At 48.0% G+C, this 71,042-nt stretch overlaps 2 protein-coding genes across 2 annotated transcripts; both read right to left on the bottom strand.

Moving 5' to 3' along the window:
- Nucleotides 1-17,089: 17,089 nt before the first annotated feature.
- PVR (PVR cell adhesion molecule) lies at nucleotides 17,090-31,717 on the bottom strand. Its single transcript, XM_061173247.1, has 8 exons — nucleotides 31,413-31,717; nucleotides 28,266-28,625; nucleotides 26,305-26,610; nucleotides 24,754-24,871; nucleotides 21,579-21,727; nucleotides 20,169-20,297; nucleotides 18,380-18,411; nucleotides 17,090-17,765 (listed from the first exon to the last, which is right to left on the bottom strand). Exons 1-8 carry the CDS (start codon nucleotides 31,489-31,491, stop codon nucleotides 17,694-17,696), a joined length of 1,245 nt encoding a protein of 414 aa, XP_061029230.1. The 5' UTR covers nucleotides 31,492-31,717; the 3' UTR covers nucleotides 17,090-17,693.
- Nucleotides 31,718-47,072: 15,355 nt separating this feature from the next.
- IGSF23 (immunoglobulin superfamily member 23) lies at nucleotides 47,073-64,645 on the bottom strand. Its single transcript, XM_061172478.1, has 5 exons — nucleotides 64,579-64,645; nucleotides 58,028-58,369; nucleotides 53,422-53,691; nucleotides 51,262-51,406; nucleotides 47,073-47,160 (listed from the first exon to the last, which is right to left on the bottom strand). The coding sequence occupies exons 1-5, from the start codon at nucleotides 64,643-64,645 to the stop codon at nucleotides 47,073-47,075; spliced, it is 912 nt and encodes a 303-aa protein (XP_061028461.1).
- Nucleotides 64,646-71,042: the final 6,397 nt, after the last annotated feature.

Below are 71,042 nucleotides of genomic sequence, written 5' to 3'. Positions count from 1 at the left end.
CTCTGCTGCCCCCTGCTGGCTCCGCCTTGAGTCGTGTCTTGCCTGCAAGTCTGGCAACCAGGACGGATCCAGTAAAGCCCAAACCCAACCAGTGACAAAAGAAGACATTTCCTGGGCGACCATGCTGCAGGGTGCACTCACGTTCACTGTCCCCAGTCCTACACCCCGGGTCTCCAGCTGCCTTCCCCTGCTGACACACTGAACTGAATTCAAAACTGTCCTCCCAAACCCTTCCCTTTTCTTTCTTTTCTTTTTTTTTAAACAGTGTTATTGAGGTGTAATTCACATACCACACAATTCACCCATTTCCGGTGCACAACTCAATGTTTTCAGTATGTTCCTAGGGTTGTGCAACTATCACCACAATCTTAGAACGTTTCCATCACCCCCAAAAGAAACCTTGTCCCCATTAGCAGTCACTCCCCATGCCCCCTCCCTCCCAGGCCCTGGCAAACATTAATCGGCTTTCTGTTTCAATGGATTTGCCTATTTTGGACATTTCATAGGAGTGGAATCATACACTACGTGGTTTTTTGTGTCTGGCTTCTTTCACTTAGCATAATATTCTTGAGGTTCATCCATGTTGTAGCATGGATCAGTATTTCATTCTTTTTTATGGCTGAGTAATATTTCACAGTATGGATAGACCACTTTTGCTTATCCATTCATCTGCTGATGGACAGCTGGGTTGTTTTCAATTTTCAGCTATTATGAATAATGCTTCTATGAACATCTGTGAACAAGTTTTTGTGTGGACGTATGTCTTCATTTCTTGCAAACCCGGTCCTCTTGCAGTTTGAACGCCACCACTGTCTCCTACCCCTCATTGGCAAACCAGGTACCTGGGGGTTCCTCTGCTCTAGTACCCTGGCTTCCTCAGCACCTGTTCCATTCTTCCTCATAGCATCATTCCCCCCTGGACATTACATTCGATGCTGTTTGTTGTCAGCTCTCTGGGGGTAGGGATCTCTGTGTGTGTTGTTCACGGCTATCTCCTCAGAGCCTAGAACAGCTGCACACAGCAGGTGGTCAATAAATATTGAACTGATGAAGGAACACATTATTGACAACACCCTTCTCCCTCACCCCACACATCTAATCCAGGACAAAATTCTATCAGTGTTTCATTCTAAATGTCTTTCAGCTCTGTGCACTTCTTCCCTAGCCAACCTCACCACTCTGGTCCAGCAGTTGCTGAATGAATGAATGAGTCATTGAAGGAATAGATGGGGGAGGGCAGGCCTGCCTGGAAATTTCTCTCAGGAAAGCATAGTGGTTGAGTGTGGGCTCTGGTGTGAATCCTGATGGTGTATTTTTTTTTTTTTTAAATAAATTTATTTATTTATTTATTTATTTTTGGCTGTGTTGGGTGTTCGTTGCTGTGCGAGGGCTTTCTCTAGTTGTGGCAAGTGGGGGCCACTCTTCATCGCGTTGCGCGGGCCTCTCACTATTGCGGTCTCTCTTGTTGCGGAGCACAGGCTCCAGACGCGCAGGCTCAGTAATTGTGGCTCACGGGCCCAGCCGCTCCGCAGCATGTGGGATCTTCCCAGACCAGGGCTCAAACCCGTGTCCCCTGCATTGGCAGGCGGATTCTCAACCACTGCGCCACCAGGGAAGCCCCTGATGGTGTATTGACTGGGCTGTTCATACAAATTTTGGTTCTCCCTATTCTGGGAACGTGGTTGAATTGCACCTGCCCAGCCCTCTTGACATTAGGTTGTGCCATGTGACTTGCTTTGGCCAATGAAATGCGAGTAGGAGTGTCACTTCTGGGTGGAAGCCTTTAAAAACCAGTGCATGCTTTGCCAGGTTCCCTCCCATTCCCTGCATAGTGGGGACAGTCCCTCTGTCAGCCTGGTTCCTGAATAGGGAGATGTGACACAGAGCTCTCCTGACCCTTGTCACGCCTGCCTACCTGACATGAACACGTAGCATGAGCAGGGAATGAGCCTTTTGATGTTCTAAGCCATGGAGAGTGTGGGGTTGCTTGTTACTGCAGCATAACCCAGCTCATCCTGACTGCAACACTGGCCTTTCCTATACTTGGTGTGCGATCTTGAGGCAGTCACTTCACCTCTCTGAATCTCGATTTCTCCATCTGCAAAATGGCAATATAATAGTCCCGCCTCCCAAGGCTATTCTGAGAACTTAAGAAATTCAGACGTGGAGAGGTATAAAGGCCAGGCTCTCTTCACTGTAGCTATTGTTATTATCATTATATTTAAATCTGGTTTTGTCGTGGTGAAGGAAGAAGGAATGGTAGCCATTTCCTAGGCTGTAGTAAGATCCTATATTAGTCTGCTAGAATGGCCATGACAAAATACCACAGACTTGATGGCTTAAACAACAGTTATTTTCTCACAGTTCTGGAGACGGAAAGTCCAAGATCAAGGTGTTAGCAGGCTTGGTTTCTCCTGAGGTCTCTCTCCTCGGCTTGCAAAGGACTGCCTCCTTGTTATGATTTCACCTGTTTTTTTCTCCATGCATATGCCATCCCTAGTGTCTCCTCGTCCTCTTCTTTTTTCTTTTAATGGTATTTTTATTTTTATATTTATTTATTTTTTGGGCTGCACCATGTGACTTGTGGGATTTTAGTTCCCCGACCAGAGATCGAACCCGGGTCCCCTGTAGTGATAGCACTGAGTCCTAACCACTGGACCACCAGGGAATTCCCTCCTCCTCTTCTTGTAAGGCCACTAGTCATACTGGATTAGGTTCCCACCCTATGACCTCATTTAAATTTAATTACCTCTTTAAAGGCTCTACCTCCAAATAGAGTCACATCGGGGGTTAGGGCTTCAACATGAATTTGGGGGGGACACAATTTATTGTATAACAAAGCTGGTATCAAGTGAGCTAGAAGGCATGCAGTCAGGCTCAGAGAGCTTACTCTTGAAAGTATTGACATCTTGGAAGTGAGGGTTGACTGATTTTAACAGGACCTCTCTGGCTGCTGAATGGGAAACAGACCATGGCAGCAGAAGTGGAAGCAGAGAGACCAGGCGGAAGCTGTTACATTGTGAATGAAAAGAAAACTGTACAGCCCAAGGTAAGTTGAAAGTGGGAAAATAAAGTGAAACAGTGGTTTAGACTTGTAGCTCCATATGGTTGCTGATTTTCTCTTTGTAAAAGCTAGCAAGTATTAGAAAGGCATTAAAGGCTGAGTAGAACCTGATCGAGACTTTCATTTGCCACTATCAGAATCATGCAAAAGAGTAGAAAAAGGAATTCTTTTCACCATGTGATTCAAAGCCTTTAAAAATATCATAGCTTTAGGGACTTCCCTGGTTATCCAGTGGTTAAGACTTCACCTTCCAATGCAGGGGATGCAGGTTCGATCCCTGGTCAGGGAGCTAAGATCCCACATGCCTTGTGCCCCAAAGAACCAAAAAACATAAAACAGAAGCAATATTGTAACAAATTCAATAAAAGACTTTAAAAATGGTCCACATCAATTAAAAAAATCTTTAGGGCTTCCCTGGTGGCGCATTGGTTAAGAACCCTCCTGCCAATGCAGGGGACACGGGTTCAAGCCCTGGTCCAGGAAGATCCCACATGCCGCGGAGCAACTGAGCCCGTGCGCCACAACTACTGAGCCTGTGTTCTAGAGCCCGCGAGCCACAACTACTGAGCCCACGTGCTACAACTACTGAAGCCCTCGTGCCTAGAGCCCGTGCTCTGCAACAAGAGAAGATACCACAGTGAGAAGCCCGTGAACCGCAATGAAGAGTAGCCCCCGTTCACCCCAACTAGAGAAAAGCCCGCGCGCAGCAACGAAGACCCAATGCAGCCAAAAATAAATAAAAAAGAAAAAAAAATCTTTAAAAATATTATAACTTTAAAAAATCATCAAAATTAACAATTTTTTAATTTGGAAATATTTCAGACTTATAGAGAATCATTGGCTCTGTTGGAAAGAAAGCTGGTCAGAGGGTCAGGATACGTGGTGTCTAGTTTTGGTTCTGGAGATTACAAGATATTCAGGTAGGATTCTATCGTGGGAACTTTTCGCCATTCACAGCCCAGTTCTATGCCATTTTGCAGTCTCTAAGGCTTAGTTTGCTCTAGAGACTATGGCAAACTGTGGCCTGTGGGCCAAATCTGTCCCATCACCTCTTTTTAAATCACCTTTGAGCTAAGAAGGATGTCTAGCAGGGATGGCTTATGTGCCTCCACTACCTTTGATATGACTGTGGCAGACATTGTTAATCAATCACAGCATCCTTTCCCACTGAACTTAGATGTGTCCCCCACCTCCTCTCCCACCAAGCTCTCTAGTGCCTAGAACAGTGCCTGGCCCATAGCGGGCCCTCAACATATATGTGTCGATTTACTGATCGGAATTGGGCTGGGAGGTGAAAGCTGTCTGTCGCCCCCCCCCACCCCCCCAAATTAGAATGTATTCGGAGAAAGACAAATAGAATCATGAAGGTCAAAAAACTAACACATAAGGAACAGTTGAGGGAGGAGACAAGATTGCTGCTTTCATTTTCTGGGGATTATCGAGTGGCAGTGAAATTAGACATCTTACCTGCAACCAGCTCAGAATCAAGGTCAGGAGACAAAGTTCTGAAGAGACTGATCTCATGAGGAAGGAATTTTTCACGAATAGACTGTCCCCTGGGGAAACAGGCCCCCTCCCCCTTTCCTTCCCGCCTACCCCCCTCCCCCAAAGGTAGGTACCATCTGATGCCTTTGCCTGCCCACCATCCACTCCCATTCTTTAGCAATTACATCTGGTTTTCCCTTGGGGAACCCCTCCCCACTCTCAATCCATTTGATCATGTGGAGCTGGGACTGTCTCTGGCTCCAAGGCTACACAAATAGCCCAAGTTTGGCCCATCAGAGCATTCTAACACTTGGCCATGGTGATTGGTTCATGTAAGAACACGTGATTTAAGTTAAGCCAATGAGAGGCAGCCCTGGCGCTTTTGTTGGAACTATCAGGAGCAAGGTACTATTTTTCCTGTGGGGTGGCTGAGCTGGTGGAATATAAGCCTGGAGCCACTGGGAGCTATCTTGTCACACCATAGGGGGAGAGCCTAATGACCACTGCACGTGGATTTTGAAAGAGGTGCCTGTGTCCTGAGAGCCCTTGAATGGTGGGAATGAGCTATTTCAGGCTCTGTGTGAGTAGTGAAGACTGTTATTTCTAAATGGACTACAGTGTCTCTCTCTCTCTCTCCCTCTCTCTCTCTCTCTCTCTATATATATATAAATAATAGTGTAATCACATTAATAAATATTTTAAGTCGACCATTGCCTATTTCACCCATCTCCCTAAAAGTTTTCCTGTTCAAAGTGTCCAAAGCCCATTTTGAAATTTAATCTTGTCACTAGGAGGGAGGGGATAGCCTATATCCAGACTTATCTGATATTTGGCCATATTTGATAGTTGTCTCCACAGCCCAGGGAGGTGGCTAAATTAGGCCCATTTTGCAGAGGTGCAAACCGAGGCCAAGAGAGGCTGCATTTGGGCAGAAGATAGAAGGCTGTCCCTCTTCCAGACACTGTGCTAGCAACTTCTGCACCTTCTGCTTTATTGAATGCCCACAAGAGCAAGTGGAAATTCAGTGGCTTCTGTGAGTGACTCAGGAGGAGGGGCAAGGCGGAGGCTGCGTCTGTGGATTCAGGGAGCCTCTCAGTCCCTGTCTGCCCCTTCCCCCCAATTGCCCAGGCTTCTTGCAACATCCGGAACCCCTTCTCCCCGAATCTGCTTGCTCTGTCCGCTGCTGCCCCATATAACCACCCAGTCTCATCACCCACGGCTCCCTGCCTGGCATGCTCTTGTCCCCATGCTATTGCTCTGGCTCATTTTTCTGTTCCCAGCTCCTTCTGGAAGCCTTCTCTGACAACCCCAGGCCAAGGAGACTCCTGATACACTTCTTCTTCATAGCTTACTAACTTAATTATGTGATTAGTTGATTAATGTTGGTAGAGTGGACATGTGGGTGTCTCCCCAGCGCCTGCCACTGCTCTGCCAGTGGGAGGCCTCCAGGGGTTTAGGTGGGACTGAGCCCACTCCCAGCTCTGGGTGGGCTTCTCATTAGCTATTCCCATTGTATAGTCCCACCCCTTGTCACCGTGATTGGATCAGGGATGGGCAGCCATCCAGACCTAAACCAATCAGAGGGCCACATTCCTTTGGCCTTAGGGATTGGTTCAGATTGGTCCAATCAGAGTGACGTGAAGGATGGTGGTTCAGAGTTATAGAACAAGAGATCCCTTGTTCTGGAAGCAACCAACCAAGGAGGCTCCCTGAGTCAGCAGACACAGCCTGGCCTTGCTCTTTCTCTCGAGGAGTTGTGAACATGAAGACTGGAGTCATTTGGTACCATGAAGGCACTATCCATGTCTCCTTCTTCCTTGGAAAGAATCCTGAACGTTAGCTGGGCCGAAGCCTGCCCAAGATAAAGACATTTTCCAGCCTCCGTTGCAGCCTCCTCTTGCACAGCTCATTGGAACATGCCTTAAAGCACTGTATTGACCAAACAAGATGCGATATTGCTGTGATGTTCAAACCTGGGGCAATTGCACATACAAAATTCTGTCTCCAAATTTCCCCATTTGATAGGGGCACCAGTCATATTGTATTAGGGCCCACCCTAGTGACCTCATTTTAACTTAACTACCTCGGTAAAGATGCTATTTCCAAATAAGGTCCCATTCTGAAGTACTGGGGGTTAGGACTCAGCATCTCTTTTTGAGGGGACATAATTCAACATACAACGACCTCCCAAGCCTGGTTCCCTGCCATCCTGGAGACTCTTTGAACAGCTCAGGATCCTTTAATTTGTTCCTTTTCTGCTTAAATCAGCCAGAAGCAGTTTCTGTTGCTGCAGCAGAAACCTTGCCTGATTCACGTGATTTTCACAGCTTGTTATATTTTCTGCTTTTTATCATAGAACGTGAACTTGTAAAGAGGGAGCCTGTGAGTCACTGTATTTTCCAAAGTTGATTACAGCTAAATGCTCTTCTGTGATAGGATTTTGCCATTTTCCTATCCAGCAGAAGGTCTAATCCCCCTCCCTTGAATCTGGACCAACCTCAGTGGTTCACTTGTAATCAAAAGAATGCAGTGTACGTGACAGTGTGTGACTTCCAAGGCTAGGTCAGAATAAGCCATAGAGTTTCTGCCTTGGTCTTTTGGAACACTTGCTCTCCACGTGCTTTCCCTCCATGCACCCAGAACCCGGCCACCATGCTGTGAGGAAGCCCAAGCAGTCACATTGGCGAGGACATGTGATGATGATTTGGATGGTCTGGTTGATAGCCCCAGCTGAGCTCCCAGCTGACAGTGAGTGAGTGAAGACACCTCTGGGTGATTCTAGCCTCCAGCATTTGAGGCAAGCTCAGCCTTTTGAATCTTTTCATCTGAGGCTTGATATCACGAAGCTGTATGTATTCCTGATCCCAGAAATCATGAACATAATAAAATGGTTGTTGTTTTATACCACTGAGTTTGTTCCACAGCAAGAAGTAACTGGAACAGAGCCCTGCATTCTGTTTCTTCTTCCAGGACTGAAAATTTTCTTTTGGCTTTTCCCTTTACTGGTCTCTGGGACCATCTATTTTCAGTTCTACTAACAAAGAATCATATGGGTCTTCCGTGGAGCAGATTTATCCATGCTGATATATATATATATATTTTAATATTTATTTATTTATTGGCTGCGTCTGGTCTCAGTTGCTGCACGTGGGATCTTTGTTGTGGTGCGTGGGCTTCTCTCTAGTTGTGGCGTGCAGGCTCTAGAGTGTGCGGGCTCAGTAGTTGTGGCACGCAGGCTTAGTTGCCCTGTGGCATGTAGGATCTTAGTTCCCCGACCAGGGATCAAACCAGCGTCCCCTGCATTGCAAGATGGATTCTCAACCACTGGGCCACCAGGGAAGTCCCCCATGTTGATCTTTGATTAGATACAATCACATCTAAAAAGTGCTTTGAGAGACCAGTATACAAACTGAAAATTGTCAGACCATCTATAAAAATAGGATTCTGACTCACAAGGTGCAGCAAGCTGCCTGGGAAACCAACCCTCTTAAAAACAGCCCAGGAAGCCAGCTTGCTTTAATTCGGATTTACAGGAAGCCAGATTACTATCTCTAGTGACAATGCAGGAAGCTAAACAATAACTTCTGTAACAATCAGCTCCGAATGGCCAGGACTTGATTAACAAATAACAGCCTCCCTGATTTTTGTCCCTTCTTCTAACTTAGGACCAGCCAGAGAAAGCCAAATATGCACCCTAATCAGTCACCTAGGATGTCCTGCTTCTAATTAGCCCGCCTTCTGCTTTTCTGTGCCAACGGCCTCCAGCAAGGGCACACTTGTAGCCTTTCCTGTTTTCCATTATAAAGCTTTCACACCTCTCTGCCTGCCTTTGAGTCTCTGCTAAAGTGCAAGTGATAGTGGCGGATTCCCTTGCTACAGCAAGCTCTGAATTAATAGCCTTTGCTTTTCTCCTTTGGTTGTTCTTTGTTTATTTCCACAGCTTCAAAGACAGCAGCTTTACATGGATTTGCCAAGCCAGTCCTCCAAAGGATCCTGTTGTGGGTGGTGGTGTCATTGCCCCCATTTTACAGATATAAAAATAGAGGCTCTGAGAGGTTTGGCCATTTGACTGAAGGTCGTATTGTCACCCATGCTATGCAGCCCAGGTCCCAGTTGCAGAAACTGTTTTTTGTTTTTGTTTTTTAACCATACAGGCGAGTTGTGTTTTTTGTTTTTTTTTAAAATTTATTTATTATTTATTTATTATTTATTTTTGGCTGTGTTGGGTCTTCGTTTCTGTGCAAGGGCTTTCTCTAGTTGCGGCAAGCGGGGGCCACTCCTCATCGCGGTGCGCAGGCCTCTCACTATCGTGGCCTCCCTTGTTGCAGAGCACAGGCTCCAGACACGCAGGCTCAGTAGTTGTGGCTCACGGGCCCAGCCGCTCCGCGGCATGCGGGATCCTCCCAGACCAGGGCCCGAACCCGTGTCCCTTGCACTGGCAGGCAGACTCCCAACCACTGCGCCACCAGGGAAGCCCAGGCTAGTTGTGTTTTATCAATAGGATGCCACAAATGCCCAAGACAAAACCAGACTGAACCGGCTAGATCCAAGATGGCCAGCTTTCCTTGCCTTGATTTATCTCTGTGTTTCCATACTAGCCCCTGAGAGCTGAAGGACACTTGCCCTGATTTATCTGTTTGTTTCAAGAGCACTTGGTATTTGACAGAGATGCTTTGCAGCTGTGCTTTAAGAGATGCACAATGGTCACCCGCCCCCGTACGGGATCTGACTTGACCACAGGAATGTGCCTCCGCAGATGAGACCTGGAGGTGTCCCAGAGATACATCTGCTTAATCACCACGCTAAGATCTCTCCGCAAAGAGGGCATTTATACTTTGCTAGGCACAATTCGAGCTGCGTGGAAAGGAGCGTGCGTGACTGCGCGGAAAGGAGCGTGGATGACTGCGCATGCCCACGGCTGCCCTAAAATCTCCGCCTCTTTCCTAGATCCCTGGTGATCTGTCTGCTTCCTAACCCTTAAAATCCCCTTACTCTCCTCCCTTCGGGGAGAAGGTGCTTTCCCCTTCTCCATTCTCTAGCCACTCTCAAACCTGTTTTGCTTGCACCAAATTCAGTTTTATTATTGGCAGCTAGAACCTGAGCCTGAGCGGGAAAGAGCTCCCTGACGGAGCCACAGGGGGCGTCGGTTCAGCTAGGGCCCCAAGGGCGGGCCTTGCGTCTAATTCAGTAACAGCATTGCTGGTAAGTATTGATACTAAACCCTTGGCATCATATAGTTAGTTTTTGCTGGTGGCTGTTAACGCTGAGGCAGAACCAAGTCCTAGGTAGGAGTGTGGACTCTGGAGCCAACCAGCCTGGGTTCCAGCCCTGCATCTGCTGCTCCCTGCATGGGTGACCTGGACAAGTTACTTAAACTGTGTCTCACTTTTCCCATCTGTATAATGGGGATCATCACGCCATGGCTGGGAGGGCACAGAGGATAAATGTGTGAGAAACGCTCTGCACATGGTCAGTTGGGGGAGTCAGTCTCTGCAGTTAACAGCCACGGGTGTCAGAGCGCCCAGAGGCTTTCAGGAGCCTGTGCAGGGGTTGCTCGAAGGCCCCAAATCCTCATGACTAGATTTATGGAACAACAGACGCCAGATGTAAATGACTGTGACTCCCCTCTGTGCTTTTGAGCCCAGTTTCTGCTGCTTTCGGGCTGTGTGACCTTGGGCAACTGACTTGCCCTCTCTGAGCCTTGGTGTTGTCATCTGTAAACTGGGGACCGCCGTAGTACCTACACGTCCTGTGCCTTTTGTTATGTTTCTGCGAATCATCCACCTCAGGAGTCCTGCCAGAGACTTGCTTTCTTAAGCTCCTTTTCTGTTGGCACTGTCATGTGACCCAGGCTCCCTGATCAGATGCAACCATGTGAGGCTTGGATGCAGAAGCCAGAGATGCAGGCACCACATAGAGCCTTTGATGGTGAGGACAGAGCCGGCACGTCCACCAACATATAAACTCCACAAGGGCAGCAATCTTTGTACTTTCCGTCTGTAAACTCCGTGCCTGACACACAGTAGGTGCTCAATAGATGTTTGTTGAATGGATGCATGAATGAATGCGGCCTTCCAGGGCCCCTCAGGCAGGGGTTCTGGGGCCAAGGCTGATGTTGTGGACAATGGTTACTCTGGCAGGAGCCGTTCCACGAAGTCATTTATACCTTGTTCCTGGTCCCCAGCCTCGTGGAGGTCCCGTGAGCACGCCTTACCTTTTCTTTCTTTTTTTTAATTTATTTTTTATAGTTTTAAAAAAAATTTAACTATAATTGATTTACAATATTGGGTTAGTTTCAGGTGTACGGCTTCAGATTCTTTTATAAGTTATTACAAGATATTGAATATAGTTCCTTGTGCTATGCAGTAAATCCTTGATGTTTATCTGTTTTACGTCTAGTGGTGTGTATCCTATACTATTTTATCCCTCCCCCTGCCTTTCCCCTTTGGTAACCATAGTTTGTTTTCTGTGTCTGTAAGTCTGTTTCTGTTTTGTAAACAAGTTGATTTGTATTGTTTTTTAAGACGTGCTACCCTTTATAAGCAATTTTTAAAATTTTTTTTCTTTTTTTAAACATTTATTTATTTTTTGGCTGCATTGGGTCTTCGTCCCTGTGAGCGGGCTTTCTCTAGTTGCGGCGAATGGGGGCTACTCTTCATTGAGGTGCGCGGGCTTCTCATTGCGGTGGCTTCTCTTGTTGCGGAGCACGGGCTCTAGGCGCGTGGGCTTCAGTAGTTGTGGCACGCAGGCTCAGTAGTTGTGGGTCGCGGGCTCTAGAGCGCAGGCTCAGTAGTTGTGGCACACAGGCTTAGTTGCTCCGCGGCATGTGGGATCTTCCCCGACCAGGCTCGAACCCCCGTCCCTTGCATTGGCAGGCGGATTCTTAACCACTGTGCCACCAGGGAAGTCCTTGGAAGGTTTTGATGTGGTGTTCCTGGGGTCAGAATCCTTCCAGGATCTACCCTCAGTCCTTTTTGCTGCAGTTTCGAGATTTCCCTTCTGTCTGCCTCAGATGGGTTGTTGCAAACCCTGCTGTTATTTTCAAGTGTAGCCGCCCCAGCGTTGGGCCGCAACCAGATTGCCCAAACCGGCCTTATTCTGGTAGGAATTTGGTGTGCAGCAGAAGTGGAGTTTAGGGGCCAAAGGGATTCTGGTGAATTTTCACTGTTAAACCTCAGGAGCAAAGGTTCTGTGAGCATCGAGAGGCAGGGCATAAAGCAAAGCCAGTTATTCTAGATTTTCCAGTTCCTGAACTTCTCTCTCTCTCTCTCTCTCCTCCCTCCCTCCCTCCTTCCTTCCCACCTTCCTCTCACATAATGACTTTGATTCCTCTTAAAATAACTAAAAGAAAAGTCAAAGTTTATTATAGAAAATTTAGACAGAATGAACTCAAAAGGAAGAGAGTAAAATTCAGCCATCTTCCAACTGCCCGGAGAGAGCCACTGTTAATACCAGATGTTAATTCCATCCTGTGTCCTGCAGCCTTCATCCTGGTTTCTCCCCAGCCCCAGCAAGCAGGTCCTGGTTGGTCCAAGCCTCCCCCATTCTTCTGGCCAGGGATTGGTTGAGCGGTGGGTAGTGCTGGCCAATCAGAGCTGAGGGGAGGCTCCTGGGGAAACTTCCCCAGAATAGGGTGGGCTTTTTCTCCAGCTAGGTGTTTGGCTGCGATGCCCGGAATGCAGCAGCCATCTTGGCACCAGCTTGAGCATGACAGCCAATATGTGGAGGAAAACAGAGTAAACAGCAGAGAAGCAGAGCTGATCCCCACATGTAGTACCTGGAGTCCAACTAGACAATCCAGTTGTTTGCTTTTAATCCCAGCCTGGGGAGTCCGGGGCAGGGGGAGGAAGGGGGCTCTCTGCTATTGGCGCCTGAAGCATCCACACTGTTGCATTTTCAAATACTGACAAAGATTCTCTCATTGAACTCTGCTCAGACTCTCCTGAACTTTTTTCCAACTAGGGTTGACTTTTGACTTCTATGTTCATCTCTGCCTTGTCCAGTTTTAGCAAGAATCCTTCTAAGTTAGTTTAACTGGAACTGCCCACCCTTGATATCTGATCACCTTTGATATCTGTTTGGGTCCCCCCACCCCCCACCCCTCAGGTGACATCTCATCCAGCAAGAATCCCGTTAGGTCAGTGTAGCCAGAATCCTTCTTACCCTTAAGGCTACTGAAGCGGAATCCAGCCTCTGTACCCTGACACTGAATTAAATCTTGGAGACAGAGTTTTGGGTGAAGTAGAAAAGAATAGCTTTATTGCTTTGCCAGGCAAAGGGGGCCACGGTGGGCTAATGCCCTCAAAACTGTGTGTCCCAACCTGGAGGGGGCTGTGAGGAGTTTTATAGTAGTGGTTCAAAGAGGGCATGATCAGTTCACGGCCATTCTTCTGATTGGTTAGTGGTGAGGTAATTGGGAGTCAGCATCATCAACCTTCTGGTTCCAGCCAGTCTGGAGTCTCCGTGCTTGTGGGCAGCATACCGTTAACTTCTCCCACCTGGTGGGGGCTTCAGTATCTGCAAAACAGCTCAAAGATCTTGTTATGTGTATCCCTTGAGGGGGAACCAGGACCCTGCCCCAAGGCTGCACTATTGTTTCTTTTGACTGTTCCTTCCTCTTCTCTGCACCCCCTCCCTTGCCTAATCAACAACTGTTTGAACCTGCTGTTGGAACTCAGGGAAGGTCATGGAGGCTGAATGAAGCCGATTTCCTGTAATCAAGAAACAGGGGGGCACAGAAAGGCTCCTGTGTCTAGGAGCCCCGCAGGGTCCTGCTCTGTATCACTACCTCTTAGTTGTTTTCCATGCACTGACTCCCAGCCTGCTCCTTGGCTATAAATCCCCACGTGCACATGCTGTATTTGGAGTTGGGTTCAATCTCTTTTCCCTATGGCAGGTGTTCCCTACACCTATGGCGATGACCCCTTCCCCTTGAATAAAGTCTGCCTTATGCTTTAACTGGTGTCATTAAGTAATTTTTTTCTTTAACAGTTAGAATATTATTTTTTTCTTTAACGATTCACCTACCCTTCACGAATTTAATTGGTTCCTAAAAATTCTGCCAGCAAGCGCTGGGAAATGAAAAAAAATTTTTCTATCAAAATTTTAAATTATTTTTTTATCGTGATAAAACCCACATACAGTTTACCGTTTTAAAGTGTACAATTCAGCGACATTTAGTACGTTCACGATGTTGTGCAATCATCGCCGCTGTTTCCAGAACATTTTTATCATGCTAAAGGAAACTTTGAACCCATTAAGCAGTCACTCCCCATTGTCCCAGGCCCTGGCAAACACTAATCTCTTTTCTGTCTCTATGGATTTGCCTATATTGGATATTTCATATAAACGGAATCATGCAAGACGTAACCATTTGTGTCTGGCTTCTTTCATTTAGCATCATGTTTCCAAGTTTGTAGTGTGGATCAGTACTCCATTCCTTTTCATGGCTGGATAATATTCTGTTGCGTGGATAGACCAGATTTTGTTTATCCATTCATCTATTGATGGACATTTTCGTTGTCTCCACTATTGGCTATTGTGAACAGTGCTGCAATGAGCATTCGTGTACACATATTTATTTAAGTACCTGTTTTCAGTTCTTTTGGGTATCTGCCTAGGAGTGGAATTTCTGGGTCATTTCATCATTTTTTAATAAGTTAGATTTCAGTAGCACAGGCATTCTCACCCTGAGAAATCTGCAGTCCAGAGGTTTCTGGGGGTCTCGCAGTAACTCAGAGCAGGATGGTATTGGTTTGAGCCCCCGCTCCACTTACTCTGTGCAGAAGCAGCCGGGGATGGGGAGGGTTTGGGGCTCTTTAAGCCTCTCCACGATCTTCATCAGGCCCTTTCCTCCCCATTCTCCAATGTGGATAAGTGTGGTTTTCTCAGTCTAATGTGAAGTTTACACAACATCTATACCAAAATTCTGGGTCCACTCTTGACTCTTGGCTCTGTGAAATCCACACATCTTTCCCCCCAGATAGGCTGTCATGTCCATCACTGGTAGGAACAGAGACCCATGACTTCTGTGGGGGACCATTTGTCAGTGTCTGTCACAACGACAGGGGCTCTGCTCTTTGATCCAGCAATTCCACCTCCAGGGTGTGTCCCAATACACATGCAAGGTCATGCACTGCAACATGGCACTAATAGTAAAAGGGTGGAAACAACGCAAATATCCATCCATGGGGCCTGGTTGAAAAAGTCCTGGACATTCCCCTGTGGAGGAGGGCTGTGTGGCTATAGAAAGACTAAAGATGCTCTCTCTGAATTTCCAGAAAACTTCAGTAATAAAAGCAAGGTCAGAGCAGTGTGTATGAGATGTTACCTATCGTGGGGAAGAGAATATATATGTATATGTTTGTGCATCAATAAACTTACCAGGAAGTAGTTCCATGGTTATCTGAGATGGAGCAGGGGCCCAGGGTAGAAGTGGCAGATAGAATAATGAGTCCCCAGAGATATCCAGGTCCTAATCCCTGGAACCTGTGAATATGTCCCCTTACATGGCAAAAGGTACTCTGCAGATGTGATTAAGTTAGGGACCTTGAGATGGGGAGTTAATCTTGGATTGTCCAGGTGGGCCCTAAATGTCATCACAAGGGTCCTCATAGGGGAAAGAGGGAGGCAGGAAGGTCAAAGAAGGAAGAGGGCAATGTGATGAGGTAGCAGGGAGAGAAATGGTGATGTGATGCAGGGCCGTAAGCCAGGGAATGCCGGCCGCTTCTAGAAGCTGGAAAGGCAAGGAAAGGGCCTCTCCCCTGGAGCCTCCAGAAGGAACCAGCCCTGCCGACACCTTGATCTTAGCCCCCTGAGACTCACTTCAGAATTCTGGCCTCCAGAACTGTAAACAAATAATTTTGTGTTTTTTCAAGCCACCAAGTTTGTGGTAATACAATTCCCCTGCCTAAAGGGTACAGTTCAATGGTTTTTGGATATATTACGTTATTAATTTTTAAAAGTTGGGGTAACATAGAGATGACAAAAATTTGCCATTTTAACCATTTTGAAGTGTACAGTTGAGTGGCATTAATTACATTCAAATGCGCAAAACTGAAGATCCACATGCAAAAGAATGAAGCTGGACCCTTACTTTATACCTTATGTGCAAATTAACTCAAAGTGGACCCCGATATCTTTTTTTTTTTTTAATATTTATTTATTTATTTGGTTGCACTGGGTCTTAGCTGCGGCAGGTGGGCTCCTTAGTTGCGTCTCACGGGCTCCTTAGTTGTGGCATGCGAACTCTTAGTTGCAGCATGCATGTGGGATCTAGTTCCCTGACCAGGAATCGAACCCAGGCCCTCTGCATTGGGGGCGCAGAGTCTTATCCACTGCACCACCTGGGAAGTCCCCTGATATATTTTTATAACTTGTGATTTGGGGATTTTATGTACAGGCCCACTTCATTTTATTGCTCTTTGCCTTATTGCACTTTGCAGATACTGCATTTTTTACAGATTGAAGGTTTGTGGCAACCCCGTGTCGAGCAAGTCTCTCTGTGCCATTTTTCCAATAGCATTTGCTCACTTTGTGTCTGTGTCATATTTTGGTAATTCTCACAATATTTCAAACTTTTTCATTATTATATCTGTTATGGTGATCAGTGATCTTTGGTGTTACTGTTGCAAAAAGATTACGACTTATTGCAGGCTCAGATGATGGTTAGCATTTTTTAGCCATAAAGCATTTTAAAACTAAGGTGTGTACATTGTTTTTAGACATGATGCTGTTGCACACTTAATAGACTACAGTATAGTGTAAACATAACTTTTTTTTTTTTTCTGTTTAGCTGTGCCGCATGGCTTGTGGGATCTCAGTTCCCTGACCAGGGATTGAACCCGGGCCATGGCAGTGAAAGTGCTGAATCCTAACCGCTAGACCATCAGGGAATTCCCATCATAACTTTTTAATTTTTAAAATTAATTAATTAATTAATTAATTTATGGCTGTATTGGGTCTTCGTTTCTGTGCGAGGGCTTTCTCTAGTTGCGGCAAGCGGGGGCCACTCTTCATCGCGGTGCGCGGGCCTCTCACTATCGCGGCCTCTCTTGTTGCGGAGCACAGGCTCCAGACGCGCAGGCTCAGTAGTTGTGGCTCACGGGCCTAGTTGCTCCGCGGCATGTGGGATCTTCCCAGACCGGGGCTCGAACCCGTGTGCCCTGCATTGGCAGGCAGATTCTCAACCACTGCGCCACCAGGGAAGCCCCCCCCCGCATCATAACTTTTATATGCACTGGGAAACCAAAAAATCCACAAGACTTGCTTTATTGTGATAGTCTGGAACTGACCCCGCGATATCTCCGAGGTATGCCTGTATTTTGTAGTTAAAAGAATTGAAAAAAGAGAGAGAGAGAGAGAGAGAAGTAAGACATGCTCTCCCCCTGGTGTCTGAGAATCCTGGGGATTCGTGTCCTTGTGACCCTCTTGATTCAAGGTCTTCCCTCCATGCCTTTGGTTCTGTCTCACATGGTGACGGTCCATGCAAAACTCTGTCCCTCCTCAATTCCCACAAAAGATCCCCTCGCACACAGCCACTCGAGGTGTAATAAATAAACTTTAATGAGGTGTTTGGGGGCTGGGGACGGACAAGGGGCTTATGTGGCAGCAAGGCAACCAATCTCCCTTTGTGTCCCTGACGCCGTGGAGCCCCACTGGCCTTGTCACCCCCTTACCACTCCCATGCTGCTGGGTCGCATCTCTTTCCCGTCCTTCTCTGTTCTGCATTCTCCCATCTGCCTAGAGAGAAGCCCCAATCCTTCTCACTTTCTCTTGCAGAGTGGCTCATGCCCTGCATTCTGGCCCAGGGTCTCTATCTCCCTAAGGTATTTTCTCCAACAGACAGTTCTGTCTGTCACACTTGCAGTGTAGTAAACCATAATCGTGTGTAAACAGCTTTCCTGAGTTCTGTGACTCCTTATGGTGAATGACTGAACCTGAGGGTTGGTCTTGAGGACCCCTGAGCTTGCACCCGCCCACTGTGTTGTGAGGCAGAGGGGACATTCTTGAGGTCTGGCAAGGGAAGGGTGGCCAGTCTCTTTGGAGGGAGACGTCATCCATTGAGGTGGGGTGGCTGTCCAGCTGCGAGGCCCACTTCCTCACCAGCTCCAGTGAGGACTCTCTCTGTTCAGTCCCGATGCTGTCACCTGGTGCCCTCTGTCGATGGATCCCGGGGAGAGCTGGCATTACAGCCAACAGCTGAATAGATGACATTCTGGAAGCGGGAATACACAAACTTTAGCCTCAGGCCCTTCCAAAACAATTCTTCCTGCTGAAGCCCAGCATGCAAAGAGCTGCAGGCCTGCTTCTGTCCCCGCCCCTGGAAGCCAGGGCAGCACTTCTCCAGGTGTGGTCATGAGTAGGGAGGGGAGGGACGGGGTGCCTATGAAAATTCAGGTCCCCAGGCACCAGCACAGACCCACCAGACCACTCTCAGGGGGTGGGGCCCAGGAACCTGCAGTTTATATTTATTTATTTAGGCCACACCATGTGGCCTGTGGGATCTTAGTTCCCTTACCAGGGATTGAACCCGGGCCCTCGGCAATGAGAGCGCAGAGTCCTAACCACTGGACCGCCAGGGAGTTCCCGGAACCTGCATTTAAGCAAACCTTACAGGGGATTCTGCCCAGCAGGAAGGGTTTGGGAACTGATGCTCGAGGCCTTTGAAGAAAAGATCCAGGACCTGACTCCTGAGGCTGTGCTGGCTTTTGGTTAAGTGCTGCAGGTGCCCAGAGAGGCCTGGCCCCTCCTTGGGAAAGCCCACAGTGATTAATCTGTGGTTCATGCAGAATTCCCCCATAACCTCCTCAGCTCCATCACCACACTTACCCCATTAGCAGACGAACTGTGCTGGTTCCGACCTGAGGAGACAGGAGGAGAAGTGGTCAGAAGTGAATGACAATGCTGGAAAGTGTGGGAAGAAGGCACGTGTGGGTGGCCAGGCCCCCTGAGTTCTAAGGCCTGGCTCTGCTATTGATGTGGGGGAATCACTTCCCAAAATGGTTTCTACATTTATAAAACACAACTGGGGTATAGACTTCATCTAGTTATTCATTCAGTTATTAAGTATACATAAATATTTACTGAGCGCAGGCTCTGGAACCAGATGGAAGCGTTCAAATCCCAGCTCTGTCCTTTAGCAGCTGTGTGACCATGGGTAATTGACTTAACCTCTCTGTGCCTCAGTTTCCTCAACCATCAAACAGGGATTTATTCAGCAAATAGAAAATGTCTACTTTGTGCCAGGTGCATTCTAGGTGCCGGGGATATGGATGTGGTGAGCAAAACAGACAAAAATCCCTCTTCTCATGGTGCCTATGTTAATAACAACAGGCATATTAGTAATAGTGATAATAATCATAGCTTATATATACACCCAGTGTGTGGCTTACAGTGTGCCAAATGCTGCACTAAGTACTGTACCTATACTATAAGGTACAGTCACTCCCATTTCACAGAGGAGGAAACTGAGTCATAGAGAGTAAGGCATTTGCCCATGGTGACGCAATAAAGCAGTAGAGTGTGGACTCAGATACAGGCAGTCTGGCTCTGGACGTCATGCATTCAGCAAACACTTACTCAAATGCCTCTTTTGTGCCCGACCCTGTGGTAGGTGGTGCTGAGGACACAGCCATGACCATGACACTTCTAGCTGTGCCCTCCTGGGGCTCCCAGTCCACTGGAGAGACAGACAAGTCCCCACACAGTGATGTCCCTGAGTGGGCAAGGCTGGGGTGCGGGAGCCCAGAGGAGGTGCTTGGCTCATTTTGGGAAAGATCAGGGAGGGCTTCCTGGAGGAGGGGGCCTCCCACTGGGATGTGAGGAGGCCATTTTGTTTAGTGGTTGAAGGAACAAAGCTTTGTAGCCAACAGAACTGCCTTCTACTCTTGACTTTCCAGCTATGTGCTAGCTGGCAGGTGACATCACCTCTCTGAGCAAACATTTCCTCATCTGTAAAATGGGCTCATAGCGGGACTCTCTTTGCAGGGTGGTTGTGAGCATTCAAGGGGGCTGTGCGCAGAAAGTGCCTGGCATGGAGAAAGTGCTCAGCAAAATGTAGCTCTTTTGATTACAGAATTAGCCGCAGGGCTTTGCCAGAGGGAGCTGTGGGGAGGCTGCTCCAGGCAGGAGAACAGGCTTGCAAAGCCCTTGAGGTGAGAGAACGTCAGATCCTTTTAGAGCTCGGGATCGGGGCACCAGTTCCTGCCACCCCCCTCCTTTCCGTGAGAGCAGGGAGGGAGCCAGTCGTGAGCAAGACAGATGGAAGAAAGCTGGGGCGGGGGTTAAATGTTATTCCACCCTCCATCCATCCAGCAGGAGCTCCTGTGTCACCTGGATTAAAAGCCAAATCCTTACTGTGGCCTTCGAGGACCTACAGGAGCTGCTCCCACTTTGTAAAATGAATCAATGATCCAATGAATAAAACTGCCTGGTCTCAGTGTCCTTGTCTGTCAAATGAGGGAACCTCATGGTACTGGGGTGAGGATTCAGTGAGAGGCTGCCATGTGGAAAGCTTAGTGCAGAGCCTGGCACATAGTAGGTGCTCAGTTATGTTGGCTGTGGTGATGTTCATTTATGGCAGACAGGCGGGGGATATCGCAAAAAAGAGGGGACTCACGGGAGTTTCTGGATTTCCAGAAATAAATCCAGAGCCCCAGCAGGAGTAGACCAACCGGCATGATAGTGAAAGTCAGGATGATAATGATCTTAGAGGCTAAGCCCGAATTTGACGGCTCTCTGGGAAGTCCTGCAGGAAGAGAAGGAAGCAGAGATTTAAGATGAGAGACTTCGGGCTTTTTACCTGCCCCCAAAATATTACCCTTCGTTGTTTTTTTTTTTTTTTTTTGTGAAATAGTATGCCTTACGTTGATTTTCTGAATGTATTTTTTTTCTTTATATTTTATTTATTTATTTATGGCTGTGCTGGGTCTTCGTTTCTGCGCGAGGGCTTTCTCCAGTTGCGGCGAGTGGGGGCCACTCTTCATCGCGGTGCGCGGGCCTCTCACCGCCGCGGCCTCTCCTGTTGCGGAGCACAGGCTCCAGACGCGCAGGCTCAGTAATTGTGGCTCACGGGCCCAGCCGCTCCGTGGCATGTGGGATCCTCCCAGACCAGGGCTCGAACCCGTGTCCCCTGCATTGGCAGGCAGACCCCCAACCACTGCGCCACCAGGGAAGCCCTACCCTTCGTTTTTTAAGGAAGCTACCACTCTGCTTCCCTCAGTCTATATGGTTTAGGTGGACTTGACCCCACCCTCTGGTTCCTAGGATGGGACTTTGACCTGGGCCTGGCCAATCAGAGCATTCCATTCTCCCTGGCTACTGTGATTGGTTCATGGGGGTGGGGGTGGTCTGTAACTTAAGTTAAGCCAATGAGAGCCAGCCCTGGGATTTTGGCTAGATTATTGAAAGTGGTGTATTCTTTCCCTTGGGATTTCTAAACTGGTGGGCTGTGAGCCTATAGCTGCTGAGGACCATCTTACCTTCCTGAGGGGAAAGCCTGCCAGGGAATAAAGCCAGCATAGAGAAAAGCAGAGACAAGAGAGGTCAAGAAAAGCAGAGACAAGAGGGGTCAAGAAAAGTTCCTGGGTTACATAGTTGGAGCACCTGGATCTAACCATACCTGAAGGTACCTTTCCAATAAAGTCCCATTTTTGCTTGGACTATTTTGAGTTGTGCTTCTATCAACTGCAAATGATAGAGTTCTGTCTAATACACTTGGAAAGGCCTTCCTGAGTCCACTGGGAAAAGGCATCACGCAACTACCCCAGCCTGGGTTTCCAGAGGGGCTGTGTCCAGGTGGCTGTACAATGGTTCCAATGGTACAGATGTTGAGTTAACAGAGAGTAAAGCTGATCCTGTTGAACCTTCCATGAGGGGGGCTTAGGGGAAGGATGGGAGCTAGAGAGCATTCTTGTGGCTGCGGGACTCGTTTAACCAGGGACCACCTCTAAACTCCTCCTTCAGAGGGAAGCCTACTGTGATTTCTTCTTTTGATCTTTCTGTTCTCCCCACCCAGGGGGCTTCTTACCTGTGACCAGGACGGTCACTTCTGCCTGGCCAGTCCCTAGGGCGTTGGTGACAAGGCAGATGAAAGTCGTGTTGATGGACTCATCCACGGTATGGATCAGGAGCCGGGCGCCCTGGGCCACAGCAGAGGGTGGCAGGGGTCCCATGGTCCTAGGAGAGACAGATAGGTGAGGAAGTGGCCTCGGTTGGAGGCCTAGAATAACAGGTGATGGGGCACTCACTGTATGCCAGGAATACAGAAACCCTCACGCCATCTACAGTACAAGTTGAGAGCAAGCCTGGAGTTCCCCCAGCTCTGCCTCTCACACTCCCATCCAGCCGATCGGCAGATCCTGTCTGCCCCACCTTCAAAATCTAGCCTGAGTCTGACGACTCCTCAGGGCCTGAGCAGAGGCCTGAAGGAGGTGAGGGTGAGCCGTGTGGGTACCGATGGGAAGAGCATTCCAGGCATAGGGAACAGCATATGCAAAGACCCTGAGGTGAGAGCATAACTGTAGTGTTTGAGGATCTACAAGGAGGCCACTGTGGATATAGAGGCGAGAGCAAAGGACCACGGCCACCACCCTGGTCTGTTCCCCCTACTCCTGGGGGAACCTTCTCACTGGGCTCCCTATTTCCACCCCCACTCCCACCCCGCTCTGTCCCCCACTCAGCATCTGAGAGACCTTGTTAGAACTAAGTCAGCTCGGGGACTTCCCTGGTGGCGCAGTGGTTAAGAATCTGCCTGCCAGTGCAAGGGACACGGGTTCAAAGAAGCCCGAGCACCGCAACTAAGAGCAGCCCCCGCTCGCCGCAACTAGAGAAAGCCCGCGCGCACCAACGAAGACCCAGTGCAGCCAAAAATAAATAAAATTAAAAAAAATTATATATATAAAAAAAGAACTAAGTCAGCCCAAGTCCCTCCTCTGTCCAGAGCCCGCCAGTAAAGGAAAAGTCCTTAGCACGGGCACAGGTCCCACACAAGCTGGCTCCCTGACGCCACTGACCCCTTTGCTCTCGCCTCTATATCCATGGTGGCCGATGTGTTGATCCTCGAACACTCCAGTTATGTTCCCACCTCAGGGTCTTCGCATATGCTGTTCCCTATGTCTGGAATGCCCTTCCCATCGGTACCCATACCGCCCACCCTCACCTCCTTCAGGCCTCTGTTCAGATGTCACCTTTGTGACGCCTTCCTTGGCCACCCTCTTTCAACTGCAGTGACCCCCTTCTCACCCTCCTCCTCTGCTTTATCTTTTCCATGGCATTTATCACCACCTGACACACTCTGTTCTTGACAACGTTATCTTGTTTACTTTTTAAATTTTTTAAAAAATATTTTATTTTGGCCACGCCCTGCGGCTTGTGGGATCTTAGTTCCCCGACCAGGGATTGAACCCTGGGCCCCTGCAGTGAAAGCGCAGAATCCAAACCACTAGACCACCAGGGAATTCCCATGTTATCTTGTTTAATTGTTTCTCTCCCCCATCAGAATGGGAGCTCTGAGAGGGGAGGGAATTTGGTCTATTTTATTTACCAAGGTTTGTGGGTCAACAGCATCTGGCACACAGTAAGCAGTCAAGAAACACTGGTTTAATGGATGGAGGAGATGCAGGCATGGATTTGGGCGGCAGAGCTGGCATGGAAACCCGGCTGTGTGGCTCGTGAGCCTGAATCGTGGCACTTTGGGGCAGGAAGGTAATGGCCAGCCATCAATACTAGTTGAAAACCTTCGACTGGCAGTTCCTCCGGCCAACCATTGAGACACGACTGTGGCTGTCCACAGAGATGGACAGATGGGGATGCTGACCACCATGGCATTTGCAGAGTTGAAAACAGGAGAGCACCTCCGTATCCCCATTTGGGATTGGTTAAATCACTGAAGGGCTCATCTATGATGGAATCGCAGCACCATGAAGAAGGGGGCTGTGGGTATTTTGAAATGCATAAAAGATAAGGACTGTTGGCTAGATGGAGACAGGAATGGACTGATGGGCAGGAATGTGGCAAAGAAGTACGTGAAAATATCAGAAGGAGAATCCATGTGGTGGGGTTTTTGAGTGTCACTGGAAAATTCTTACAACTTTTCTGTATGTGTGAAAATTTTCCTGATAAAATGTTGGGGGAAAATAGATCTATGTGCCTTGACATGGAGAGGTGTTCATGAGATAGAGGAAAAAATTTTAAATTGTACATACAGCACAGTTTTTGTTTAGAAATATTGGAAGAAAAGACGGGAAGGATATATAACAAAGGGTAACAGTGGAGGTGTTCTGGAGGTGACTGGGTACCTGACTACAGGTGCTATTTTCTTCTTTTTACTCATAACCATATTGTCTAAAGTTTCTACAATGCTAAGTTATTTTTGAAATAAGAAAAAAAGGCCCAATAAAAATTACATAAAACATGGGACTTCCTTGGTGGTGCACTGGATAAGACTCTGCACTCCCAGTGCAGGGGGCCCGGTTTCGATCCCTGGTCAGGGAACTAGATCCCACATGCCGCAACTAAGAGTTCGCATGCCGCAACTAAGGAGCCCGTGTGCCACAACTAAGACCCGGAGCAAGCAAATAAATAAATTTTTAAAAATTACATAAAACAATTTACCCCTTTGCCTTTATCTTCCCCCACTTGTAACCCCGGCCTCGGTATGAATTTGAGGAGATTTTCTCATTGCTCTGCCCCTCAGTCAAGAGAACGGGGATGGGACAGTATTTGCTCTGTGAGAGGTGACTGAGCAGGTAACACGTGATGGCTGGGGAGGTGGCACAGCCCAGAGGTTAAGGGGATCAGGTTTGGAGCGAGACGCCAATGGGAGGGTCACCTCTGTGCCCCATGGCTGTGTGCCCGGGCCGATGACGGCAGCTCCTGCGGCCCAGCTAATCTTTAATCCAGGCCTGGCCATAATGCAGACTGTGCCTGGAGTGTGGGGATCCTGTGGGTTCAAGCTAAGTACAGCAGGCACGCCATAAAGAGCAGGTGTGTCAGCACACCTGGACTAAACCACCGCATAAACTCTGCGCACGCAAGACAGACATTTTCCTGGGGGCCTGCAGTTGACTGCTTGCTCTCTTTTTACTTTCCTGCCTACACCCTTCCTCCCTCAGAGCCAGGAATCGAGGTCCCCAACCCCCTCATCTCTCAGGACCCAGGTAGCTGGGTTCCCAGCCCCTCCTCCCTCTGACCCAGGAACTCACGTGTTCCAGTTATAACCTGTGGGCTCTGGTTTGCTGCGGACGTCACAGTTCAGGGAGGCCTCACTACGGCCGATGTACCAGTTGCCATCATAGCCGGATATGGACACCTCGGGGGGGTCTGGGGGAAACAGACACACAGGCTCAGAGACAGAGAGCCTTCAGAGGGGCCTAAAGATAATTGGGATTCATGTCACAACAGGAAAAGGGCCTTGGTGGGTTTTGGGGAACAGCTCAGGGTAGAGAGGCCTCCGAGGGGTCTGGGGCGATGGGTTCTACCCCCTCCCCCCCCCCGGCTCCGAGAATGGAAGTCTGGGGGTCCTCAACAGGGTGCCAGGAGGTGGGGCACAGAGAGGGCTTCTCAGCACCTGCTTCTCTCTACTGGTTTTCCTGGGTAAAGCCAGATCCTGGTGTGCCTGGGCTGTCCTGTGAGAAGAGGCCTCCTGGGCGCTCATAATACACAGGAGCATACTCAAGGCTCTGATAAGTCCCGCAGGAAAGAATCCTGGATGACCCTGTTTCAGCCTGCTGCTTATCCAACTCAAATGTGATCGACAGGGGAGATTTTCAAAGTCCCCAGAGGGAAGGCCAATGAGACAGGGTGTTTGTGTGTGTGTGAGGTGGGGGGGTGCTGAGGGAATCAGTACAGCACCTACTGGGGAGGGAGTATTCGGTATAGACAATGATGGGAGGACACAGCCCGCAGACGAGCCAGTGTAGACAACAGTGGGCTAGAGAGAAGTGCAGACTACACTGGAGCCAGTGTAGACCTCTCTCCAGGGGATCCAGTGTAGACAGTGTTGTGGGTCGGTGTGAGAGAGTGCCTGGGAGAACCCGTGTAGAAAATGCAGGCTTTCAGTGCAGCAGTGGCCACGGGCACCTCTCTAGACAACACAGGGAACAGTGCCAACTCCCCACAGCTGGTGGCCTACATGACTGGTGTAGACAGTGAGGGCAGCGCTGTCTGGGGCCCAGAGGAGCCAGTGTAGGTGGTTGGTAAGGCAGGGTAGAAAACGGACAAGGGAGTTGGTGTAGATGGTGGGGAAGTGGTGTAGCAGTGTGCACAAGGTCAGTGCGGACAGTTGCCCAGGGAAGCAGGCGTAGGCACTGTGTGTAGACTGGGCTCAAAGGAGCCCATATGGGGCGTCAGTGTAGGCGGGGGCCAGGGTAGACAATCGGGGAGCAGTGTGGACTGTGGCCTAAGAAGCTGGTATAGGCCTTTCCTGGCGGTCCAGTGGTTAAGACTCCACTGTAGGGGGCACGGGTTCAATCCCTGGTTGGGGAACTAAGATCCCGCATGCCACGTGGTGCAGCCAAAAGAAACAAAATAAGAAGCTGGTATGGACAATGAAGGACAGTGCCGTTTGTGGCCCAGGGGAGCCGGTGTAGACGATGTGCGGATGGGGGTAGGCAGTAATCAGGGAAGCCAGTGAGGATGATGGGGGTGATGTTGGGAGTGGCCTGGGTGGGGGGGGTCAGTGTAGACAATGGTGGGGGAGGGTGGAGACAGTCTGGCAGCCCCTCCTGCCCTTGCTCACACTTGGGTCCACTCACAGGGCACGGTGAGGGTCATGGGCAGCGCCACCGCCTCCTCGAAGCTCTCGTGCTCCACTCTGCAAGTGACATTCTTGCCATCCACATGGCTGGAGGGCATCAAGGTTAAGAGACTGATGACGGTGACAGTGCCAGGCAGGGGCCCTGGCTCCTGGCTTGTATTCGCCATCTTGTCCAGGGGCGGGGACCAGGAGATGCGGGCGGGCGGGCGACCCCCCCTGGAGATGCAGTGGGCCACGGGCACAGGCTCCAGGCTGAGCTGGCTGAGCGGGATCTCCTGGGTCTCAGCCTTGTTCTGGGGCTGGGCTGGGGGAAAGAAGCAAAAGGGACGGGTCACTCCTCACCTGCAGTCATTCAACAAACATCTCAGCAGCAGAGGAGGGCGGCTCATTGAGGGGACAGGATGCGGCCAGGTTCAAATCCCAGCTCTGCCCCTGAGCAGTAGGGTGGCCTTGGGCAAGTCCGTGCCTCAGTTTCCTTGTCTGTCAACTGGGTATAATGAGAGGATCACCGGCGATGAGAATTTGCGGGTAAAGCTCTTAAAATGGTACTTGGCGTGTAATAAGTGCTCAATGTATGTTATTATTATTGGTAATTGAACACATTGCCTGGCTCTGTGATGGGCAGTGTTGAGGACCCAGCAACGACCGAGACAACCCCACCCCTGCCTTCATTGGGTGGACTGTCCAAGGGGAAGACAGACTTCCCCAGGCAGTGATGACTCAGAGTGGGCAAGGCTGGGATGGGGGAGCCCAGAAGGGGTGCCTGAATCTGGGGGGGGGTGCGTTACAGAGGGCTTCATGGAGGAGAGGGAGGGATGAGCCGTGCCCTGGAGGGTCTGAGGGAAAGTGACTGGCTCAAGGTTACACGGTTGTCAGTGACAGAGCTGGACCTCCCCACAAGGTCTGTCTGACTCCAAAACTACCTTGACCATTTCTTAATCATTCTGGTGATTCCAAGACCTGGGGTTTCACTTGGTTCCTTTCGCCTCAGTACCTGTGTTCTTGTTACTGAAGATTTCTCTTTAATTTGACTCATTGGTTCTGTTTTACCCTCATCCTAAATCATAAGACCTGAAGTCCCAAGTTTTCTGAAATGACGACAGTTGCCTTTGGTTGGGTACTGTGTGCCAGGCACTGTTCCAAGCACTTAATCTTTCCTGAGTCATTCATGCAAGGCCCGGGACAGTTCCTGGCACATAAGCAGAAAAGAAATGTCAGCTCTTATTCATCCTCATAGCGGATCTCCATTTCACAGATGAGGAAACGAGGCACAGAGACTTTGTACTCAGCTGCCAAGAGGAGGGCCTGTCATATTTTCCCTGGTGCTCATAAAAATGAACACATGGTTCCATGACAGTGCCAAGGGTGTCCCCCCTCCCCGCCTTACTGGGTATCAGAATCCCCTTCTCCGAGTCTGTCTATTTCAACTCTCCCTTCCTCACCAAAGGGCGTAACAGTAACTGACCCCCTATCACCAGCTCACAGAGGCCTCTGCTCTAAGCAGTTCGCCTGGATAAACTCCCGGGACCCTCAGGACAGCTTTCTGAAGGCAGCACTGTTGTTACTAAGCCTATTTTGCAGGTGAGGAAAGGAGGTTCGCGAGCTGGTAGCGGCTTTTCCGCTTTCCAGGGCCCTTCCTGTCCCCACCCCCTTCTCGCACCAGCCACTCCCCCCCTCCTCGCTCCCCAGCACCCCCAGCCCCTCCATCCCCTCGGCCCTCAATCTCCAAGATCTTACTTCCCATCATCTCTAGTACTCTCTTTTGGTCCTCCAGCCCCTCCCCCCTCGAATCTCCCCTTCTGCATCCCCGCCCCATCATTGCCCGACCTCCTTCTTTTGTCCCCGCGGAATCTCTGCTCGGGAGGGAATCTCCCTCCCTCCCGGGCCCTTCCCTCTCTTTGCTTACCTCCCTACCCCACCCCACACCCCTCCCTTTCGGCCCCCCTCCTCCCGGCTCACCGAGCACCCGGAGCCAGGTTCGGGCGCTCCTGTCGCCGTTGGGGAACGTGGCGAACTGGCAGGTGTAATTGCCTTCATCTTCGGCGCGCAACCCCCGCACGGCCAGCGATGCGTCTCGCAGCTCCTCGCCTGGCCTGGCGGCCACGAACGCCAACCGGCCGGGCTCCGGGAAGCTGGGGCCCTGGGTGGGGTGGAAGACCGCCACGCTGCGGGCGGCCTCCGCCAGCTTCTGCCGAGTCCAGGTCACCTGCGTCACCGTCACATTGTGCTCCAGCGGCTGCAGTTTGCACGGCAGCTCCGTGGTGTCGCCCAGAAAGCCGCGCACCTGGGCTGGGGCCAGCACTCCGATTGTCTTGATCCCTGCGGGGAAACGCGGGGCGGGTCACACCCGGGTGTCCCTGATCTGGATGGGGAGAGGCGCCTGGGAGGTCGCTCACCTGGGCCTTGGAGCCCCTTAGTTGGGAGTGTGTGTGGGGAGGAGGGACGGAGGTGGGGAGGGTCAGTCCGGATCCAGGGGTGAGGGTGAGGGGGGCTGGATTGGGTCTGCAACCGGGTTGCGCCCGTTCAGTCGGACTGTTGTTACCGTATTTCCTCTATCTCAGCATCATCAGTTTTTAAAATTGCGGTCAATATTGTGGTTAAAAAATTAAAATTGCCACTTAAACCATTTTAAAACGTACAGTTCAGTGGCAGTAAGTACATTCACGATGTTGTGCAACCACCACAAACTTTTTCATCACCCCTGAGTCATCAATTTTAAGATGTCATTTACAGCACGACCTGTCCTCAGTGGTTAGAGCATCCTGGATTTAGAGGTGTGGAAAGGGAAGAAACTCTAGGTCTTAGAATCCATGAAATAAAATATTACTGCTATTACTCTATGCGGACTCGGGTTGGGAAAATGTTTGTAGGTGATCCTAGCACAAGAAGGGAGGTGATCATAGCCCCAGTGTTTTGGATCCCTTCAGATCTCTGCTGTGAGGCTTCAGGCAGTTTCCTTAACCTCTCTGATTCTTTTTCCTAGTTTGTAAAATGGGACTAAAAACAGTTAACATTCACGGGTTGCTTACAAAGATCAGGGGCTGTTCTGAGCACTTTACACATCTCCCAGCATTCAGGCTTTAAACAGCTCCTTGAGGTAAGCACTACCGTCAGCCCCACTTTATAGAGAGGGAAAGCAAGGCACAGAGTCTTGTGCTTCAGGTCACACAGAGCACAAGTGGCAGAGGTGGATTTGAACCTGGGCCATCTACAGTTAAGACTCCTGATCTCTCATCCACCAGGCTCCAGATGAAAATCTTTCTGCCCAGGGCACCCTGCACATAGTAGGTCCTCAATATGTGTTGGCTTTTATCGATATCAAGAAACACAATGCTATGCGTCCTTATTAATAATAATAAGGATAAGGGACAAGGTGAGAAGGAGTTAAGTGCTTTGACTCTCAGTCCTGCTACTCACTAGCTGTGGCCTTTGTGCTGCTGGTTTCACTCCTCTGAGCCTCAGTCTCCTCATCTGTAAAATGGGGGTGGTTATAACTTAAGAGGGTGTTGGGAGGACTAAATGAGGAAGTTTATGTAAAGGGATTAGATATGCCAAGCACCCTATACAGGTGAATATTATAATTATTGTTATGAGGAAGAGGAGGCTGGGAGGTAGTGGACTGGGGTGCTTGGAGCGTGCGGTGTCGAGGGAGGGCACGGTCTGGACACGAGGGGATTGTGGAGTGGTGAGCATGCTAGTCTGGCTTCGAATGCCAGCTCCACCATGGATGTGCTGTGCAGCTCTGGGCAAGTGAGTCTCCTTCTCTGATGAGTCTCCTGGGAACTCCCTTGTTTATGAGCTGCCGACTTAGGCTTCATGGGTGAAAAGAAAACACCCAGGCTTTCAGCAAATTGTCTCTCTGAGAATGACATGTCACCCTTCCAGAAAGCCTTCCACTCTGCCTTCTGTCTGCATCCTCCATGCGCTGGGTCCAAAATCCTGGCTCTAGCAATGACATCCTGATGTGGCTCACCTCTTTTCTTTGGTTTTTCTCCCTCCATGAGGCAAGACCGCTCTGGGCAAGTGAGTCTCCTTCTCCTTCTCTTGATGGCAAGACCGCTATGAGGATGAAACTGGATGAAGTGGCCTTTCTCTGGCCTCGTACTCTGAGTAATAGCCAGGCCCAAGCTCCACTGTGTGCCAGGCACTGGGCTGCTCCCTTAGGTGAGGCCTCCTCCAACCCTCTCCAAGGGCCCATGAGATCCACACTGGGAGCACCAGTATTTTCATCCCCATTGGTCAGAGGGGGCAAGTGAGCCTTGCAGGCTCAAGCTACTTGCCTAAGCTAACCAGCAGGTGAGGGGCAGAGCCTGGGTTGAGACCTTTTGGGACATGGCCAGACTCTGGTTTCCCCGAGCCTGCATTCAGTGTTGTTATTATTGACGTGAATTATCGTTATCATTATTGTTCTTCTCCAGTGCATCTGACCTAGCTCAGCATCTTCCCAAGACACGGTCTTACTAGGTAGGTAGAATTCCACCCCCTGCCCCGTCCCCAACACACATTTTATGGAAACAGAGAGCTTAGGTCACTTTCCTGAGCTCACACATGTATTAAACGCCAAAAGCTATTTTGAGCGCACCGCCGTCTGACATCAGTGCTGTATCCCCAGTAACCTGGAAGGCTGCCCATAGTAGGAACTCTATAATAAACGTGTGTGGGATGAACGCATGCATGACTGAATGGCCATGTCCTTAGAGTCAGACATTTGGGGTCGAACGGGAACGGGGTTATGTGCCGCTGCTCCCTCCCCCCGCATCAAGCATCCTCTGTCGTTGTCAGCGGGCTATTGGGGGCTGGGGAGAAGGGTCCGCTTCTAGCGAGCGGGGTCGAGAGGTGTGGTGCCCGGGCGTGAGTCGCCTTCCACCTTATTTTTTCCCGGAGGCTGGCCCGCCCTGCCCTTCAGAAATCTCCCGAGGTCCCGCGGCTTTCCAGGAATCTGTCAGGAGAGTCCGCCCCAGCCCGGCGTTTCTCCATCCCTGGGGCGGAGGGGAGCACAAAGCGAAGGGCGGTGCGCTCGGCCTCGGGGAACCCAGGGGGCCGGGCCCAGGCGGGTGGGGAGGGAGAGGGGGAGCAGGGGCCGCCCGACCGCGCGGGGTCACTCACCGGCTCCCGAGGACGCCCAGAACAGCGACAGCAGGGACAGCAGCAGCGGCGGCCAAGCTAAGGGAGTGGCTCCGGCCATGCTGGGCGCGCCGCCGCCTTCTCCGCTCGCTCTGCCAGTCCCGCGGCCGCCGCGGGTCCTGGCCAGGAATCCTGGCGTCACTCAGCCGCCGAAGCTTAGGGGAGGGAAGGGGGAAGTTCTACTTCTTCCCTCCTCAGACTTGCAGCGGGGAAGAAGTAGAGAAGAAGTAGAACTGGGCTCCCGGGTCCCCGCCCGCTCCCGGGATTCCCGCCGAGGCTCTGGTACTGCCCCTCCCTCCGCGCCTGCGCTGACACTCGTCACTAGGGCAACATCACTAGGAGGTGGGTTCTGATGCCAGGAAGCTTCTATATAAGGATCCCCATGTGACAGGCGAGGAAGCTGAGGCACGCAGAGGTTCAGCGACTTTCTAAAGTTCAAGATTGGCGAGGGACAGAGCAGAGATTCGAGTCTATAATCGGGACAGATCCTGAGTTCCTAAGCTCAAGAGCTTAAACCCCCTGGGTTCATATTGGGCAAGTTGCTTCTCCTCCTGAGGCCTCAGTTTTCTCATCTGAAAAATGGACAGGATAACAGCGCTCACCTCACGGGAGGGTTTGTAAGACTTAAGCAACTGCTTAGCCCAATTCCTGGTATATCGTTTGTACTCAATAAACAGCTCTCACAATGACAACGACTGTTGCTTTACAGTTATCATCAAACAATAATGCTGGTGAGAATGATGGCTCATTCATTTTTCATTCCATAGATATTTTATGGAACCAGGCAGCATTCCAGGCACAGGGGATGCAACAGAAAATAAAACAGACAAAAATCCCTGCCTTCGTGGAGCCCCCCTTCTATCGGAGGGAAACAGACCATTAACAGATCAATCCACAGAATAGCATCATGTCTAGAGGTGATGATGGTTAGGGAGCAACATATAGAAGGGAGAGAGATGAGAGAGACCAAGATAGAGACAGAGGAATGAGAGAGGAATGGAGATAAACACACTCAGAGATGGCCACTGGGAGATGGGGAGAGAGAAAGAGAGAAAAGACACAAAGAGAGAGACACAAGACAGATAGTGAGGTGGGAGAGAATCGAGAGGCGACAGAGAGACCTAGAGAGCCCTGTGCTCAGATGTGGAGCTTGGGAGACTTCCTGGTCCCCAGCCCTGTTCATCCTAGCCGTGATCCCCACCTGGCCCACTAGCAGCTCTGACCCTTGTTCTGTGACATCCCCATATCTTTCTAGAAAATTCCCCCTTTGGGCTTTGGCCAGTTTGGAGGGTTCCGTTCCCTGCTGCCCTCTCTGACTTGGCCCCAGAGCCCACTCCTGGCACCCAGCTGTGGGTGGGTGCCTCTGATGCATGGTGTCTCTCACTCTGCATGTATGTAGGTGAATTTCTGAATGGAAATGTGGGAGCTGGTCTCTGGGAAATCTCTGAATTTTCTGGCACTCTTGTTCTGGGCCTCTGAGTTATTTCCAAATCGGGAACTTGTGGCCGCTGCTATGTTTCTCCCCTGGGCCATGATGTCACCTCTGGGGTTCCCCCTCCTCCCAGGGCTCCCAGCTACGCTTACTGTGGTTGCAGCAGCCTGCTCTCTGACTCTGGATGGTCAGAGGCTTCCCTCTTTCCCCCCCTGCCAATGTTTGGACCAGATTTGGGGCCCACCTCACCCCATATTCTGCCTCTTCCCCACTGGACATCTGACTTCTCGGTGACAGGAGTGGGGCCTCTGTCTGAAATCAAATCATTAGAGCCTTGGTCCTGAACAATTCCACGCAATGCAGATGATACAGGCTCCGTTACTGAAGCTCAAAATTGGGGTCAAGGCAGGGCTGAGGGTCAGGGATGGGGTGAAGGTTAGGGATGAACTCAAAGTTGGGGTTAAGAAAAGGGAGGTTCTCAGGGATAGGGTTAAGATGTGGTGAGTGTCAGTAGGAGGGGGAGGACCTTTGGTGACTGGTATTCTCGGGCAAAAACCCTTTGAGTCAATAAATACTTGGGAAGGCCAAAAGGTCCAGGCTGTCAAAATTCCTGAATTAAATAGAAAGTCTTGTTGCAGGTCTGGATGAGGCTGGGTGAGGACGTGATGGAGGGAGATGGGTGCCAGCTGGAATGGGTGGGTTGAGTTAAGGAGTTGTCTGGTTTCCCTGACAGCCCCTCTGCTGGCTCCTTTCCACCTCTGAGCCCTGAGGGGTGGTCTGGGGTCTCACTGAAACCACCCTCCTCTGGTTCCCACAGCTCCCTGGGCTCTGCCACCATGGCCCTTTGCTCTTTGTATCCATTCAATGAATACATATTTATTGAACACCTACTATGTGCTCGGCCCTGTCCTAAGTGCTGAAGATACAGTAGTGAGCAAGAGACAAAGTTCCTGTCTTCCTGGAGGTACCATGCTGGATGGGAGTTGGGAAGAGAAAGATAATAAAAAAGTAGACAGGTACTATATATACCAGGGGATGGTAAAAGCTATGAAGAAAAATAAGACACGGTAAGGAGACAAGGAAGAAGTTCTTCAATATTCCTCCTCTGTGGCTGCCCAACACTTTTGACTCTCCTCCCTCCAGCTTCCCCTGTGTGTCCCTCCTTCCCAAGGCAGAAACAAACAAACAAACCAAAAAACCCTCACAGCTTTAGTGTTTCTTTCAGCAGGTACAAGCCTGTGAACTAGGTGTCACCAATTGACTTGCATTTGGAGGGGACAACACAAGCCAGTTCTGAGCAGATGTTTTAAAGTTATGGCCTGACTCATCCACTGTTCTTCTTCTTTGGTTCCCATAACTGCCTGTCCCAGATGGGGTTGCTCCTTCAGCCATGGTGCCAGGACAAAGAAGATGTGTGAAGAAGAGCCACAGCTGACCTGCTGTCAATGTGTAACATGAGTGAGAAATTGATGAGCAAATCATCAAGATTTGGGGGTTGTTTGTTATTGCAGCAAAATCCAGTGAAAGCTGACTGATAGAAAAATCATCTCTGAGATGGGGTGTTGAAACCTAAATGAAGTCAGCTCCATGATTGCCTGGGGATAAAGTATTTCAGGCACAGGAAGAAGCAAGTGCAAAGGCCCTGAGGCACAAACCTGCTTGCTGACTTGACAAAGGGCCCGGTGTGGCTGGAGTAGGAAGAGTAATGGGAAGTATGAGGAACAGTTCAGAGAGGTAGGAAGAGGTCAGATGTTATTAGACTTAGTGGGCCATGGTAAGATGTTGATATTTTACGGAGGTGGGAAGACCTTGGAGGGTTTTGAGCTGATGTGATCACACTTGTGTTTTATCTTCCCGGACTGGGCTGGAACCCGCGTCCCCTGCATTGGCAGGCAGATTCTTAACCACTGCACCACGAGGGAAGTCCCCAGACTTGTGTTTTAACAGGATCCCTCTGGCTGCCCTGTGGGGAACAGGCTGTAGTGGGTGGCAGGTTGAAGCCAGTGGGGAAGTGACTGCAATGGTCCAGGTGGGAGGTGATGGAGGATCATTGCTGGGTGGTGGAAGAGGAGGTGAGATGAAGCGGTTGGATTTAAATGTAATTTGAAGGTAGAGACCCGGGGATTTGCTGACAGATTGGCTGTGGGGCATGAAAGAAACCTCTCTTTCCCACCGAGGACCCCACGGTCCTGGCCTGAGGGAAGGAGGAAGTGCTTTTGACTGAAATGGGGACAATGGCTGGAGCAGCAGGTTTGGAAGGAAAAGCAAATTTGGTTTCAGACTTGCTTCTTTGTGTCTTCCTGTCAAGACTCTAAATTCCTTGAGGGTTCGGACCAGTTCTAGACATTTTTCTGTACTCAAGTGCCAAATTATCTATTGAAAGAATAAATAAGTGAATGGAGAGGGCAGACAGCAGAAGCAAGAAGAACTACAATCCTTCAGCCTGTGGAACAAAAACCACATTCACAGAAAGATAGACAAGATGAAAAGGCAGAGGGCTATGTACCAGATGAAGGAACAAGATAAAACCCCAGAAAAACAACTAAATGAAGTGGAGATAGGCAACCTTCCAGAAAAAGAATTGAGAATAATGATAGTGAAGATGATCCAGGACCTCGGAAAAAGAATGGAGGCAAAGATCGAGAAGATGCAAGAAATGTTTAACAAAGACCTAGAAGAATTAAAGAACAAACAAACAGAGATGAACAATACAATAACTGAAATGAAAACTACACTAGAAGGAATCAATAGCAGAATAACTGAGGCAGAAGAACGGATAAGTGACCTGGAAGACAGAATGGTGGAATTCACTGCTGTGGAACAGAAGAAAGAAAAAAGAATGAAAAGAAATGAAGACAGCCTAAGAGACCTCTGGGACAACATTAAATGCAACAACATTCACATTATAGGGGTCCCAGAAGGAGAAGAGAGAGAGAAAGGACCAGAGAAAATATTTGAAGAGATTATAGTTGAAAACTTCCCTAACATGGGAAAGGAAATAGCCACCCAAGTCCAGGAAGCACAGAGAGTCCCATACAGGCTAAACCCAAGGAGAAACACGCTGAGACACATAGTAATCAAACTGGTAAAAATTAAAGACAAAGAAAAATTATTGAAAGCAGCAAGGGAAAAATGACAAATAACATACAAGGGAACTCCCATAAGGTTAACAGCTGATTTCTCAGCAGAAACTCTACAAGCCAGAAGGGAGTGGCATGACATATTTAAAGTGATGAAAGGGAAGAACCTACAACCAAGAGTACTCTACCTGGCAAGGATCTCATTCAGATTCGATGGAGAAATTAAAAGCTTTACAGACAAGTAAAAGCTAAGAGAATTCAGCACCACCAAACCAGCTCTACAACAAATGCTAAGGAACTTCTCTAAGTGGGAAACACAAGAGAAGAAAAAGACCTATAAAAACAAACCCAAAACAATTATGAAAATGGTAATAGGAACATACATATCGATAATTACCTTAAACGTGAATGGATTAAATGCTCCAACCAAAAGACACAGGCTCGCTGAATAGATACAAAAACAAGACCCATATATATGCTGTCTACAAGAGTCCCACTTCAGACCTAGGGACACATACAGACTGAAAGTGAGGGGATGGAAAAAGATATTCCATGCAAATGGAAATCAAAAGAAAGCTGGAGTAGCAATACTCGTATCAGATAAAATAGACTTTAAAATAAAGAATGTTACAAGAGACAAGGAAGGACACTACATGATGATCAAGGGATCAATCCAAGAAGAAGATAGAACAATTATAAATATATATGCACCCAACATAGGAGCACCTCAATACATAAGGCAACTGCTAACAGCTCTAAAAGAGGAAATCGACAGTAACACAATAATAGAGGGGGACTTTAACGCCTCACTTACACCAACGGACAGATCATCCAAACAGAAAATTAATAAGGAAACACAAGCTTTAAATGACACAATAGGCCAGATAGATTTAATTGATATTTATAGGACATTCCATCCAAAAACAGCAGATTACACTTTCTTCTCAAGTGCGCATGGAACGTTCTCCAGGATTGATCACATCTTGCAGCACAAATCAAGCCTCAGTAAATTTAAGAAAATTGAAATCTTATCAAGCATCTTTTCTGACCACAATGCTATGAGATTAGAGATCAATTACAGGGGAAAAAAACGTAAAAAACACAAAACACATAGAGGCTAAACAATACGTTACTAAATAACCAAGAGATCACTGAAGAAATCAAAGAGGAAATCAAAAAATACCTAGAAACAAATGACAATGAAAACACAATGATCCAAAGCCTATGGGATGCAGCAAAAGCAGTTCTAAGAGGGAAGTTTATAGCAATACAATCCTACCTCAAGAAACAACAAACATCTCAAATAAACAATCTAACCTTACACCTAAAAGAACTAGAGAAAGAAGAGCAAACAAAACCCAAAGTTAGTAGAAGGAAAGAAATCATAAAGATCAGAGCAGAAATAAATGAAATAGAAACAAAGAAAACAATAGCAAAGATCAATAAAACTAAAAGCTGGTTCTTTGAGAAGATAAACAAAATTGATAAACTATTAGCCAGACTCATCAAGAAAAAGAGGGAGAGGACTCAAATCAGTAAAATTAGAAATGAAAAAGGAGAAGTTACAACAGACACCGCAGAAACACAAAGCATCCTAAGAGACTACTACAAGCAACTCTGTGCCAATAAAATGGACAACCTGGAAGAAATGGACAGATTCTTAGAAAGGTATAACCTTCCAAGACTGAACCAGGAAGAAATAGAAAATATGAACAGACCAATCACAAGTAATGAAATTGAAACTGTGATTTAAAATCTTCCAACAAACAAAAGTCCAGGACCAGATGGCTTCACAGGTGAATTCTATCAAACATTTAGAGAAGAGCTAACACCCATCCTTCTCAAACTCTTCCAAAAAATTGCAGAGGAAGGAACACTCCCAAACTCATTCTATGAGGCCACCATCACCCTGATACCAAAACCAGACAAAGATACTACAAAAAAACAAAATTACAGACCAATATCACTGATGAATATAGATGCAAAAATCCTTAACAAAATACTAGCAAACAGAATCCAACAACACATTAAACGGATCATACACCATGATCAAGTGGGATTTATCCCAGGGATGCAAGGATTCTTCAATATATGCAAATCCATCAATGTGATACACCATATTAACAAATTGAAGAAGAAAAAGCATATGATCATCTCAATAGATGCAGAAAAAGCTTTTGACAAAATTCAACACGCATTTATGACAAAAACTCTCCAGGAAGTGGGCATAGAGGGAACCTACCTCAACACAATAAAGGCCATATACAACAAACCCACAGCAAACATCATTCTCAAAGGTGAAAAACTGAAAGCATTTCCTCTAAGATCAGGAACAAGACAAGGATGTCCACTCTCACCACTATTATTCAACATAGTTTTGGAAGTCCTAGCCACGGCAATCAGAGAAAAAAAGAAATAAAAGGAATACAAATTGGAAAAGAAGAAGTAAAACTGTCACTGTTTGCAGATGACATGATACTACACATAGAGAGTCCTAAAGATGCCACCAGAAAACTACTAGAGCTAATCAATGAATTTGGTAAAGTTGCAGGATACAAAATTAATGCACAGAAATCTCTTGCATTCCTATACAGTAATGATGAAAAATATGAAATAGAAATTAAGGAAACACTCCCATTTACCATTGCAACAAAAAGAATGAAATACCTAGGAATAAACCTACCTAGGGAGACAAAAGACCTGTATGCAGAAAACTATAAGACACTGATGAAAGAAATTAAAGATGATACAAACAGATGGAGAAATAGACCATGTTCTTGGATTGGAAGAATCAATATTGTAAAAATGACTATACTACCCAAAGCAATCTACAGATTCAATGCAATCCCTATCAAATTACCAATGGCATTTTTTACAGAACTAGAACAAAAAAATCTTAAAATTTGTATGGAGACACAAAAGATCCCGAATAGCCAAGCGGTCTTGAGGGAAAAAAACGGAGCTGGAGGAATCAGGCTCCTGGACTTCAGACTATACTACAAAGCTACAGTAATGAAGACAATATGGTACTGGCACAAAAACAGAAATGTAGATCAATGGGACAGGATAGAAAGCCTAGAGATAAACCCACGCACCTATGGTCAACTAATCTATGACAAAGGAGGCAAGGATATACAATGGAGAAAAGACGACCTCTTCAATAAGTGGTGCTGGGTGAACTGGACAGCTACCTGTAAAAGAATGAAATGAGAACACTCCCTAACACCATACACAAAAATAAACTCAAAATGGATTAGAGACCTAAGTGTATGACCAGACACTATACAACTCTTAGAGGAAAACAGGAAGAGTACTCTTTGACATAAATCACAGCAAGATCTTTTTTGATCCACCTTCTAGAGTAATGGAAATAAAAACAAAAATAAACAAATGGGACCTCATGAAACTTAAAAGCTTTTGCAAAGCAAAGGAAACTACAAAAAAGATGAAAAGACAACCCTCAGAATGGGAGAAAATATTTGCAAACGAACCAACGGACAAAGGATTAATCTCCAAAATGTATAAACAGCTCATGCAGCTCAATATTAAAAAAACAAACAACCCAATCCAAAAATGGGCAGAAGACCTAAATAGACATTTCTCCAAAGAAGACATACAGATGGCCAAGAAGCACATGAAAAGATGCTCAACATCACTAATTATTAGAGAAATGCAAATCAAAACTACAATGAGGTATCACCTCACACCAGTTAGAATGGGCATCATCAGAAAATCTACAAACAACAAATGCTGGAGAGGGTGTGGAGAAAAGGGAACCCTCTTGCACTGTTGGTGGGAATGTAAATTGATACAGCCACTATGGAGAACAATATGGAGGTTCCTTAAAAAACTAAAAATAGAATTACCATATGACCCAGCAATCCCACTCCTGGGCATATACCCAGAGAAAACCATAATTCAAAAAGACACGTGCACCCCAGTGTTCATTGCAGCACTATTTACAACAGCCAGGACATGGAAGCAACCTAAATGCCCATTGACAGATGAATGGATAAAGAAGATGTGGTACATGTATACAATGGAATATTACTCAGCCATAAAAAGGAATGAAATTAGGTCATTTGTAGAGACGTGGATGGATCTAGAAACTGTCATACAAAGTGAAGTAAGTCAGAAAGAGAAAAACAAATATCGTATATTAACGCATATATGTGGAAACTAGAAAAATGGTACAGAAGAACCAGTTTGTAGGGCAGAAATTGAGACACAGATGCAGAGAACAGACATATGGACACCAAGGGGGGAAAGCGTGGGGGGGTGGTGGGATGAATTGGGAGACGGGGATTGACATATATACGCTAATATGTATAAAATAGATAACTAATAAGAACCTGCTGTATAAAAAAATAAAAAGAAATAAGTGAATGGATATCTTCAATGGGTCTGTTGTAGTTCCTTGGAGTTCATCCCACGGATGCCATGGTTTTCCAACTTCCGCACCCAAAAGAATCACCTGGAAGCTTGTATAATCAAGCAAATATGAATATATTTCCTTAGTCTTCCCTCCCACATAGAAAAAAATAAATAGTAGCATTGTTCTGCCTCCTCATGCTTTTTACCTACTTTTATGTCTTTCTACACAAGGACATAGCAAGCTGCCTCATTCATTTATTCATTCATTGGTTCATTTGTTCATTCATTCACAGCTGTACAGCGTTCCATTGCATGAACACGCCATAACTTTGAACCTGTCCTCAATAGATGGGCCTTTCGGGTGTTTCCAACTCTTTGCATTTGCAGACTATCCTGCCCGGAGTAACCGTGTCCACGCCATTTCCCATGCGTGTGACTGTATCAGTTCCATAGGTTCCTAGAAGCTGATTTGCTGGGTCAGAGGGCATGTGCACTTGTGGTTTTGGAGGATATTGACAAATTGTCATCTCCTACTCTTGCCAGCCAGTGTTACCTACCCATGGACGCACACGGTAGTGAACTGAAGCTTTTAAATTTTCAGATGTGGGGACTTCCCTGGTGGCGCAGTGGTTAAGAATCCGCCTGCCAATGCAGGGGACGTGGGTTCGATCCCTGGGCTGGGAGGATCCCACATGGCGCGGAGCAACTAAGCCCGGGCGCCACAGCTACTGAGCCTGCGCTCTAGGGCCTGCGTGCCGCAACTACGGAAGCCCATGCTCCGCAAGAGAAGCCACCGCGATGAAAAGCCCGTGCACCACAACGAAGAGTAGCCCCCGCTCGCCGCAACTAGAGAAAGCCCGCGTGCAGCAACGAAGGCCCAATGCAGCCAAAAATAAAAAATAAAATTTCAGATGTGAAGTTTTGTCCCAAAGGATTTGATGTAGGAACCTGGAGGCTGGCTGGGAGGGTGGGGAGAGAAAGAGAGGGAGAGAGGGAGGGAGGGAGGGAGGGAGGCAGGGAGGGAGAGTGGGCAGAAGGCAGAATGGGGCGGGGAGAAAGGCGGGGGGGAGGGGAGGGGGGGAGGGGGAGGGGAGGGGGGGAGGGGGAGGGGAGGGGGGGAGGGGGAGGGGAGGGGAGGGGAGGGGGAGGGGGAGGGGAGGGGAGGGGGAGGGGGAGGGGAGGGGGAGGGGGAGGGGAGGGGGAGGGGGAGGGGAGGGGGAGGGGGAGGGGAGGGGGAGGGGGAGGGGGAGGGGAGGGGGAGGGGGAGGGGAGGGGGAGGGGGAGGGGGAGGGGGAGGTGTGCTTAGCTGGTGATGCTAAGCAACCTATATTGATTCTCTTGCCTCCTTTTTCTCATCTGGAAAATAGGGGATCATAAAAACCTGTGGTGATGGTTAAATAGGTTATTTAGAAATAAGTTATATGGCTAGAAAGGTTATTTATTTTGCTGCCCGACAAATAGCAGCTGTTATTACTGGCGTCCTGGGGCTTGGGAGACCACCCTGTATTACCTCGCCGTGCACCCTGGTTAGGAACGACTGCCATGGGCAGCAGAGAGTCATCGAGTTTTATGCCGGGCGAGGACCTCGTGGCAGAAAAATCTCATGTTCCTCACGTGGAAAACAGCGATTACAAGCCCTGTTGTCCTGCCCTCGTTGCGGTGTGGGACAGAGGATGGGGTGTTGGGGTTGGAGAGGGCAGAGCTTTCATCTTCTATACTCTGAGGCTAGGCAGGAAAAAGCCGGCAAAGAAACCCCCAAATAACAACCACCTTCCCGTCCTCCCCCAAGAGCTACCAGAGCAGGCAGGTCCTCCCTCTCACCTCCCACCAGCCCCCCGAGCCTCACATCCATTCGGGATGTACTGGTGCCTCACAATGGTTGTTCCCCTGCATTCTCCCCTTCCAGTTCCCGAAGTCCTCTCACTACCCACGGAAGGAAATGAGACCTTTTTTTTTTTTTTAATAAATTTATTTATTTTATTCATTTATTTATTTTCGGCTGCGTTGGGTCTTTGTTGCTGCGCGTGGTCTTTAGTTGCGGTGAGCGAGGGCATCTCTTCCTTGCGGTGCGCAGGCTTCTCACTGGTGGAGCGCGGGCTCTAGGCGCGCGGGCCTAGTTGTGGCTCGCGGGCTCTATAGCGCAGGCTCAGTAGTTGTGGCGCACGGGCTTAGTCGCTCCGCGGCATGTGGGATTTTCCCGGACCAGGGCTCGAACCCGTGTCCCCTGCATTGGCAGGCGGATTCTTAACCACTCTGCCACCAGGGAAGCCCGGGACTCAATCTTGATTGGGCAGACATACTGTCAAAATATCACCCAAATACTTATAAATTGGCAATTTTTTTTTTTTTTGGCCGCACTGCATGGCATGCGGGATCTTAGTTCCCTGACCAGGGATCAAACCTGCACCCCCTGCAGTGGAAGGACAGAGTCTTAACCACTGGGCCACCAGGGAAGTCCCTACATTGGCAACTTTTGATGGCTATTGAGGAGAGGTTTCCTGGGTGTGTGCAGCTAGGGTGGGGGGGGCGTGAAATTCAGGCAGGTGGTGACTGAGTTGGGATTTTTAAATGACTAGGAATTAACTGGGTAACGAGAGGAGAGTAAAGTATTCCAGGCAGAGGAAACAGCATGTGCAAATGACCTGGGGCAGGAGAGAACTGCATTAAGTACAAAAGAGTGAGGGAGACTGGCTAGCTGTTCCCTAAACGCATTTCCTCTTATTTCTAGGAACTCAGTGAGATTACATTTCTCAGAATCTCTCATATTACTGTGGTCACATGACCCAGAGCAGGGCCAAGACACAGGCTAGAGGGAGCGTGGGTCCTTGAACGACTGCATGGGGAGGAGTCTCCCCAGTGACCTGCACTGGACTAGGACATGAGTGAGTAATACACTTTTACTGGGTCAAACCACTGAAATTTTGGAGATATTTTTTACAGCAGTTAGCCAACCCTGACTAAAGTCAGTGCAGCTGGAGAGGGGGAGCATGGAGCAAGGTGAGACTAGAGATGTGAGCAGGTAATAAAGCATGCAGGGCCTCGTGGGGTCACATGACCAAGTTCTGACTGCTGGAATGAGCAGAAGTGACGTGAGAAACTTCTGGGTCATGCCTTCCAAGGAAGGCAGTGAGATTGTCTCCATCATTGCCACTCCCTGCCGGCTGGAATGGGGACTTGGTGGTGCACCATCTTGATCACGTAACGCTCTAAGGATGGCAAGACCACAGGGTAAAGAAGCCTGGGTCCCTAGATGACCTCACCAAGCGCAACCTCTGTACCGTTCCTGGACTGCTTCCACTGAGACTGTTACATAAGAGAGAAACCAACTTCTATCTTGTTTAAGCCTCTGTGATTTTGGGTCCTTACCAAGCTTATATTCCATTGAGATGGGGGAATACCTGGGAGAGGACCAGGTAGGTTGAGAGGATGCGCTTTGAGTTTGGGACACATCTTGGAGATCATCTTATCTCATCAGCATCCTCTCCTCCCTGAGTCTCCCCTAATCTGAAGACAGTTCAGCTTTCTCTCTGCCCTCTCCTTCCACCCCACGTCAGGACTATTCTTCCTTCTTTGCTTCTGCCTGTGGTCAGTGAGCACATCATGGCAGATATGGCTGCCTGGGAGGGAGAGAATGCCTGCGCAGAGAAGGAAAGTTCCGGTTTTTCTTTTATCTGGATACAAAACATGTGATGTCTACATAGTCACAGAATAAGCAGAACAGCTGTGGGATTCTCAGTTCTTTCATGTTTCTGATAGCTGCATCCCTACCCCCCGGCCCCCACCGTGGGATGTTGGCATATTATTTTCCTTGTTACTCACGCTTTCACTGTGGCCCAATTCATTCAAGACTGTATGTGGTCACAGGCTCCCTCCTGGCCATTCAACCTTTGTTTTGCCAAGTGGCATTTAAATCTTTGACTTTACGGCTTAAATTTCAGGGTTAGATATATCCATTAGGAGTCAACTGGGTTGTAAGGAACAATAGAACTAAAACAAGAGTGGCTTCAGCAAATAGACGTTTGTTTCTTCTTTCATGTAATAGGAATTCCAGAGGTATTTAAGACAGGGCTAGCTGGATGGCTTCACAGAATCTCCAGGCATCCATTTTTCAGTGGTGTGTTGGTAAATCAGCTCTCTGAAAAAAAAAAATTCCAATTTGTAGTATTTTCCAATTTCCTCGGTGTAAATACCACTACCACAATTGATTTCAGGCTACCAATGTGTCATCATTGAATGTGGAGTTAGGAAGAGATGTACACAGTGAGCTCTCGCGAGCTGGCACAAGCTGGGTTCAGCACACCCCTCACTTGCCACCTGTTCTCCACATGAGACGGTCGCCTCATGATCCAATATGTCTGCTTGGTTCCAGCCATCACGTTCCCATTCCTGCCAATAGGAAAGGATGCTCCCTCACCTTAAGGACATGTTCTGCAAGTCACACATAACACTTCTCACATTTTACTGCCAGTGTAGTTTTTCTTTCCCCTTGGGCATCGTGTGCCCAGTTAAAATTGAGGATTCCGTTATTATGGAGGGAGGAGAGTGTGGGTCTCTGAGGGTAATCTCTACCATAGTTGCTGACGAGATTGGGCTATTCTGCTGCAGCCAGATGATCATTTACCCTCCATGTCGGGTTAGGGAAGGGGCCTCAGAATGCCCCACCCTGTTTTTCTGACACACAGAGAGAATGAGAGGTGTGTGAGTCAGGTTATTCCTGTTAAACTCCAACTTGGGGGAGTGTTTGGGACTCAATCGATTCTTTCATTTCTGAGCCTTTGAGTTTTCCTAGTGGTGTGGTTTTAGCCTCTGATTCATTCGTTCATTCATTCAACAAACACTTATTGAGCACATACTGTGTAGCAGATACAGGTCTGGCTACTGCGGAGCTGACAGTCTAATAGATGAGATAAATGTTAAATAATCACACCAATAAATATTTAATGACACAATGTGCTAAGTATTATAAAGCAGAACAGTGCTACGGGCAGATTCAACCAGGGGACTGAATTTATAACAGGGGTGGTCAGGAGATCTCTTTGAGAAAATTTGCACAGTTTATTTTTAGTGGGGGAGGAACGTCATAATGATTCTCAGCTATTCCAAAGGGCAAGGGGTATTGCTGCAGCCTTGACCAGAGGACAGCTGGACTCTAGCTGGTGGCCAAGTGGTGGCTACAGTGTCATCTCTGAGACCCCGATAGACTAGGAGCTGCAGGAACCAGCTCCCTCCATCACCACCCAGGCAGGAAATGACTAACCTCTCCTTTACAGTGGAGGGAAATGGGAGGAGGGAGGTGGTAGGGCAGGATGCCTCAGGTGGGAAAGGAGCTGGTTCCATATAAGGGGCTTCTGAGCAAATCTGGACCCTTGGATAGACCAGGGCAAGGACCCCAGAACTACCACAGAGTCAGTAATGTACACATATGGATGCTGGGGGATTTGTTTTTTTTTTTTTAACAATTAGGAGTTTGAGTTGCACTGTCCGGTATAATAGCCACTAGCCACAGATGGTTGTATAAATTAAAATTAAAATTGAGTAAAAGTAAATAAAATAAAAATTCAGTTCCTCAGTTACACTATGCATTTCAAGGGCTCAATAGCCACTTTTGTTGAATAATATTGTAGTGGACATTGCAGATATAGACAATTCCATCACCATAGAGAGTTCTCTTGGACAGCGCTGGTCTAAGGCACAGGCTTTGGAATTGGGCAGACTTGAGTTGGCATCACATGTGGCTGTGTGACCTTGGGCAAGTCACTTGCCCTCTCTGTGCCTCACTTTTATCTTATGTACATGAGCACAAAGACACCTCCCTGGCATAGGATGTGAGGGGGCCCATGAGAGAATGACAATGGGGCTCCAGCTCTAGGGAGGGAGCAACGGGGCAGTGGAATGACTGGAAACAGGGATTTCAGAGCCAGGGAGCCTGGCTTGGAGACCAGCCCCACCATGGTATGACCCTGGGGCAAGTCACTTAGCCTCTCTGAGACTCACCTTCTTTGTCTGTAAAGTGGGGGTAGTTCTCCTTTCCTCAGTGGGTGCAGTGAGGATGATATAACATACGAATCACATAAGGAATCTAGTGTAGTGGCTGGCACGTGGACAGCCCTCAACAGACAAGATTTGAACTCAGGTCTGCTACTATTATTGCTAATCGTAATGATATGGTAGGTGCCTTTATGTTGACATGGTAGTGTGTTGCAGAAGCACTGAATGTTCCTCAAATGTTAGACATATCTGAACAGGAGTTTCATTCATACTCGTTTCAAGCAGGTGAGTCTCAGAGCGGGTAAGTGACTTGCGTAGGGTCAGTGAATACCCTTTGCCTGCCATCTGTCAGGATTCTCTAGTGAAAGAAAGTGTTTGATCTCATTTACAAATGTACCATGGATTTCTGGGGGTTGAGACCCCTTCCCCCCACTTCTCTGCATTTGGAAGGTTTTTTTCTCTTTGAAAAGGAGCAAAAATAAGCTGCATGTGTAGAAGACATATTTTGGGGTGTCTGCCCAGCTTACAAGGCAAAACCTCCCCGCTTTTTACTGAGCACTGAGCCCTCACAAACGGGGCTGAGCCCCTGGACCTCTGATTGTACAAAACACCTCTGCTCCCCACCGCAGCCACAGTGATGGGACCAAGGTTGACAACTGTCTCAAGTAAGGTAATCAGATACCTTTTCCAGAGGTATCAGAGATAAGGCAAAGGGACGCTGGCTAAGTTGGGCAGTTCCTTTGAACAGGGGTGTTGGAGATTTGCAAGCTATGGGATGGTGCCTTTCTTCACATGGATGGAGAAGCATCGACTGCCCATCTGCAGAGCGAGACAGAGAACTGTGAATTCCATGTTCCTGGAGAAGAGGATTACAAGGGCTGAGGGGGGGGAGGCTGGGAGAGGCAGCAAGCAACTACCCTGGTTCCAGCAGCTTTCCTGCTTTCTGACCATGCTCTCCTGCCATTTGTGGTAGATTGCAAGAACGGCCACAGATTCTTCCCCTCCCATCAAAAGGTGAGGTCATGTCCCCACCTATTGAATCTGAGCTGGTCGTGTGACTTGCTTTGGGCAATAGAATGTGACAGAAGTGATAATTTGCCAGTTCTTAACCTTGGCCCTAAGAGGCATTGCATCTTCTGCCCTCACTCTTGGAATCCTGCCTCTGTCATGAGCATGCTTGTGTCTGCTTGCTAGAGAATGAGAGATGACATGGAAGAGTCAGTTACATGGCCCGTTACCACAGCTGAGGCTATCCTAGGCCAGACAGCCCCTAGGCAACCTGCCAACCAACTGTAGATGCATAAGTGAGCCCAGCAGAGACCAGAAGAGCTGCCCAGCTGTGCCCAACCCACATCAATAACCCATAGAATTGTATGCTAAATAAATCGCTGTTGTTTCAAGCCACTAAGTTTTGGCGGGTAGTTTGTTACATAGCAAGTGCTAACTGATACACCCTTGGATTCCTGGAACTCTTCCTGGATCCTTATATTAAATCTCCCTTGTGTTTTTTCTTGAGCTACTCCAGTGAGTTTCTTTTGGCTGCAGCACAAGAGTTTTTAAGAAATCTAGACTGATTGTTTATGTGCTCCAAGGGATTTGGTGAGATGGGGAAATGGAGTGTTGGCAGCTGGCACGAGGAGACAAAAGCAGTCCCTGGGGCTCTCAACAAGATGGGAACATCCCACAGAAAAATGACCAGAAAACCTGGAGGGAGGAGGTCTCAAATGGAGCTCCCAGGGCCTTCATCTTGTCCCCAGTCCCAGGATTCTCCCCTCCCCACACTCCTTCTTGGTATCACCTGTTGGGCTGATAGATGCACATGTGCACTTCAGATGCACATTTGTACTCCTTTTTTTTCCTTTGCCACCCCACATATCCTGTCTTCTAATAGCAAAGAGTAGGGTTTTTTTGGGGTTTTTTTTGGCCATGCCATGAAGCTTGTGTGATCTTAGTTCCCCAACCAGGGATCCAACCTGGGCCCTCAGCAGTGAGAGCACAGAGTACTAACCACTGGACCGCCAGTGAGTTCCTGGTAATGCTTGTATTATTAAAAATGGTACTATAACTTCTGCCCTCTCTTGTAGCTGTGTTTACGAGATTTCATGTTTTTGTGATTTATCTAAATTTGTTCCATTACTATGTAGTATTTCACTGTGGAACCCATTGTATGAAAATACAATGAATTTGACTGGAAAACAATTTGGGAGCAGTGATAAAAGCTGAAGATATACATATTCTATAACTGTGAAGTTCCACTACTAATTATATACTGAACAGAAATATACACATGTGTTCCACAAAATGTATATTTTGAAACTGGACATTGTAAAATAGCTGTTAGTATTTTTGAGTACCACATAAAAATTCATGATTAAGATTTGCTTGTAATATCTCCTTTTGTCTAGATTCATTTATTTGTTTTTTAATTTTTATTCAATTTATTTAAACTGAAAAAAAAAAAAACCAAAGTGGTTCACCCATTTCTTCTTTGTCAGCCACACCTACAGTGAAGAGAGAGAAATACTAATAATAACAAAAACAATAATAATAATACATGTGGCTGACATTCATTGAAGGCTCACCACGTGCCAGGCATTATTTACAGTTCTTTACTCCCACCATCTTACATAATCCACACACCTACCCTTTGAGGCAGGTATTATGTTACCATTATCCTTGTTTTACTGATGGGCCACAGAGCAGTTAAACGAGTCACCCAAAGTCCCACAGGCTAGCCTATGGCAGAGCTGGGATGAACCTAAGGGACCTGGCTTCAGGGTCCATGGCCTTCACTGCAAACCACGGGGATCTCTCTTGGCCCTTGATGGGTATCATAGACGTGTATGTAGGGTGCCTCCCAACCCAGACCCCTTTTTTCTGAAGATTGCCCCTCTCCACCGGGAGAGTCAACACAGCCATGCTTGTCCCCATGACCTCATCTCCAAGGTCACAGCTGATTGGATAAGGCTGGTTCCTTCTGGATGATGTCAGCATTGGTCTGCCATAATAGGTCTTGGCCAAGATGGTGGGGAGGAGAGGAAGTGACCCCTCCTGCCCGTCATGGAGGGAGGGATTCCAGGTGGTCTGGGTGAGGATTTTTCACACCAGCCTGATTTCTCACCTTTCCCCTCTAAGAACATGACTTTGGAGTTAGACCTGGGTTTGATTCAGGGTCAGCTCTTTGTCAGCGGCATGTCCTTTGGGAAAGTTGATGGATTTCTCTGAGATTTAGTTCTACTCATGTGGAAAGTGAGGGCAAGAACAGCACCCATCCTGAGAGCCGTGACTTGAGGGCTCCTGGCACTTACTGAGGGCCCAGGAAATTGGAGCCACAGGGATGAAGACGATGTGGGTGATTCAGCAGCAGCCTGGCCCTCCCCCACCCCTAGAAGGTTCCACACGGCACTCATGGACAAGAGACCTGGCCCCAGTCCCTCCCAGCTGGTCCACAGGGCCTTTCCAAACCATTTCAGCATTCAGATTTCTCTTCCTCAGTACATCAGCTACGAAGGCTTGTATCGTTAATGACGGAAAAGAGGCAGTGTAGGTTAGGGGCTAGAACTAAGAGTGAGGCAGTGTTCTGGGTTCGAATCCCTCTTCAACTGTGCGGTCTGGGGCCAGTCTCTTCTCTCTCAGCCTTAGTTTCGTCTTCGACAAAAACGAGCTCTTCATCGCTACCCCATTCCCCACCCCAGCCAAGCTCTTGTGGAGATGAAATAGAATAATGTTTAGCATCCATGATAAGATATTATAGTATTATAATAATAGATAACACATCTAGGATGAAAATGTAAGTCAGATGTAAGACAGATCCCATCCCTCCTCTGCCCAGAATCCTCCATGGCTCCCATCTCACTCAGAACAAAAGCCAAGTCCTTGCACGGCCCACAAGACCTTAAGCTGTCTGGTGCCCCCCTCCTCCAATGACCCCTGCTTCCTTCTCTGATCCCACGTCCTAATTCTCTCCCCATTTTTCATGCCACTCTAGCCACACTGGCTTCCTTGCTATTCCTTGAACATGCCAGGAAAGTCCCGCCTCAGGGCCTTTGCATTTGCTGTTCCTTCTGCCAGCTATGCCCTTCCCCCAGATCCACTGGCTACCTCCCTCCTTTCCTTTGCTTTATGTCTTTGCTCAGATGTCACTTTCTCAGGGAGGCGTTCGCTAACTTAGTTAAAGGTGCCCCATCCCCACACTCCCTGTGCCCTTTCCTGGCCTTACTCCTCTCCTTAGCTCTCATACTATCTATGTATGTACTATCTATCAACATACTATCTATGTTTTACTTGGTCATCATGTGTATTGTATCTCCCGACTAGGATGCAAGTTCATGAGGGCAAGGACTTTCCACTGTTTATTCCCACGGTATCAGTGCCTGGCACATAGTAGGTACTCAACAGTTATGTGTGGAAGGGATGAATATAACACTGACCATATCCCAGGCCCTGCTTTAAAGGCTTTTTTTTTTTTTTTTGGCCACACTGCGCGTCTTGTGGGATCTTAGTTCCCTGACGAGAGATTGAACCCAGGCCACCTGCAGTGGAAGCATGGAGCCCTAACCACTGGACCACCAGGGAATTCCCAAAAGGCTTTAGAAATATTAGCTCGTTTAATCCAAATGACAGCCCTGTGAGGCAGGTGCTATTAATACCACCCCCATTTTGCAGATGGGCAAACTGAGGCACAGAGAGGGGAAGTGACTTGCCATGGCCTCACTGTGGGTAAGTGACGGAGCTGGGATTTGAACCCACCTCCAGAACCCTCTCCTGTCTCTTTGCTCCCCTGGGGCCACTTTGGGAACTGACGAGTTAGATGGGCACATCAGGGGTCAATGTCATCCTCTCCGAATGAGCTTTAAGCTCCTTGGGATGAGGCAGTTGGTTTGGCTTCAGTCTTGCTGCAGAGTGAGCTCTGCGCCTTGTGGGGGCTGAGTGGATGGGAAGGAGGGAAGGCAGGTACCTTAGCTTCCAGATTATGGTGAAGACCGTGCTTCCGACCAGTACCACAGGTGCGGCCACAATGAGGGCAAAGGCAGAGCTTCCTGACAGGGAGAGGGTAGGGTTCGGCTTGATGGGCACAGGGTCTGTGGGATCCACGACATCTTCTGGGAACCAAGAAGGGGAGAGACTGGAGGAGACACCCTCCCTCCACACCCCCCACTCCCACCTTTCCACCTCCTCCCCATCCTCCAGGTCTCCACCCCAGCTTCATCCCCGCTCTCCTGTCCCAGTCGCTCCCCGACCCATCTTCCCACCACACAGAAGCCAGAGGGGTCTTTTTAAAGGTCACACTTGACCCTGTTCCTCCCCTGCTCAGAACCTTGCCGTGGCTCCCCAGGACTTCACCTTGGCCTTCGAGGCCCTGCCACCTGGCCAGTCTCATCTCTCTCCACGCCCTACCTTTATAACCAAGCCCTGTTGGAGTCTACTCAATTTTCTAAGCTCACTCCCCTCTCTCTCCTACTTCCAGGCCTTTGTCTGTGCCCCTGGAATGCCATTTATGCCATTTTCTCTCCCTTGGCCTGGACAATTCCTATGTATCCTAGTTCCAGCTCAGATGTCCCCTCTTCCAGGAAGCCCGCCCTGATCCCCTTGCTGGGTCAGGCACCTCCTTGGGTCTCACAGCCCTCTGAGCTCCCCCACCCCAGCCCTGCCCACTCTGGTCATTACTGTTTGTGGAAAGGTCTGTCCCTTACTGGACTGGGAGTCCTGTGAGGGCAGGGCCAGGACTGTCTCTGTCACCAGATGCCCTCAGCACTGCCCAGCATGGACCAGTCACATAATAGGTGCTCAATAAACATTTCCTGAACAGTTGATGAGTGAGGAAAGGGGGTCTTGAAAGTATTGTCATTCTCAATGAATGTGTCAGGGTCAACAGGTGCTCCAAGATTTACATTTTTTACCTTTTTTTTCTCCCAGGAAATCACCTCAAAACCAAATCCTGAAGCTCCCACTGAACCCTGGCTGGGGAGAGAGGCAGATCTCAGGAACGTAGCCAAGCCAGGCTTTCCATTATCCCTGCCCTTTCCATGCTCTGGACCTTTGCTCATGTGATCCCCGCTGCCTACATGCCTCCCTGCTTCTCCACTGGCAGCTTCTCTGTATCTTTCCAGCTCACTCCATGAACAGAAACACTAAAAATAATATGCATGATAACTGCTGCTATTTTTAAAGCTTGCTTGGTATTCTTGCTAACTGGTATTCTGCTAGCCTCACACATATACCATTTCAGTTCCTTATAGCAATCTTGCAGAGGTCTACACGATCACTCTGATTATACACGGGAGGAAACTGAGGCTCAGAGAAGGGACATCACTTGTCCTAAGTCACCCAGCCAAGAAGGCACAGGGACAGGAATTGAGCCCCATTTTGATGGGCTCCCAAACCACTTTTCTTATCCCAGTAACTGGCTGTTCTTTTTACTGCCGCCTGAGCCTTCGTACACGCTATTGCATACAGTAACAGGCACAAAATTAATAATAATATGGATAATACTAATCATAACAATGATACTAGTTCATGTTTATTGAGCACTCACTAGTGTTCCGTAGTGCTAGGCACTCTTATTTTAAGCTGTTCACCTGCTTATCTCATCAAATGCTCACAGCTACACTTTGGGGTGGGCACTATTATTTTCCCAATTTTATAGATGAGGAAACTGAGGGACAGAGAAGTCAAGGCACTGGTCCAAAGTCACACAGCCAGGAAGTGGTGGAGCCAAAATTCAAATTCCAAAGCCCGTGCTTGGAACCACTCATATTATCACCTTAACTTTTTCTCTGGCATATGCTGAGACTCAGAGGCGAAGAGGCTTCCCAAATTCACACAGCCAGCAAATGGTTGGAGCCAGGACCCAGGCAGCTGGCTCCAGATTCTGCCCTGAGCTTTCATTAGAGTTTATGTCTTTGGCCTGCAGCCTCTCATCTGTAAAATGGGCTAATAATCCCCACTCTGCCAGGAGGATGAAAGAATGAGATACCATCTTGGCTATAAAGGGTATCAGAGGGGACTGAGCATAGAATGTAGCTCAGTGGAATCAGGAAAGCTGGCCACTGACCAGCAAGGTCACCCGCCCTGGCCACTGACCAGCAAGGGTCCGGGGTGACGGTGGGGTACTCACGTGGCAGCATGATAGTCACAGGCTGGGAGAAATACATTCCCTGGCTATTCTCGGCCAAGCATACATAGGTGCCCAGATCCTCCAAGGACAACCTGTGGATAATCAGCCTCTCCCCGATCCCGCGAGGATGCCCATTGAAGGTCCATCGTAGCACAGGTTCAGGTTCGATGGAAGCCACCCACTGCAGGATCACTGAGTAGTTGAGTTCACTCTGGAGGATACCTTGTGTGTTCCCTGGGAATGTCAGCAGCAGCACCCCGTCAGAGTTGGCTGTGCAAACAGGGAGCAAGGTCACATGGGTGGAGACCACTCAGAGAGGCTGAGCACTTCTTCTGTTCACCACAGAGGCATTCATTCATTAATTCATCCACTCATTCATTCACCAACGAATGTGTTTGGAGTGCCTGGTCTGTGCCCAGACACTGGATGTAGCAGAGCTGTTGGTGCCCTCACCCTCAGCCCTTCCAACTGCCAACACTGCATCTGTTGCTTCAGGGCTTTTGCTGGCTGCCAGAGCCTGCTCTGACCATGGAGGCAACAGGCCAGAGTGCTGGAGGGTGGGCACACTGGGGGGGGCAGCCTTCCACTGACGCAGGCTGGTATATAAATACCCCAGCTCCCCTGCCCTCAGCTGGGCCAGGATAAAAGCCAAGGAGCTAGGAGGAGCAGTTGGGTTCTGGATCATTTTGCAGGCAGAGCCCATAGGACTTGCCGATGGATTGGTTGTGGGTGGGAGAGAGAGAGGGGTCAAGGGGACCTCCAAGGCTTGGGGCCTCAGCCACTGGCTGCTGGGAGGGCTCCTTACAGAGAACATATATAATCCTCACCATAGTTCTCTTTTCGTGTTTTTTTTTTTTTTTTTTTTTCCTTTTTTTATCACGTGAAAGACTCTGAGGTCTGGGGGTGCTTAGAGCCAGGCCTCATGGTCAGAGAGAGAGGCATAGCTGGGATTTGAATGTGATGTCGTGGTGAGTGCTGGGGACCACCACATGGAGCTGATTTCCAATTTCCGTGCAACATGAAAAGTGAAAAAAACTTCAGTCCACCCAGAGAGCTCACAGAAGGCTTCCTGGAGGAGGTGGTGCCTGAGCTAAGCCTTGCGGGAGGAGAAAGAGCCCACCAGGTGTGGAAACAAGAATCAATGTAACAGCCACCTAGATTGGGCTCTTACTATGAGCCAAGCACCATTCTAAACACATGTTAACTACAGCTTGTTATCTTACTGGCTTGTTATATTGCGAATGAGACCTATGCTTGGGTGAAATCATTTAGTAGGGTGTAACCAGCATTTAAAACATGAAATGAAATATAATAGAAAATATCAGAATGCATTACTCATAGCAATAATTGTTATTTTATGACACTTGTCTTTCAGTGACTGGTGGTGTGTGGATATACGGACATACTGGGTCATGATATGACGTGCAATTCTTACTGTGGGTCATGATTTTAAAAGCTCAAAAGCCACTGGATTTACTCATTTAATCCTCACAACAACCCTATGAGGTAGGTCTTATTGTTATCCCCCTTGTAATGGGTAAACAAAAGCTCAAAGAGGTCAAGTCCCCTGAAAAACTCATGGCGAGCATTTGCTTACTCTGTGCCAGGCACTGTTCTAGGCGTTTGGCGTGGATTAACTCATTTGCCCCTCACAGCACTCCTACGAGGGAGGGTCTACAGTGACTCCATTTACAGAGGAGGACGCTGAAACACACAAATGGGAAGTCACTTTGCAAAGGCACATGGCCAGTAAGTGAAGGAGCAGGGATTTGAATGCAGGCAGTTCTGGTTTCAGAGCCTGCACAAGCTCCAGGCAGAGAACGGCACAGGCAAAGGTGTGGAGGTGGGCTTTTAGAAGAAGAACTGGCCTTCAAATCACAGATATGTAGACTGATGGACCTCAGCAGCCCTTACATGTCCTGGTGGAGGTAAAAACACCCCGGTGCAGAAGCGGGGTTCCTAGCCGCCTCTCTCCACCTTTGCTTGTACCTTAGAGATGTTGCAGGGCTAGAGAGGCAGCGTGGAAGGAGATAAGCTCCAGGATCACAGAGAGTGGTGCAAATCCTAGCTTGGCCCTTTGCTTCTACGTGACCACAGGCTGTTGATGTCACTTCTCCAAGCCTCAGTCTCCCCACTTGTGCAAGGGGGGTGGTGCTTAGAGCATCTTGTTTCTCAGGCTGTTGTGAAATCCCCCAGTGTTTGGTCCATAGTGAGGGCTCAGTAAATTGGAGCCACTCACTCACGCTTCCTGTGTTTACGCTGGCTGGTCTCTCTGCAGGAGCACTTGCCCCAACTCTTCACCTGGCACACTCCTGCTCAGGCTTCAGGTCCCAGCTCAGATATCCCTGCCTCTGGGATCTCCCTCCATCTTTTCTGCCCTTCTTCCTTTAGTCACAGAATCCTACATTTTATCTAGGTATATGGTTGCCCAGGATAAAGACTACATTTTCAGCTTCTCTTATAGCTAAGTATGACCATGTGACTAGTTCCCAGCCAATGGGATGTGAGCAACCTTTGTTGGGCCGTAAAAGGAAGGCATCCTCACTCCCCTTCGCCTCTCCTGTTATGTTGGTTGGAATGCAGATGTGATGGGAGCTGTCTTGGGTCCCACAGGCAGGACAGAACCTACTGAGGACAGAACAGTTAGAAGGAGCCTGGGTCCTGCCACCCTGAAGCCACCACATCATCCCTACACCGTTCATGCCAGACTACTATGTGAGAGAGAGAAATTTCTATCTTATTTAAGACACTGTTATTTGGGGTCTTTTTTTTTTTTTTTTAAAGGTGAGCTTATTTTTTTTTCTTTTTTAATTAATTAATTTATTTATTTATGGCTGTGTTGGGTCTTCGTTTCTGTGCGAGGGCTTTCTCCAGTTGCGGCGAGCGGGGGCCACTCTTCATCGCGGTGCGCGGGCCTCTCACTGCCGTGGCCTCTCTTGTTGCGGAGCACAGGCTCCAGACGCGCAGGCTCAGTAGTTGTGGCTCACGGGCCTAGTTGCTCCGCGGCATGTGGGATCTTCCCAGACCAGGGCTCGAACCCGTGTCCCCTGCATCGGCAGGCAGATTCTCAACCACTGCGCCACCAGGGAAGCCCTATTTTGGGTCTTTATTAGCACACCAGAATCTGAATCTTAGCTATTATAGTCTCTGTTATGGACTGAACTGTGTTCCTCCCCTCCCCGCCCCCCCACTCCAAATTCATATGTTGAAGTGCTAGCCCCCAGTACCTCAGAATGTGACTGTATTTGGTGATAGGGCCTTTAATGGGGCAGTGAGGGTGGGCCCTAATACAATCTGACTGATGTCCTTATAAGAAGAGAGACTAGGACACACAGGGAGACACCAGGGGTGCACACAAAGAAGAAAGGTCATGTGAGGACATAGTGAGAAGGCAGCCATCTGCAAGCCAAGGAGAGAGGCCTCAGAAGAAACCACACCTGCCCACACCTTGATCTTGGACTTCCAGCCTCCAGAACTGTGAGAAATAAATTTCTGTTTTTTTTTTTAAATAAATTTATTTAGTTATTTTTATTTTTGACTGCGTTGGGTCTTTGTTGCTGCGCACGGGCTTTTCTCTAGTTGTGGCGAGCGGGGGGCTACTCCTTGTTGCGGTGCGCGGGCTTCTCATTGGGTAGCTTCTCTTGTTGCAGAGCACGGGCTCTAGGCGCGCGGGCTTCAGTGGTTGTGGCGCACGGGCTTAGTTGCTCCACGGCATGTGGGATCTTCCCAGACCAGGGCTCGAACCTGTGTCCCTGCCATTGGCAGGCAGATTCTAACCACTCCGCCACCAGGGAAGCCCCTAAATTTCTTTTTTTAAGCCTCCCAGCATGTGGTATTTTGGTGTGGCAGCCCTAGTAGATTAATACGTCTCTAAACTACCTTCTAAAGACGATGTGTCTGGTTAACCTCAGGGCTTGGTTTTTCTGGTTCAGTTGTGAAAGTGCAAGTCCAGAGCTGAATAGCTCATAAAAACAGAGGTGAGTTCTGAAGGCTTCCACCAGAGACCCTTGTCCTTCCCCAAGTGATAATGAACAAATATTTAATGAATATCTGTTGGAAAGTGTGATAGATTACAAAAAAATAGCCAGGAGACTTTGCAACTTTTCTCACCAAGAGGCGGAGCCTATTTCCCTCCCGTTGGAGCAAAGCCGGTCACGTGACTCACTTTGGCCAATAAAACACGGCAGAAGGGATGGCATGCGCGCTCTGAGCCTGGACCTCAGGAGACCTTGAAGCTTCTGCTCTTGTTTCTCATCCTTTGCTGAGTGAACAAGCCCAGGCTATCCTGCTGGAGGATGAGAAGCCTCGTGGCCCAATTACCCCCACTGCCCCAGCTGCCAGCCAGGCCACTGCCAGACATGGGAAGGAGGCCATCATCCTGGACAAGTGCCTAGGCACTCCCTCCCCAGCTGGCTGCAGAAAGGTGAGTGAGCCCGACTAAAATTAGCTGAGACCAAAAGAAGTGTTCAGCAGAATTCTGAGCTAAAAATACGGTTGCTATTTTCAGTTCTGGGGTGGTTTGCTAGGGAGGATTGGTGACAGAATGGGTCCCGATGGGCCCTGCTGACTGAGAACCGGGTCCCTCCCGCCATGGGGCCCCGCTCACCGTTGACCTGTATCTGCTCCGTCGCACTCCTGCGTCCCCTGCTGGTTTCCAGCACCACGGTGTAGCTGCCTGCATCTTGAGTTGTCACATTTCTGATGACCAGGCTGCCTTGGGTATCCAGCGTCTCCCGGCCAGTGTGGCCGGGCCCTGGGAGGCCCTCAGGGGAGAAGATCATGGCTTCTGGCTGGGCCTCGTGCCCTCGGAACCAAGAAGTGGAGAGAACCCCATCGAGGCTTCTGGGGACTGGCAGGTGGGCATCGGCTCCTTCTGTCAAGGGGTCCAGAGACGCAGAGGAGGGCAGCTCCGAGGAGGCAGAGCAGGTGAAGAATGCGAGCAGGCTGCCTTGGAGGGGGTGGGAGGGAGAAGAGAGAGCAGGGGAGCAATGGATCGAAGGCAGGATGCTGTCCCAGCAAGTAACCCTTCCTGTGCTGGTGGGAATGAGTGCCGTCGAGAGCTGATGATGACAACGGTGATAATAGTAATGATAATAAGGAAATAAAAAGGAACATTCCTTAAGAACCTCCTACAAGCCAGACACTGTCTAAAGTGTTGAACAGATATTATCTTACTTATTCCTACATCAGCCCCACAAGGCACTTATTATGCGGGGTGTCACGCAGATTCGCCCTCCGTCTTGCTCTGCTCTGCTCCCCAAAAGGCTGACTTCTCTGAGCTGCATCCCTGGGGATCCCTCGCCTTTTGTTTCTGGTTGGCTTCTGCCAATGGGAGCATTGGTGGAAGACAGGAGGGCAGAAGGGAGTGACCTTGAGGTAACTGGTCCCACAGCTCCCTCCCTGCTGCATCAGCACTGGTTCAATAGGTCCCTCTATTAGAGATCCTATTGGGTGACCCTCTCCATATACCACTCTTTTGGGGTTTTGGGGTCTGCTCTTCCTTTTACAGCTTCTAGCCCAGGGGAGGTAACAGCTTCCTGCTGTTGCTAGCCCCTGGGTGCTGCAAATCCCATGTCAGTTTACCTATACCCTGCCTAGTCCCCCTATTAAACTCTCCTCATTACTCCTTTTGAGTGGACCATCTGTGTCTTGCCTCAGCTCTGACTGATACAGCTATTATACCCCTATCAGAGATGGGGAAATGGAGGTTCAGAGAATTTAAGATGTTTTTCCAGAATTTCATAAGTGATAAACATTTGAGTTGTGATCCACGCCCAGGCAGCTGAAATTCTTAGCCACTAAACGATACTGTCCAGTGTATCCCCCATCCCTGTTTCTCTCATTTCCCCTAATTTTCCATATTGCATAGAGCATGGGTCAAACCCTTGGAGTCTGGCTCCAGACCCTATGCACTTGCCCAACCCATTCTTCTGCCTCTCACTAGAATGGTGACTATTGCAGTAAGAACATCAACTCCAGTCATAAAAGACTGAAAATTTTGACATAATGATAAAAAGAAACTTTTGCAAAGTTAAAAAAAAAACAACCCACCACCCACAAAGTCAAAAGGACAATGACATACTACGAAAAATAATCTGCAACTGATAACACAGATGAAGAGCCCATTTCACTACTATATATAGAGCTCTTAGGTATCAATAAGAAAAGTATTGGCAACCTAACAGAAAAATGTACAAAAGATATAGGTTGGAGGTTCTTAGAAAAGAAAATTCAAATGTCTCTTGACATAGGGAGAATGTTCAGTTGTACTCATAGTAAGAGAAATGCAAATTAAACAAACCAAGATAAAACTTTTCATCTGTCAGGTTGGCAGAAATCCAAAAGTTTGATGACGTGTGTTGGTGAGGCTGAGGGCAAAAGGAAACACAGGGCTGGTGCAACCCCATGTAGAGGGCAGTCTGGCAAAGTCTTTCAAGATGAAAAAAATCCCCATAACCATTGACCCTGTAATTAAACATCAGGGAATGTATTCTATAGATACACTTCCCCAGTATGAAATGACTAAGGTACAGGGTTATTTGCCACACTTTGCTTATAATGGCAAAAGATTGGAAATACCCAACTGCCCATCCATAAGGAACTGATTAAGTAAATTATGGTCCATTTACACAATGGAACAATACAGCTCTACAAAAGGATGAGGAAGAACTCAGAGAAAGATCACCAAGTAGTTAAGATACAAATGCAAGCTGCTGAACAGTTTATATGGTATGCTATCTTTGGTGTAAAAATGGGAGAAAAATAAATCTGTATTTGCATTTTTTGTAAACATAAAGACTCTCTGGAAGGATATATAAAAATAGTGGTTATCTGTATGCGGGAGGTGGGGAGGGAAGATACATGGGGAACTGGGTGGGTGGGGGACGACAGAGACTTCGCTCAAGGCCTTTTTATATATCCTTGAGACTAGAACCATGGGAATGTATAACCCATTCAAAAATTAAGTAAAATCTGAATAAATGAAATAAGAGAGTATAAACTAGGTTCTTCATTGTTTTGCACACACAAATGCACACGCCCCAGATTGCAGGCTCCAGAACTGGATTGCCAGCATGCACGTCCCAAAACTTACTAGCTCTGGTGACTTTGGGAAAGTTACTTAACCTCTCTGAGCCTCAGTTGCCTTAGCTATAAAATGAGAATAATAATGTCTCTAATGATTCTCAGTAGGGATGATCCCCCCCACCCCAATCCACCCCCCCGCCAGGCGACACTGACAATGTCTGGAAATCATTTTGGTTGTCACGACTTGGGAGGGTGTGCTGTTGGCATCTGGTGGGTAGAGGCCACGGACACTGCTAAACATCCTACAGTGTACAGGACGGGCCCGCACAACGAGGCATCATCGGGTCCAAAATGTCAGTAGTGCCGATGTTCAGAAGCCCTGATCTAATGCTTGTGAAGTACTTAGACTAGTGCAGTAACAAAGTGACTGCCAGATAAATGCTGGACGTTAATTATAATTATCATCATTATTATCATCCTTGCCTCCACACTTGCAAGTACTGAGTGTACCGTAAATATGCCTTTTAAGATAAAAAACACATAATAAGTTGTTACATTTTAAGGATCAGAAATACCCACTTAACAGCACAAATGTTAAAACCTCAGCTGTCTTCTGGGTAAATGAAGGAGAAGCCGTGGCCAGAGAGAACATCTTCCAGGGCAGGCGGCATCATCAGCTACAAACGTGCTGTGCCCAGGGAGGGAGGGAGGGTGTGTGTGTGTGTGTGTGTGTGTGTGTGTGTGTGTGTGTGGTCCTAGAAGGCAGCTTCCAGTGATCAGCTGACACTGCATGCTGACTTAGTGCCGAGGACTGCGCCAAACTCCCAACCGTTATCCCACAGATCCCTCTCAACAACTCAGAAGTTGGCGCTAGTCTATTTTCCAGGCAGGGAAACTGAGGCACAGCAAGCATGAGTCTCAGAGCCAAGGTCGTTAAGTGGAGAGTTAGGAGTCATCTCACCACAGGGTCTTCTGGCAGGCTCACCGCCCACCTCCCACCTCCATTGATTTTTCTCTCTGAGTCGGCAGCTGGTGTGACCTTGCTACTCCCCCTGCTGATAAACCTTCCATGGCTCCCCAGTGCCCTCAGGACATAGTGCAGACTCCTTCACCTGTCACTCTTGCTACATCTCTGCGCTCCTCTTTCCACTCTTCCCTCATTCTCTGCATCAGTCCGACTGAACGCCGTGCAGTTGCTCTAGCCTCCAGGCCCCTGCCTGTGCTGTTCTCCCTACCTAGAATGCTGTTCCGCACCAACTCTTTATCAAGCTGTGATTCAACTTTTGGCTCAGGCATCCAGCCTTCTGAAATCTTCCCTGACCCTCAGGTGTGCTTGGTAATAGATACTATTATACAGTGTTTGGGCAGGGACCTTAATTGACTTGATGGGGCAAGGGAAGCTCTTGTCAAAGCGACAGGAATAAAGTGTTATACCCAAGAACCTGCTCAAGGTTTTGCTTTTCTATCTTGATAGAAAAGTTTATTGTCTTACGCTTTTATGAAACAAAGAGCACAGGGGTGCAATAGCTGACGTCATATCTTTCTGAGGTCCTATTTCGATTTTGACAGCTTTGAAAGGTCCTCCCCTGATCACCACCTTCCCAGCTTCAGACCTGAGCCCTTTCCTCTGGGTCTCCCTCCCCCAACCCATTCCTGCCCCACCCATTCTGGGTCATCACTGTCTGGGGATGGGTCTGTCTTCTCTCTGTACTGTGAGCCCCAGGAGGGCAGGGCTGGGGCTCTCTTGGTCACTGCTGTGTCCCCAGCACCACTCAGCACAGGCTGGGCACAGAGTAGGCACTAGGGGTGTTTGTTGAACACGTGATGGAAGGGGAAGATCCCAGGTCACGCAGTCCGTGTTCTGCTATCAAGTTCTGACTCTGACACAGCTGCAGGTGCCTGGTGATTCAGGGAGTGTCCTCAAGGCATCTTAAGAAGAAAACCCCACATCTTAGCAATCCTTACTCCAGCTGATGTAGAATCATGGTTTCATTGATAGACTCTGAGGCCGCTGGACCTGGGTTCATAACCCTGACTCGGCTGATCATTATTCAGGGCCCTGAGCCTCAGTTTTCCCACTCATCAAGGAGGGTGGTTGATAGTAACCAACTGAGTGCCTGAGATTCAATGAGATTATGAATTTTCAGGGCTGAGGACAGTCTAACTTAGGTATTAAATATATATAGTACCTAAATATCTTATATATACCTTATATATAAGATTTATATACTATAATAATTCCTTATATATATAATACCTATAAAACATATATATATACTATAATAATACCATATATATACCTATAAATACTATACTATATGCTATATACTATATATACAATATATACCATAATAATACCTTATATATAATACCTATAAAATATATATATATAAATATATATATATGGAATTTCAGAGCTGGAACCGTAGAGATGGTTCCAGAACTCTTACTTGCCAGGAGCATGGCTATTTTATTTCATCTCTAATCTTCAATCAAATGAGAAAAAGTCTCTACTCAATTTTTCCCTGTTTGAGCCCAGGACACTCCCTGAATCACTATGTATAAATATAAATATAAATATAAATACACCACAATGTCAAACTTGACTCTCCCATTGTCTCAAAATCTCCCCAGAGGTTCCAGAGGCTGAGAACAAACGAACAGATGCTAAGAGCTCCCCATTCCCAACTAAGGTCTAGCTAACAGGGGTTACCCATCACCAGTTCTGCCAGCACCAGCTGCCCTACCCCCGCCAGGCCTTGGGAAGGGAGGCCGAGAGCTCATGGAGAGGAGGGGATGGCACAGAGTGAGGCTTCCTGGGGGAGAGCTGAGGCTGAACTGGGGGTCCCCCCTGGGGCTGAGGGCTGGGGCTTTTCCTCCACTTCCTGCCAAGTCAGGGAGGCCCCAAGGAAACCTCTTGGAGAGCTGGAGATGTGTGCTCCAGAGTCTGTGGGAACTTAGACCTCTAAGTCTCCAGGTGAGGGATGGAGGGGGAGTGGGCTGGGTGGAAATGGCCCACACCTCCAGCGTTTGGTGGGACAACGAAGATGTTCACGAGTTTTCCTTGAGCCAGTGTGGATGCCTCTGAAGGGAGCCAGCTGGAGGCTGTCCTGCCAAAGAGCCCCATGGGAGACGACCTGCTGGGTGGATTCCCCACCCAGAAAGATCTAACCATCATGCCTCAGCCACACAGAAGGCCATGTCCCCACCTTACAACTACAGCAGCCAAGTTGAAACTTTCCGGCCCCTTCCTTGCCTTCCTCTCCTCTGCGCGTGGCCTTGGGGGACGGGCTGGGCACAGACCTCAGCTCTGGGTGGGGAGAAAGGACGCACAGAGAGAAATAGGAACGAGGCCCACCACGTGCCACCATGTCTCCACTGCAGTCTGACCCAGGCCAGAGCTGGGGAGGAGGTGAAGCCTTAAACTGTGGGTGGGGTTTTGAAATTACACAGAACTGGACTTCTTAAGACCTGGAAAAAGAGGCAATTCATTTACTCTCTGAGAGGCAGATGTGGGTGGTCTCTGGAAAGTGTGGTCTTGGTGGCCAGACCATCTGGGTTCAAGTCCTCCTTCTGTTACTTTCAAGCTGTGTGGCCTGGGGAGGACCCATAACCTCTCTGTGTCTCAGTTTCACTCTATGAAATGGGGATCAGATAGCTCTTGCCTCATGGGGTTAAGAATTAAATGTTACTATAAGAAAGCCACTTAGAACAGGCTGACATGTAGAAGTACTCAGTCACAATGACCTCTTTATATTATGATTATTTTATTATTGTTGTTCTTATTATTTTAAAATTATCATTAGATGTGGATAGCTAGGGTGAGACGGTGCTCTGGTGGAAAGGGACTGGGATGGGGTCCTGAATTCTGATTTTGCCTTTGCCAGTCACGTGCTCTTGAGCGAATGACCCCACCCCTATTTGAGCCTCACTTTCCTCCTTTGTAGAAGGGGTCAATTGCACGGCCTCTTGGGGATTTCAAGAGCTCCTGTGCGTCGGGCGCCCGTGCTGCATGGGCTTTAAACTGACCAGAGTCAGATCGCAGAGTGGGGGCGTCTCTGATTTGAATAAAGGCTCTCCCCGGGGTTGTCCCCTCTTTGTCTCCAACCCGTGGGTGCAACCCCCACGCACCTGTTAGAAGCATCCTTCTCCAGGCGGGGCTGTGGCCGGAGCCGGCGGCGCCCAGAGGACACCTCATGCCGCTTTCCGTCCTGCGGCGGCTCAGGGGAAGTCGCCCTGCCGGGAGTGGGGTCCCCTAGAGCGCACAGTCAAGTATGCAGCCTGGCCCCGCCCCCGCACTGGCCCCGCCCATTCCCGGCCCCACCTCCGCCTCCCCAAGTCTCGGGGCTCCAGCTGTGGGCTGGGAAGTCACCAGTGTGGGTGGGGACTAGGCTGGGGCAGGGTCCCTGGAGAAGGGGCTCTCCTCTCTGCCTCCCCCTCCCAGCCCCTCCAGGCCGGGAGAATGGTGAAGATGGAGAGTGGGGCGGAAGTGTCCTGCCCCTGTAACCCCACATCAGAGGCAACGACCGGCCAAAGGTCATCAGGTAGGCGGTGGCTGGGCCTCATGCTGGCCTCCTGGCTTTGCTCCAGACTTTGTGACTATTGGCTCTGAGCCTCTGTAAAATGGGGGTGCTAATAACAGTGCCTACCCCAGGGGCAGAGGGGCCCATGGACATCAGGTGCCCAGCCGAGTGCCTGGCATATCGTAGGTGCTCAATAAATGGCCGTAGCTATTACAATAATGCTAATTATTATTAATATTGGTATCTAGGATGTCCTGGAGTCATGATCAGAAGCCCCTTCTCAGAGCCTTGCTCATACCGTATCCTGAATTTTGGATTCTGGAAGGATAAGCCACAAAAGCTTCTTTCTCTCATCCTTTTTACCCTCCAGGCCCATTCTTTCCTTCTTAAGTTAATAATAGTATTGTCCAAATAATAGCTGATATTTACTGAACACCTGTTGTGTGCCAGCCCTAGCTATTGCGTTTTACAATTGTTGTCTGATTGAATCCTCATTGTAACCTTGAGGGGTTGGTATGATCATCCTGATTTTCCAGCACTGCACAGAGGCCAAGTAATTCACCTAATGTCACAGAGCTATTCACAATGACTTTTGTCAGTTCTTGGAGCGAGCCACCTCAGGGCCTTAGCACTGCTACTCCCTCTTGGAGGCTTTCACAGATCATCTCATGGCTGACTGCATCTCATTATTCCAGTCTCAAATCAAATATCAACTCTCCACAAAGGCCTTCCCTAATGCCTACTGCAAGTCAGGCCCCTAGCTTCTTGCTAGCAAGACACACTGCTTTCTTCTCTTTACAATATTTACTACTATCTGAACTTACTTATTTCTTTGTCCACTTGTTTATTATTTGTCTCTTATCCCCCACATCCACCTCCCTAGCTAGAATGTCAGATCCAGGAGGGTAGGGATTTTGTTTGGCTCATGACTGTTTTCCCCAGGGTCTAGAACAGTACCTGCCACATCATGGGTGCCCAATTAATTTCCTTTAGCGAATGCATGAAAAAAGGAGTAAGTGAGTGAGTATAATGAGAGTGTTGGAACTTGAACTCAGATCTGACTCAGAAGTTCATGCTTTTCTCTCCCAGAGATGTCCAGGTTCTACCTCACCCTGGGGCAAAGTCTCCCCCGTGAGTCTCTAAAATTAGTCATTATCAAGTGACTTGGTTATGTCTTTATTAGTATTAGCCATACTGCCTCTTTTATGATTTTTCTGAAGCCCTCTGCTAGACCAACTAGCCAGGCCAGGGGACCACTGATGGGTAATAAACAAGTATTTGCAACATGATTAATAACCATCTATGGATGAGGACCCTGTGGTTTCTGCTCCACCAGTACTCACTCTCTTTTATCCGAGTAACAGCACCTGGAGCTTGTTTTGAGAAACCAACTTCCTCCCGGTTCCAGGGAGCTGAGGGGCCCAGGCCTGGCTAATCAGAGCACTTCACTCTTCAACCACAGTGACTGGGTGAGGGCTGGACATGTGACCCAAGCCTGGCCAATCAGAGCATTTCAACCCCATGCCTCAGTGACTCCTTGAGATTTGGGCGTGTGACCCAAAGCAGGCCAAGGAGGAGCAAAATGAGGACTTTTATTGGAATTCTGGGAATACAGCATTTCTTTCTCCTGGGCTTGCTAAGCTGAAGGGATCTAAGTGTGGAGCTGCTGGGGGCCCTCTTTCTACCGTGAGTAGAGAGGCTGTAAGAGCATGAGGCCAACACATAGGAAAGCATAGCCAGGATGGACAGAAATTTCTGGTGATACCATTGAAACACCTAGATCCAGCTGTGCTTGAAGTTGGTAATAATGCTTCACATTTTGTGTTATGTGAGTCTATATATTCCCATTGATCTTCTGAGAACAGTTTGATTTGGGATTCAGTTACTTGTCTCCAAAAGAACTTTGATTGAAAGAAAAAGTGAAAAATAAAGTTTTGAGAGCATATGATTTGGGATCTAGCAGAGCCTGAGGATGGGTAGGGGAAGCCCCCTGTGTAGGAGATGGTTAAACTGACCCTGGGCGAGGAGGAGGATTTAGCAGGTCAGTGTTTCACAAACCTCAGTCTTTCTCCTACCACATCATAATTCCTTCCATATGCACACCCACGTACATTTTAATTTATTTACTCAATATTTTTCTTTAAAACAACTCAACTAAAATAAGCTCAACTCAGTTTTTAAACAGTAACATTCACAAAATTTTATACTTATATGCCAAGTACATTAATGCAGATGAAAATAAAAACATAATGATGAAAATAAAACATGTGTCCACATAACTGTGTAAATTTTTGATGTGTCACAAAAAGAACACGAGCCCGTTTGTTGCATAACGATGTGAAGATACTTAACACTACTGAACTGTACCTTAAGAATGATTAAGACGGTAAATTTTGTATCATGAGGGTTTTTTTAAATCACAATTAAATTTTTTTAAATTGTTTTTTAAAAAATAGAAGAAGACCAGGAACAGTCATGTACATAGCTTGCCTTTACAGTCTAAAATAAACCCTTGCTTATATTCCAAGAAATAGCTAAATTATGTAGAAATCATAACAAACCATCATCAAGTCCATAGTTAACTTGGGGAAGGGACTGACTGCTTAAGTGGGAAGAAAGAATGCAAATGGCAGATGTAATATCTAATAAGTCACTTCTCTTTCATTAGGGTCAAATAGCTTAGTCTACCGTCACTAGTGATGTCACGTGAGTACTATGTAGCTCCTAATATGATGTGATAAGAAGGGCACTTCACCTCTATGGTATTTCTTGCCCCCCCCCCCCACCAACAAACCCATAACTCCAGTCTAAGTATGAGAAAAACTCAGACAAACCCAAACTGAGGGACATTCTACAAAATATCTGACCAGTATTCCTCAAAACTGTGACAGCCATGAAAAACAAGGTAAGACTAAGAAACTGTCACAAAGGAGACTCAGGAGTCATGAAAATGACATGTGATATGGTATCTTGATTGCATTCTGGAACAGAAGAAGGATGTTAGTGGAAGTATTGGTGAAATTAGAATAAAGTCGAGAGTTTAATTAAAAAAATACACGAGTCCCACTTGGAGGAAATAATCGTGGCATGACAATTGCTAACATTTACAGAGAACTCAACTCTGAGTGGGGCACTGCTCTAAACACTTTACATCTATTAGTTCATTCATCCCTTCAACAGCCCTCTGAGGCGGGTGCTGCCATTCTCCTACTACAAAGGAGGAAATTGAGGCACAGAGAGGGTAAGTGTCTTACCCAAGGCTACACAGCTGGTGGATGGCTGGGTAGATCCAGGTGTCAGATTCTGGAGTCTGTGATCTTAAACATTATATACAACAATCTTTTAAAGTCATCTGCGGGGACTTCCCTGATGGTCCAGTGGCTAAGAATCTGCCTTCCAATGCAGGGGACTAGGGTTTGATCCCTGGTCGGGGAACTAAGATCCCACATGCCGTGGGGCAACTAAACCTGTGTACCACAACTAGAGAGCCTGTGTGTCGCAAGGAAATATCCTGTGTGCCACAACTAAGACCCTACGCAGCCAAAAATAAATAATAAACAAACAAACAAATAAATATTAAAAGAAATAAAGTCATTTGGGAAACTAACACATTGTAAATCAACTATACTCCAATAAAATTTTTAAAAATAAAGTCACTTGGGCCTTCTAACATCCTTATTATTGTTTTCACTTGGGCCTTCTAACATCCTTATTATTGTTTTCATCTTTTCCTATGAGAATACAGAGATACATGGTTGAGGTTAAATAAATTGTTCAAGGTCACACAGATGTAAGTCACATTCACCCCAAGCCAGCCTCACTTCCTTCCTCCCATCCTCAAGACAATGAGGCACAAGGTCAGATCCTGTTTCCTTGGCTCCTTGAGTCCTTGTAGCATCATTTATTTCTCCTGCTGTGTGTGTGTGTGTGAGTATGTGTGTGTGTGATGGTGTGTTGGAGGGGAGCAGTAAAGCATCATTTTATTAATAACATGACAAATAGCCAATGCTGGACAGTTCTGGACAGAATTGTAAAAAAGCAGCTTGAAAGCCAAAAGAACTCCCTGTCCCACCAGGGGCTAAGTTTGGGTGGGGAAAGCCTTATCCCACATGTTTCACATTTCCATGGAAGGATGTCCTGTCATCTGTCAGAGGCATCCACAGCCCCTTCCAGGGGTTTTGGAAATATCTGCTTACATTTTGGTCGTCACATGCCTGAGGTTGAAACAGTACTGACATTTATTGGGGTAAAGATCCTGCAGTAATAGGTGGAACTGTCCCATACAACAGAGACTTGTCTCACCTAAAAAGCCAACAGCACACCAGTTAGAAAGGTGGAGTTAGAGTAAGGCTTCTGGCTTTTGTCCCCACCTTCCTGTTATGAAATTGATGAGTCTGGGAGAGGAAACTAAGCTTGCGTGGCTCTCTGTTTTTTGTCCTGTTTTGTGTCCCTCTCTGTTTTTGGATCTGCATATTTTGGTCTGTTACCTCCTGCCAGGTGATAAAGAGCCTATTGGAGGTAAGTTTATAAGGAAGAGAAACTAGTGGTGCCCCCACAGCTGATCTATTAGCCTCCTCTTTCATTTCATTTCAGTTAAAGAAATTTTAGCTGGACCCTTAATTGCTTGGAATAAGGACTACATTTCCCAGCTTCCCCTGCAGCAAGTGTGGCCATGTGACCAGATTCTGGTCAATGAGATGTGAGCAGAGGTGCAGTTTTTAGGTCATGCCCTTAAAGGAAGAGGGCCTCCCTTTCTCGTTTTCCCTTTCTTCTGGCTAGAGTGGGGACATAGTGCGTTGGCATCCTGGGCCAAGGGGACAAGTGCAACAGGATGGAAGAGCCCAGGCTCCTTGGCACCTTCACAGAGCAGAGCTGCCCACCGGCTTGGGCTGTTGCAGGAGAGAGTAATACATCTCTGTGTAATTTAAGCTATCGTTATTTTGAATCTGTCACACGCAGCTAAATTTTAAGCTGTTCAGTTTGGGAGCAGCAGAAAGGAGGGGGAGGTGATGGCAAACCCATTGGGTCACAGGACTCAGCCATGTTCCCTGCTATTGCTTATCGTTCAGGTAATAAATCCATCATGTTATCCTCTCTCTTGCTTACTCCTGCATCTCTTTCTCTCTCTCAATTGTTTCTGCCTGCAGACGAGGACAAGGGGTGATATTTACTGAGATCTTAAATCTCCACCCGGTTGCTGGTAGAAAAATAGGTGCGAAGAAACCAGAAGTCATCTGGACCTTCTTCTGCAAAGCAGGCCCTACCTACGCAAGGGAAAGGCCAGAAGTGGATTTCCCCCTGGATGTAGGAAGCTGAAGAGAAAATGTCCCAGGGGTTTTAGATTGTGGATTCGTTTGCTCACCATGGGAGCCTTCCCCCTTTTGACGTGCCTTCCGGTACCACAGCTAAAACTACACTTCCTCACTCCCCTTGAAGCCATATTTCTGTCAATCTGACATCCTTGCATGAGATTTGGAAAGTGAAAGTGAAATGGAGGTTCTGCTTATGTTGCTTCTGCCATGAATTTTGGCAAGCACAGTCACGGACAGGCTGCTGTTTTTTTTCTGAGGTACCACAAGTGACTGGCTTTGTGCGTTTTGAGAGGCTCTCATCTCTGTGAATCCAGCAAATGTGATGTGGTTCTGGAGCTGACAATTCCAGTACAGGCCTACTCGTTTTATTGCGCTTCATAGATATTACGTTTTTCACAAATTGAAGGTTGACAACCCTGTGTTGAGCAAGTCTATTGGCGCCATTTTCCAACAGCATTTGCACACTTCGTGTCTCTTGTGTCACATTTTGGTAATTGTCACAATATCTCAAACTTTCTCATTATTATATTTGTTATGGAGATCTGTGATCGGTGATCTTTGATGTTGCTACTACAACTGGCTGAAGGTGCAGATGATGGTTAGCATTTTTAGCAGTAATGTATTTTTAAATTAAGGTATGTGCATTTTTTTTAGACATAATGCTATTGCACACTTAATAGACTCCAATATAGTGTAACCATAACTTCTATATGCACTGGGAAACCAAGAAATTCCTGTGACTTGCTTTAGTGTGATATTC

Source organism: Eubalaena glacialis, chromosome 18 (assembly GCF_028564815.1).
Source record: "Eubalaena glacialis isolate mEubGla1 chromosome 18, mEubGla1.1.hap2.+ XY, whole genome shotgun sequence".
Taxonomy (NCBI): Eukaryota; Metazoa; Chordata; class Mammalia; order Artiodactyla; family Balaenidae; genus Eubalaena; species Eubalaena glacialis.
Note: the sequence above shows the minus strand (reverse complement) of the source record. Positions and strands in the feature narration are given on the sequence as shown.

Bases quoted from the DNA above. Each gene is read 5' to 3' on its own strand.
- PVR (XM_061173247.1), bottom strand. From the start codon at position 31,491: ATGGCCGGAGCCACTCCCTTAGCTTGGCCGCCGCTGCTGCTGTCCCTG. The intron at 21,728-24,753 runs GTGAGTTCCTGG...TGTCTCTCCTAG, and splicing joins ACAGGTTATAACTGGAACAC to GACCATGGGACCCCTGCCAC. The intron at 20,298-21,578 runs GTAAGAAGCCCC...CTCTTCCTGCAG, and splicing joins AGTGACCGTCCTGGTCACAG to GACTTCCCAGAGAGCCGTCA.
- IGSF23 (XM_061172478.1), bottom strand. From the start codon at position 64,645: ATGAGGTGTCCTCTGGGCGCCGCCGGCTCCGGCCACAGCCCCGCCTGG. The intron at 53,692-58,027 runs GTGAGCGGGGCC...CTGTTTGCACAG, and splicing joins GGAGCAGATACAGGTCAACG to CCAACTCTGACGGGGTGCTG. The intron at 47,161-51,261 runs GTACCTGCCTTC...CCTCTTCTCCAG, and splicing joins ACCATAATCTGGAAGCTAAG to GAACATGGAATTCACAGTTC.